General features: G+C 43.3%; 1 protein-coding gene and 1 long non-coding RNA gene across 2 annotated transcripts; one reads left to right on the top strand and one right to left on the bottom strand.

The window, feature by feature from the left end:
* Positions 1–1,180: 1,180 nt before the first annotated feature.
* Positions 1,181–1,875, top strand: LOC123492931. Its single transcript, XR_006661936.1, has 2 exons — positions 1,181–1,257; positions 1,382–1,875. It is a non-coding gene; the product is annotated as an uncharacterized LOC123492931 (long non-coding RNA).
* Positions 1,876–23,114: 21,239 nt separating this feature from the next.
* On the bottom strand, positions 23,115–52,882 carry LOC121563273 (alpha-2,8-sialyltransferase 8F-like). The gene is made up of 10 exons (XM_041875234.2): positions 52,800–52,882; positions 47,152–47,235; positions 45,817–45,903; positions 45,420–45,546; positions 44,961–45,073; positions 43,939–44,025; positions 26,226–26,343; positions 25,808–25,972; positions 24,719–24,888; positions 23,115–23,333 (listed from the first exon to the last, which is right to left on the bottom strand). Exons 1-10 carry the CDS (start codon positions 52,880–52,882, stop codon positions 23,312–23,314), a joined length of 1,056 nt encoding a protein of 351 aa, XP_041731168.1. The 3' UTR covers positions 23,115–23,311.
* Positions 52,883–72,089: the final 19,207 nt, after the last annotated feature.

Genomic DNA, 72,089 nt, shown 5'->3' with positions numbered 1-72,089 from the left:
GGCTCGCCTAGCACCGACGATCATACCACGCTCAAAGTCGCTTAGGTCACTTGTTTCGCCCATTGTAACGTTCAGTGGCACAGTAACTAAATGCCTCAATGCCTGTCTGCCTGCTTAATATAGAAAGCCACTGCCACGTGACTTACTGTCTGTAGGAGTGACCCATTTTCGTGTACCTAATAAACCGGCCAGTGAGTGTATATACCCAGTGAAGGCAAAGAACCTTGAGGGTTCTATCCTTAACCCAGAGTGTAATGTGGATTTTAGAAAACAACAGCTAAAAGCTAACCCTGTCATATCAAACTCTGAAATGACAGCTAACATTCCCTTTTAATTTGTTTCAGCTGTTTTGCATTGACATTCATATCCATATTAATGATGTTGCTGCATGATTCCGCCTGGTCAAAAAAATGGCTAGCTGACATCTGACACTGTTAGCTCTCTGTGGCAGGGGGAAGATCAAATTCATATTTTGCAATATTGTTGCTGAGGTCTGAGTGGCAAACAGCCAGGTTCATATAAACCTGTGCTGTTGCAAACTAAATGCTAGCTAGAAGCAAAAGGAAATGTGTTTATTAAAAGTATGCACTTAGATAAACCTTTTGTTAAATTCAAAATGTAATTGCCATTCTGATTGAAAAACCAACTGCCATTCCAGTATGATGATGCAAGAGGATGATGGTTGAACCAAATTGCAAGTAGCCTACCAATAAGCACATTACTTTTCAACTTATTAAGGTAAGCAAAGTTGATTATTTAATTCAAATATATGAAGCCAAAGTCATATGATAAACTACAGGCTAGATAAATAAAGTTGAAATGCTATTAGAATTTGAGCACGTTTGTAAGCTAGCTAAAAAAGCTAGGCTACTTTCATTAATCACTTTACAAGCTAGCCAACCAACTCTTTCAAATAAACATAATTTGTATTATGGGATATGTCAAATAGATCTACAGACCCAGCCTGGCATTGGCAATTAGCTAATTGTGACTTTTAATTCAGTATTTCAATGTGTAGTCAATTGAGGGAACTATGTTTCACGAAGCCATTTGAAGACTGTTGCTGACTGAGAGGAGGTATGTACATGTATAAATTATTCATAATAAATTACATATAATAAGTATTGGTGATTCAATAGCCTAGTTACTGATTACATGACTTTTAACACACTATCTCTATGTTTTGCTCAGTCTGGCAGTAACCCAGAACTATCAGAGGCAGAGGATCTCTCTTTCGGCTGCTGCTGAAAACTGCATGTAAGTTGTTCTACTACATCATAATAATTATGTCTGCATAGCATTTTGTCTTAATTTTGGCAGATTAACTCATGCTTATTTCTAAAGATTAACTAATTGCTCCTTTTTTATTATCTGGAATCAGTCAGGCAACAACCCATACTGTACTGGTGGAAGGTAGCCCAGGAGCTAAGGAGTTGGACCTGTGGCAGGAGTTGTATTTATGGCCGAAAGGTGGCCGGTTTAAATCCCAGGCCGGGTGCTGGAAAAACCGGGCGGAATTGATCTGACAAGTGGAGGGCTGCTGGGTTCACATCCTCTAAACATTCCCCTACCGTTGGGCTCTTGATCAAGTCCCTTAACCCCACAACATGCTCTCCATCCAGGGATGCTGCACTGCAACTTGAACCTGTGCTGGTCTCAACTGTATGTGTGAGGTCTGCTGTTTGGGGGGGTTGAGAACGGAGCAGAAGCCACGTTTTTGTTGTTTGCTGTAACTAATGGATGAAGTTGTATTGTAAAGATGTCAGCCAGAGTTGACGTGGGCCATTGTTCAAATAAAGAGATGCCTCCCTGGCCAACAATGCACATTTTCCAAACTGTGTTTGCATATAATGATAATAAATAAATAAAAAATGATGGTATTCTTTTGTCCATTATTGAATTGTTTATAAAATTATATTCTTAGCAAAAAATATGACCTATATAGAACTTTTACGGGTTCCATATATGAAGCAACCCTTTTTGGTTCTATAAGGAACTTTTATTTTATAAGAGTGTATGGTCATAGTCCTAAGTGGATCCCAGGGTTGATTCAGGAAGTTACTGGTTCCATGTCGTACACAGTGCTACTGGGGATGGCAGAGTTTTGCGCAGGCACATTGACCAGCTGTTAAGCAGACAGGAGAGGGACTTTCCTTAGGCAGCTACCCACCACACAGAGGAGGACAACAACACAGAGTGCAGCTCAGCAGCCAGTACTCTGCCACAGGACACAGGGACCAATCTGACACACAGACAATGCAATTCCTGTTGAGGACACCAGGAAAGAGAAGGAGACTGTAACAGACTTATCGGGGGTTCTGTCAGAATGTGACGCTCATAAATAAAAAGAAACCCACCAGATCACCTGAAGGAGTTCACCTAGTGAGGGAGATTTAGTCTCATAAGCAAGAATGAACACTACTCTGACCTTCCATAGTAAAATACAATTCAGTGGAGAAAATAACTAAACTAACTAAGAACAGCCATTATTGTTTTGTTGGCTAAAGTTTAAAGACATGTGATGTCACGAGAGGCTGTGTCCTGGAGGGACGTTACATCCCCCTGAGATGGCTGCAAACCCAGACAGCTATGGCTCCATCTGCTGGTATGGTCGGGAACTCCAACCCTCTATGGCCAATCTTCCCACGCAGCTGAAACCAATCAGGAGCTGATGAGCTGAAGGTTTGGGAAGGGAAGAGACACAGTCTCCAACCTGGGCTCTCTGGAGGACAAGAGTGCTGCACGTCCACTTCCATGAGGAATATAAGGATTTGGAGATACTTACCTTTGGGAAATACTCACCTTTGGGATATATGCACCTGTGGAAATACGTGTGGGACATTTGGAAGGACGTTTTGCTGGGTTGGCCACTAGCTGCAACGTGGAATACAGTAAGACTGGGGAAAAGTTATTTGAGCGAGGGAGAGTTATGATTTTGGAGGTGGAAGAGACATCCCTGAACTGTTAACCCTTAAGAGCCACCAGAGAACAGTATTGTGTTATACTTTCGTTAGTTTCCCAAGACCTTTAATAAAATCCTTGTTTTGGTTGAACCTGGTCTCCTTGCACTACTTGAGCAATCCCGCTGAAAGCTGTGTAGCCTCTCGTGACATCACAGATGGTGGAGAATACGGGCACGCTCAAGCGTTAATAGTGCATGTCAGAGGAGGATACCGAAGGTTTGATCACCCAGTTTTCCAAGTTGGCCGTAGGCTCCCCGCCGACTGAAATGGAGGACATATTGAAAGCCCTTGTTGCTGGCCAGCAAGCCCAGATGCAAGCAAACGTGGCTCTCTTGGAGGAGCAAAAGAAAGCCAACCTTCTGAAGGCAGAGGAATTGCAGTTGCAGAGACAGAGGGTGGTCCAAAATACCCGCCCAATAAAGGCAAGTGACTTTATATCTAAGATGGGAGCTACCGATGACATTGAGGCATACCTGCATGCATTTGAGGCCACGGCCACTAGGGAAGCCTGGCCCAAGCAACAGTGGGTTGGTCTGTTAGCCCCCTTTCTAACTGGGGAAGCGCTGAATGCTGTCCGGGACCTGGGCCCTGACCAGGTTACTGACTATGATGCCCTGAAGTCTGAGATCCTCAGCAGATATGGACTCACAAAGTTTGGTATGGCCCAGCGCTTTCACAGCTGGACCTTCCAACCAGACCAACCTCCTCGGGCGCAGATGCATGAACTTGTCCGACTCGCAAGGAAATGGCTGGATCCGCAGAGGAATACAGCAGCGGCGGTGGTGGAGGCCGTTGTGGTGGATCGTTACATACGCGCCCTGCCTTATGAGGCAAAACGGTTCATCAGCCAACAGGCCTTGACCACGGCTGATCTGACCGTGGAAGCTGTGGAAAAGTACCAGGCCACAGCGGAGATGCTGAATGCTTCCCGAAAGGACCCCAAGGTCTCGAACCCAGCCACGTCAGGACTTATCCCGGCTCCAGGGGGAGCCAGAAACCAGGCGGGGCCAAGAAGAGTACACCAGGAGGGGGAAACTCGACAGTGTTACCGGTGTGGGGAGATGGGACATATCTCCTGGCAGTGTGGGAAACCAGCCGATGAACCTATGCCCACTGCGGAGTCCTCCAGCTCAGCACCCACACACCGTGTTGCCTCGCTCTTGGGAGTCGTAGATGGCGGCCCAGATCGACCCCCCACCTGCCCGGTAACTGTGAATCACCATGATGTGGAGGCCTTACTGGATTCTGGTAGCCGGGCCACCCTGGTGCGTAAGGATTTGGTGGGCCCAACGTGTCTGACCCCGGGGAAAGTCCTCCCAGTTTCCTGTGTCCATGGGGACACCAGAGAATACCCCATTACTGAACTTACAATGACCAGCACACGGGGAACCATACACACGACGGCGGGGGTGGTTGATTCCCTCCCCGTCCCTGTCCTAATTGGACGAGACTGCCCAGCCTTTTACCCACTCTGGAGAGAGTCTCAGGAGAGGATAACCCGAGTACCTCGGAAACGGAGAGGCAAGACTCATCCTGGGAAGGCTCCGGTGCAATCCTCCGAGTTACTCACTCCCGCCCGGGCTCTGATAGGGATGGCAGGTGCCCAGACCGACACCGAGACTGGTCCGGATACGGGAGAAGAGAACGCAGCCCAGGAAAGTGCTCCGTTCTCCAGTGAAGAAGACGTCCCAGGCACCCAAGAGCTTCCCCCTCTCACAGGCCAGTATGGTACGGCTCAATTACAAGATCCTACTCTTGCAAATGCCTTAAGAAATGTGCAGGTATTAGAAGGTGTAGTGTTAGGTGATAAGACAACCCCTACTTACCCCCATTTCGCAGTAAACCGGGGTTAGTATATCAGATAGTCAAGAAAAATGAGGAAGTGCATGAACAGCTCCTCGTGCCACAGCCCTATCGGGCCACAGTACTCAACCTAGCCCACACACACCCGCTAGGGGCCCACTTGGGGGTAGAGAAGACTAAGGAAAGAATCATGCAACGTTTCTTTTGGCCAGGAGTACACAAAGAGATAGAGAACTACTGCCGTAGTTGCCCTGAGTGTCAGCAGGTGGCGCCAAAGCCCACATATAGAAACCCGCTCATTCCCTTGCCCATTATCGAAACTCCTTTTGAGAGGATTGGATTAGACATAGTCGGGCCCTTACCGAAAAGTGCCAGGGGACATCAATACATTCTGGTCATTCTGGACTATGCGTCCCGGTAACCGGAGGCCATTCCGCTGAGGAAGGCTACATCCAGACAAATCGCCAAGGAGCTGTTCCGTCTCTCAACTAGTCTGGGAATCCCAAAAGAGATATTGACGGACCAAGGGACTCCATTCATGTCCAGGGTGATGAAAGAACTCTGTGCTTTACTGAAAATCAAACAGCTGAGAACCTCGGTCTACCACCCCCAGACAGATGGCCTAGTCGAACGTTTTAACAAAACACTAAAATCCATGCTGCGGAAAGCGGTAGGGGAAGATGGGCGCAACTGGGATCAGCTGTTACCATACATATTATTTGCGGTGAGAGAGGTACCTCAGTCTTCTACTGGTTTTTCACCCTTTGAGCTCTTGCTTTCCTACAGACCCAGAGGACTGCTCGACATCGCCAAGGAGGCCTGGGAGGAGCAGCCATGCCAACAGCGGACACTGATCGACCATGTAGGGGCTATGAGGGAGAGAATGAAGGCCATCTATCCCATGATGCGGGAACACCTGGAGGCCAGTCAGCGGCAACAGCAAGCCTCCTACAACAGATCTGCTCAACCCAGGGAGTTTAAGCCGGGGGACAGAGTGCTGGTCCTGGTGCCAACCGTTGAGTGCAAATTCCTGGCAACCTGGCAAGGACCATATGAGGTCATTGAACGCATGGGAGAAGTAAACTACAAGGTGAGGCAACCAGATAAAAGGAAAACTGAGCAGATTTATCATGTTAACCTTTTAAAGAAGTGGCACGCCAGAGAGGCGCTGTTCAGCTCTCTACCCCCCACAGAGACCCAGGAACCGGCGCGAGAAGAGGTTCAGCTGGGTCCAAATCTGTCCCCACATCAACGACAGATGGTCCTGGAACTCGTGGAGCAGAACCAGGATGTCTTCTCCTCCCTTCCCGGTCACACAGAGGTGGTCCAACATGAGATCCGCACCCTGCCTGGCCGAACGGTAAACCAGCGCCCGTACCGCGTGCCAGAGGCTCGTAAAGTGGTTATACAGAAGGAGGTAAGGAAGATGCGGGAGTTGGGAGTAATCGAAGAGTCCCACAGTGCCTGGGCAAGTCCCATCGTACTAGTTCCCAAGCCAGACGGTTCAGTACGATTTTGTAATGACTATCGAAAGTTGAATGAAGTGTCTGAATTTGATGCATACCCAATGCCTCGTGTCGATGATTTAATAGACTCCTTGGGGCATGCTCGTTTCCTAACCACTCTTGATCTCACAAAAGGCTACTGGCAGGTGCCCCTTGACCCCGGCGTCTAAGGAGAAGACAGCCTTTGCCACCCCGGGAGGGGCTCTACCAGTATACCCGACTTCCGTTTGGTCTCCACGGGCACCTGCCACGTTCCAACGCCTGATGGATCGAGTCCTTGCGCCCCACAAGAGGTACGCAGCGGCTTATTTGGATGATGTTGTTATACAAAGTCAGGATTGGGCCAGCCACCTACCCCCGGGTACAAGCGGTGCTGGATTCGCTCAGGGAAGCAGGGCTCACGGCAAACCCGAAGAAGTGCAAGGTGGCCTTCAGTGAGACAAACTACCTGGGGTACACCATTGGGCGGGGGTTGGTCAAACCACAGGAAGCCAAACTGCGGGCCATACAGGACTGGCCGCAGCCCATCAACAAGAAGCAAGTAAGGTCATTTTTGGGCCTCGCTGGCTACTATAGACGCTTTATTGCAGATTTTGCTACCATAGCTGCACCGTTGACGGAGCTGACGACCAAACGCCACTCACGAATGGTGAAGTGGAACCCTGCGGCGGAGGCGGCTTTCCTCAACCTGAAGCGAGCACTCTGCTCCAGTCCGATCCTGGTGGCACCAGACTTCAAGAAGGAATTCATTGTCCAAGCGGATGCTTCGGAGGTGGGTCTGGGTGCTGTCCTCACCCAGGCACATGACGGTGAAGAACATCCCATTCTCTACCTAAGCAGAAAGTTACTTCCAAGAGAGAAGAACTATTCAACGGTGGAGAAAGAATGTCTGGCTGTAGTCTGGGCCCTGGAGTCTCTTCGGTTCTATCTCCTGGGCCGACGTTTCATGGTGGTATCTGATCACGCCCCTCTGCAGTGGATGGCCAAGAACAAGGAATCAAACAGTAGAGTAACCAGATGGTTTTTGAGCTTGCAACCGTTTAACTTTTCTGTTGTCCACAGGGCTGGCAAGCACCACGGCAATGCGGACGCCCTCTCCCGGCGTGATGCCTTCTTCGCTGCCTTTACCCCGACGAGGACGTCGGTCCCGAGGAGGGGGATGTGTGATGTCACGAGAGGCTGTGTCCTGGAGGGACGTTACATCCCCCTGAGATGGCTGCAAACCCAGACAGCTATGGCTCCATCTGCTGGTATGGTCGGGAACTCCAACCCTCTATGGCCAATCTTCCCACGCAGCTGAAACCAATCAGGAGCTGATGAGCTGAAGGTTTGGGAAGGGAAGAGACACAGTCTCCAACCTGGGCTCTCTGGAGGACAAGAGTGCTGCACGTCCACTTCCATGAGGAATATAAGGATTTGGAGATACTTACCTTTGGGAAATACTCACCTTTGGGATATATGCACCTGTGGAAATACGTGTGGGACATTTGGAAGGACGTTTTGCTGGGTTGGCCACTAGCTGCAACGTGGAATACAGTAAGACTGGGGAAAAGTTATTTGAGCGAGGGAGAGTTATGATTTTGGAGGTGGAAGAGACATCCCTGAACTGTTAACCCTTAAGAGCCACCAGAGAACAGTATTGTGTTATACTTTCGTTAGTTTCCCAAGACCTTTAATAAAATCCTTGTTTTGGTTGAACCTGGTCTCCTTGCACTACTTGAGCAATCCCGCTGAAAGCTGTGTAGCCTCTCGTGACATCACAGACAATACAAAATAAATGAAATATACAATGTTATGATGATTAAAATGGTTTGTTCAGTTGAAAAGAAGCACTTACAGTGGGGAAATTTTTTTATTTAGTCAGCCACCAATTGTGCAAGTTCTCCCACTTAAAAAGATGAGAGAGGCCTATAATTTTCATCATAGGTACACGTCAACTATGACAGACAAAATGAGAAAAACTAATCCAGAAAATCACATTGTAGGATTTTTAATGAATTTATTTGCAAATTATGGTGGAAAATAAGTATTTGGTCACCTACAAACAAGCAAGATTTCTGGCTCTCACAGACCTGTAACTTCTTCTTTAAGAGGCTCCTCTGTCCTCCACTCGTTACCTGTATTAATGGCACCTGTTTGAACTTGTTATCAGTATAAAAGACACCTGTCCACAACCTCAAACAGTCACACTCCAAACTCCACTATGGCCAAGACCAAAGAGCTGTCAAAGGACACCAGAAACAAAATTGTAGACCTGCACCAGGCTGGGAAGACTGAATGTGCAATAGGTAAGCAGCTTGGTTTGAAGAAATCAACTGTGGGAGCAATTATTAGGAAATGGAAGACATACAAGACCACTGATAATCTCCCTCGATCTGGGGCTCCACGCAAGATCTCACCCCGTGGGGTCAAAATGATCACAAGAACAGTGAGCAAAAATCCCAGAACCACACGGGGGGACCTAGTGAATGACCTGCAGAGAGCTGGGACCAAAGTAACAAAGCCTACCATCAGTAACACACTACGCCGCCAGGGACTCAAATCCTGCAGTGCCAGACGTGTCCCCATGCTTAAGCCAGTACATGTCCAGGCCCGTCTGAAGTTTGCTAGAGCGCATTTGGATGATCCAGAAGAGGATTGGGAGAATGTCATATGGTCAGATGAAACCAAAATAGAACTTTTTGGTAAAAACTCAATTCATCGTGTTTGGAGAACAAAGAATGCTGAGTTGCATCCAAAGAACACCATACCTACTGTGAAGCATGGGGGTGGAAACATCATGCTTTGGGGCTGTTTTTCTGCAAAGGGACCAGGACGACTGATCCGTGTAAAGGAAAGAATGAATGGGGCCATGTATCGTGAGATTTTGAGTGAAAACCTCCTTCCATCAGCAAGGGCATTGAAGATGAAACGTGGCTGGGTCTTTCAGCATGACAATGATCCCAAACACACCGCCCGGGCAACGAAGGAGTGGCTTCGTAAGAAGCATTTCAAGGTGCTGGAGTGGCCTAGCCAGTCTCCAGATCTCAACCCCATAGAAAATCTTTGGAGGGAGTTGAAAGTCTGTGTTGCCCAGCGACAGCCCCAAAACATCACTGCTCTAGAGGAGATCTGCATGGAGGAATGGGCCAAAATACCAGCAACAGTGTGTGAAAACCTTGTGAAGACTTATAGAAAACGTTTGACCTGTGTCATTACCAACAAAGGGTATATAACAAAGTATTGAGAAACTTTTGTTATTGACCAAATACTTAATTTCCACCATAATTTGCAAATACATTCATAAAAAATCCTACAATGTGATTTCCTGGATTTATTTTTCTCATTTTGTCTGTCATAGTTGACGTGTACCTATGATGAAAATTACAGGCCTCTCTCATCTTTTTAAGTGGGAGAACTTGCACAATTGGTGGCTGACTAAATACTTTTTTTCCCCACTGTATTTAATATTTTTGTGGTCCACTTAAAGGATTGCTGTAGATCGTGAATTATATATATATTTTTGAGTATTCTGAAAATATTTTTAGCAAAGGGGGCATTGAGTTTTCAATATTGGTCATGTATATTAGGAGATCATCCATAAATAATTTAGTTTATATTCATGTTTTCCTATCGGTCCTAGACTATGGCTACATCACCTGTTACATTTGGGTCCTGTCGAATTTTTTCTACCATCTTGAATGGCCTTTTCTATGCAACATTTTAGAAGCTTTTAACTTTCCAGCTGAAAAAATTAATGTAATCAAAAGATTGTATAAATGTCCTAAAGCAAAATTATACAAAAATAATACATTCTCTGATTAAATGGATTTAGAAAGGGTCACAAAAGAGGGATGTTCCCTCTCCCCCCTCCTGTTTGCGAGGATGCCTTCTTTCAATCCATGTCCTTCAATCAGACAATGCTGAGTAGTTGAGCACGACAAACAACTCTCACAAACAACAAGCAGTATAGGCCCCGTGTAGCTCAGTTGGTAGAGCATGGTGTTTGCAACGCCAGGGTTGTGGGTTCGATTCCCATGGGGGGCCAGTATGAAAATGTAAAAAAAAAAAAAAAGTATGCACTAACTGTAAGTTGCTCTGGATAAGAGCGTCTGCTAAATGACTCAAATGTAATTGAAGTGTCAGTACAAGCCTTTTATCTTATAAGATAAGAAGAGGATCCTCACCATTGCTTTTTTTGTATAGTTCATATTTTGTTAAGATAACATCCCTGTCCCGGTTTGGTTCCTGTGGTACATCCTGAATCCTTATTTACCTTCAAACCTGTTAAACTTGAATCAGATGACAGTCAGGGGTCAGTTCTCTGATAAAGCTGTGTGTGTGTGTGTGTGTGTGTGTGTGTGTGTGTGTGTGTGTGTGTCCGTGTGTCCTCAGATGTCCTTTACTGTTCCACTTGTCACCTGTTATACCTGCATCATCACAAGGTGCCTTCAGAAAGTATTAACACCCCTTGTCTTTTTCCACATTTTGTTGTGTTACAGCCTGAATTTAAAAATGGGATAAATTTAGATTTATTTGTCACTGGCCTACACACAATACCCCATAATGTCAAAATGGAATTATGTTTTTACGTTTTGTTTTTTGTTTTAACAACGCAGTCAAAAAGCAATTTTGAATCTATTGATCTGTTCTCTTTGGTACTTGTAGTGTTAATGATGATTTATTAATAATTGTTGTACTTTTAGTGCATTGCCTTTGTTATTCTAACTAGGCCTGCTTTATGGCTATGCTTGCTACTAAACGTATCTGTTTTTTATTGTTTGCTTGCCATACTATGCTATGTAGCCATTGATAAATTAGCCTGCGAAAGCTTCGGCCTACCATGCCGCATGCTATTGCACCTCCTTTCTGGCCATTCATTGTATAATGCTACTATGTTTGTGCATAGGTTTACCCATTTATGTTTATTGCATTAGCACATGGTCATTGATTATGGCCACTAACAGCCAAATAATTGTGTATGCTGTTATTACTATGCCATTCCTTTTATTGCCCGTTATTATTTGCACCTTTGTGTCTCCTTTTAGATAAACCATACTCCATACAAAGCCAACCAAGTCTCAATTTAAGACAAGAGTCTCATGTCAACAACTGTCAATCATTCCCTGCTATGTATCATCTCTATTACCTGAATCTCTCATTTTATGTATTTTATGCGGTGGCATGTACCGGTACCCTATAGAACGGGGTCATGGACTCTTTGTCAAAGGTAAGCTTCCATGGGGACTGGCAGGTGTTAGCAAGTAGCGACATTATGTCGCTTATTGGCTGGGCAGGGAGTAGCTAGACTGGGGAGTGTTCCTAGTACCTATAAACTCTAGATGAAAGATATTTCGTTAAGACAACAACCCTGTCCTGGTTTGGTTCCTGTGGTACATCCTGAATCCTTATTTACCATCAAACCAGTTCAAACTTGAATCAGATGACAGTCAGGGGTCAGTTCTCTAATAAAGCTGTGTGTGTGTGTGTGTGTCCCCGTGTGTCTTCAGTTGTCGTTTACTGTTCCACTTGTCACCGGTTATTCCTGCATTATCACAAGTCATTAAGTTTGTTTGTACAGCGCCTTCAGAAAGTATTAACACCCCTTGACTTTTTTCACATTTTGTTGTGTTACAGCCTGTATTTAAAATGTGTTAAATGTAGATTCCCCCCCCCCCACTGGCCTACACACAATACCCCATAATGTCAAAGTGGAATGACGTATTATTTTTAATTTTTTTGTAACAACTTAATAAATATTGAAGAGCTGAAATGTCGTGAGTCAACAACTTTGTTACAGCAAATCTAAATAAGGTCAATAATAAAATATTGCTTAACAAGTCACATAATAAGTTGCATGGACTCACTCTGTGTGCAATAATAGTATTTAACATTATTTTTGAATGACTACCTCATCTCTGTACCCCACACATACAATTATCTGTACGACCCTGCCTTACACAGGAAGCGCACAGGTCCTAATCCAGGCACTTGTCATCTCCCCGTCTGGATTACTGCAACTCGCTGTTGGCTGGGCTCCCTGCCTGTGCCATTAAACCCCTACAACTCATCCAGAATGCCGCAGCCCGTCTGGTGTTCAACCTTCCCAAGTTCTCTCACGTCACCCCGCTCCTCCGCACACTCCACTGGCTTCCAGTTGAAGCTCGCATCTGTTACAAGACCATGGTGCTTGCCTATGGAGCTGTGAGGGGAACGGCACCTCCGTACCTTCAGGCTCTGATCAGTCCCTACACCCAAACGAGGGCATTGCGTTCATCCACCTCTGGCCTGCTGGCTCCCCTTCCTCTGCTGAAGCATAGTTCCCGCTCAGCCCAGTCAAAACTGTTCGCTGCTCTGGCACCCCAATGGTGGAACAAGCTCCCTCACGACGCCAGGACAGCGGAGTCACTCATCACCTTCCGGAGACATTTGAAACCCCACCTCTTTAAGGAATACCTGGGATAGGATAAAGTAATCCTTCTACCCCCCCACCACCCCACTGGCTATAAGATGAATGCACCAATTTGTAAGTCGCTCTGGATAAGAGCGTCTGCTAAATGACGTAAATGTAAATGTAAACTGTAAGCAAACAGATTCAACCACAAAGATCAGGGCCGTTTTCCAATGCCTCTCAAAGAAGGACACATCCAGAAAAAAAAGCAGACATTGAATATCCCTTTGGGCATGGTGAAGTTATTAATTACACTTTGGATGGTGTATCAATACACCCAGTCACTACAAAGATACAGGAATCCTTCCTAACTAAGCTGCTGGAGAGGAAGGAATCTGCTCAGGGATTTCACCATGAGGCCAATGGTGACTTTAAAACAGTTACAGGGTTTAATGGCTGTCATAGGAGAAAACTGAGGATGGATCAACAGCATTGTAGTTACTCCACAATACTAACCTAATTGACAGAGTGAAAAGAAGGAAGCCTGTACAGAAAAAAATATTCCAAAACATGCATCCAGTTTGCAACAAGGCACTAAAGTAATACTGTAAAAAATGTGGCAAAACAATTAACTTTTTGTCCTGAATACAAAGTGTTATATTTTGGGCAAATCCAATCCAACACATTACTGAGTACCACTCTTCATATTTTCAAGAATTGTGGTGGCTGCATCATGTTTTGGGTATGCTTGTAATTTAAAATAAACAGTATGGAGCTAAGCACAGGAAAAATCCTAGAGGAAAACCTGGTTCAGTCTGTTTTCCAGTTTTGACTTAAATCTCCATGAAAAGATTTAGCAAGACTTGCAAATTGTTGTCTAGCAATGATCAACAACCAATTTGATAGAGCTTTAAGAATTTTGAAAAGAATAATGGGCAAATATTGTATAATCCGGGTGTGCAAAGCTCTTGGAGACTTACACAGAAAGACTCACAGCTGTAATCGGTGCCAAAGGTGATTCTAACATATATTGACTCGGGGTGCGAATACTTATGTAAATTAGATATTTCTGTATTTTATTTTCAATACATTAGCAAACATTTCTAAAAACATATTTTCAGTTTGTCATTATGGGGTATTGCAGTGCATTCGGAAAGTATTCAGTCCCCTTCCCTTTTTCCACACTTTGATTTACGTTACAGTCCTTATTCTAAAATGTATTGAAGAAATACAAATCCTCAACAATCTACACACAACAGTGCCGATTTTAGCATATAAATCTTGATGGGACAAACTCCCCCAAATTTTTGTTGATGCATGCCAGCAAAGCCACTACACAACACAACACTAAACAATACATAAATTGCACTATAACAGTGACAAATGGTGCCCACAAACTGTTAGGGCCTACATAAACATGTCCCAACAGTAGAGCGTTCTTTTCAGCACCATGGAGTGAATCCTTACCACTGCTAGACATTGCTATCAGCAGAACCTTGTCTGGCAGCGAAACAGTTCATTCAGCCTCATTTACTGCCCTTAAAAAAAACATAGCTGATATGGCTGACTTGCTTAAACAAATGAGGTTTCTACTGACAATTGAGATGTACAAACTATGGCATAAGGGGACAACGAGTGGATAAGAGGCAATCCGCAATTTCGATTAAGACATTAATGAGCGAGTGAGCTAGGACGGACGTAGTCAACATAACTATTTGTTCAGCACTTCAATGATATTCTTACTATTATAAAATCATATAATATAAAATAACGGCATTTATTTTCTGCTAAATTAACAAGTCTACAGCCTATGGCATGGTGCATAGCCAGATAACATACAGTAGGCCAACTCATATTCTGTTCTTCTGAAATACATTTTCTTCACATCATAATGTTTCTTTAGACCTGCCTAAAATAAATAATGGATTTATTGTGATGGTGTATATTCAGTTGATTTATTAGACTTTTTTAAATGTAGATGTTCCAAAGTGTGGAGCCTGGAGATCTAAATGTGTTTATGGTAATTAGCGGTCAATTACCCGTGAGACCAGAGTCTTTTGCATGACAATAAGCTGCTGACAAAATAGGGCTGACCGCCACAGCCCTATGTCCGTGCTTACAAATAACTGGGCATCTAGATAGATAAAAAGCTGTCTTTAAAAAGCATATTGATGAGTTAGTTAAGAAGCTGAGAATAAAATGGGCTTCTTCTATAGAAATAGGTCCTGCCTCTAGCTAAATAGTAGAAAGCAGATTATTCAGTCGATGTTCCTATCGGTCCTAGACTATGGTGACATCATCTGTATGAAAGTAGCTGCCCCTTCATTAAAGCCGTTAGATGCAGTTTATCATAGCGTACTGCGCTTTATTACTAGTGACAATTTTAGTACTCATCACATTCTCTACCAGAAAGTTGGTTGGCCCTCTTTGATGTCATGTAGGTTGGTACAATACTATGTTTTCATTTATAAAGCCCTTTTACAAAAAGTCCCAATGTACCTAACATCATTACTAAACTTTAGACATATGTTACCACTCCAGGTTTCAGGGATGGCTAACTCTGGAAATTCCTTTACCCGAGTTAGGTAAATCAGCTTTTAGTATTCTTGCACCTTATTTGGGGAACAATCTTCAAAATGTTCTTACATTTGATGTTCTGGTGCCTCTAGGGCAATTCAGAAAGCTGATTGAGGACCTTATTACTGATGGATGTGTTTGTTTTTTATGACCGTGTTTTTCTTTCTACTTACATTTTGTATTTATATTTTGATGTATTTTCTGTAATTTGTGTAATTCAGGGCTCATCTGTAAAAGAGACCTTGGTCTCAGTATGACTCCCAGTAAAATAAAGGTTAGAAATAAAAAAGAAATATGCAGACCTAAGCTTGTCGCCTGCCTTCCTGCCTTTGGGACAATGACTCCCATTGCTGGGCGGAGACGTGAGAAACTTCTCATTATATACTGTACATACTCTGGTTTCAGGCAGCCACTTGCAAATTGGAAAGGAAAGTTGCCGTGTACACAGTGTACTGTTCAGATGCTGGCTTCCCCTATAGTAAATTTATGTTTTGCCAAAATTATATAATTACTCCTGTCTAAGTAAAATCATTCAAAATACTTCACCAGAGACCATGACTTAGCCACAGAGTATCATTAGCTTATTTGGGTTTGTCAGTGAAAAGCATCTAAAATATGTGTGAAGATAATGTGCCTTGAGTATAATTTAAAATGTTGAGACAAGAAGAATGGTACGGTTGTGTGGCTAAGATATGGTGCATCTCTCTCCAGAATGCATGCACTCAGCTCTCCAGAATACACTCAGCTCTCTCCGACAATTCTTGCGCATTCCTTGTACTATTGTGTGAATGTTTTGCCCTGTGATTGTTCATTTTCATCAATTCCCACTACATATGTCTAAATACACTGTTAATCCCCGTCATTTGGTTACATTCATTTTTGTTAATGCAAGCAATTACAGTCATTTAACATTCTCAGAGTGAAAGGGTTTACAGACGTCACAACCAGCAACACTTGTGAGAAACAAGTTTTGGTTTATTTCATAAGCATCATATACGAATTTTGTTAATTTGTTCATTGTCTTATATATATGCCATATAGCAGACGCTTTTATCCAAAGCGACTTACAGTCATGCGTGCATACATTTTACATACGGGTGGTCCCGGGAATCAAACCCACAATCCTGTTGTTGCAAGCGCCATGTTCTACCAATTGAGCTAATTGTTTTTGAGTGCTCCATGTGAGCATGTGTCTAGTTTCTCTGTCTTGATAATGTTGATGGAGGGCGCGCCTGAGCATGCATTGAAGTACCTGGCCTGCTGCCAGTGGCGGCTGGCCGATAGAGGGGCGCTAGGCGCCGCCCCCTTAAATAAAATTATTTTAAAAAATAAAAAAATAAAAAATAATAATAATAATAATAATAAAAACATCAGTATGTCAATATTTGTGTGTTTGAAATATGGAATGCACACAGTAATATGTGTAAGATATGATAGAAAATCATATTCGCAACCTTTCCTCTGCCTGTCAAACGCCTCGTCAGCTCTGGGGCGATACAGAAAGTGCCCCGAGGAGGCGGGTCTACGTAGCAGTTAAGCCAATTGCTAATTTAAGATATGAATGTATGACATAAAATGTAGTCAATAAGCGATCTTAAATCGAATCCAAGGAGGGCGATTATTTTACCGCCCCAAGCTCGCCCCTGATAAAATAAGGACCGGGGTCCAGTGACGCCATTTTTACTAGACAACAATGGCGAACGCAAACGTTACTCCTCCAAGACCCAACCCTAACTCGGTGAAATCTCTCCTCCAAGATCCGTTTGAGAGGAGAACTTTGTCAGAGAAAGTTCGGGTGAAAGAGCTGGGCCCAGATCAACCTGACCTCTCAATCAGACAGCAGGCTAGCGAGAAAGGGAAGCAGTATATGCGCGGCTTCTCCCGTAGCTGGTACACCAGGAAGGCTTGGCTAGCTGGGTGCACTGATGCTAATGCTTTATTTTGCTTTCCGTGCTTGCTTTTAAAACGACGGGGTCAGATTCAGCATGGACAGGTACCGGAGTGAGGGATATGAAGCACCTGTCAGAGAAGGTAAAGAAACATGAGAACACCAGGGCACACATGGACAACTCTGTAAAGCTAGCTGTATTAGGAAGGGGTGAACATTGCTACGCAGCTGGATGACGGCCACAGGATTGCGGTGAGGAAACACAATGAGGAGGTGGATAAAAACAGGCACATTCTATCCAAAATTATCGATTGTGTGAAGTTCTGTGGGGCTTTTGAGTTGGCCTTGCGTGGGCACGAGGAGACTGACTCCTCAGACAACCCCGGCATTTTCCGGGGCTTAGTGGATTTTGTTGCCTCCCTCGACAGTGTGTGCTGGAGGAGCACCTGAAGACAGCTACCGTTTTTAAGGGCACGTCAAAGACGATACAGAACGAGCTGTTGGACTGTATGCTGTCAATGCTTAAGGATTACATCCTGGAGGAAGTAAAGAGTGCTGATTTTATCGCCATTCAAGCTGACGAGACGACTGACGCTTTCCACCCACTGCCAGTTGGTGCTTGTGTGAGTGATTATCATAGAGCCGTCACAATTATATTTGTTTTAGTATTTTAAAAAGGAAAGAGAAGACACAATCAGACGTTGATAATAATGCAGGAAAGTACTACACAGTTTGTAATAATTATTCAGGTGTCCACCAGGTCAATTTCTAGAAGAGGCCTAGTTGTTATTGAATATTAACTTTATTGCTAAGTGAACAGCAGAACAAAATTATGTTGCATCCCTCTCACAAATGTAATAGAAAAAGGCTTTAAAACGTAATAACATCAGTTAATTATGTACATCACAGGTTAAAAGCAGTTACTAGACATAGTTTGTGTGTATATACACACTGTCTGTCTGTCTGTCTGTCTGTCTGTCTGTCTATATATATATATATAAGTCACTGGTTGTGTGTTGAGGGGGAATTACAGTGAGTTAAGAAGTCTGATTGCAAGTTATCAAATTAAACTTTATTTTTTGGACCCAGGGCCTCAATTCCCTCTTTGTGTGGGGACAGCGCATCTGACGAGCAGCAACAGCCCATCAAGCGACGGAGGATGCTGGGACCAGGAGAACAACAGAGGTTGGCTATAGAGGTAAGTTGTGATGTAATTGTCAGTGTTTCCCACCTAGAACTTTTTTCAGGCCTGGTAGTATGTAGCCAAAACCCTGAACAATCAGCACCTTGGTAATCATATACTTGAGTTGGACATAGGCATGTGTCAGTCAGGATCACTTGCATCAAAATAGCTTAATTGCAAATTAAAGCTGATGATGTATCTTTACAGGTATGTGATACCATCCTGAGTCATGCCAAAGAGAGGTTCTCCTTCACCCAGCACCTCATCAGCGCAACACTATTGCACGGAGAGTTGTTCCCACAACACAGTGTGAAGTTCCCGATACAGCGCTTGAAACAACCGTGGAGGCGTACCCCATGTTGAACAAGGCCAAGCTCAAAACCAAACTGTCCCTCATCTATGAGAACAGTGAGTTCAAGGCTTGTAGTGGTGCAGTGCCCCTGTACCAGTTCTTCATGGAGAACAACCTTCAGAGCACTTTCACAGAGACTGCCAGCCTCCTCAAGATCCTCATCACCACACCCATGACAACTGCTGAGTCAGAAAGGTGCTTCTCTACACTGAAAAGGATCAAGACCTTCCTGAGAAACAGCATGACACAGGATCGCCTGAACGCTCTGGCCATGCTCTCCATGGAGAAGAAACTTGTCAGGGACATTCCTGACTTTAATCAAAGGGTCATTGAGAGGTTTGCCACTCAGAAGGACAGACGGGCAAAATTCCTGTACAAATAAGATGACAGACACACACACACAGAGCAGCTCTGGCCGCATGTTTCTTTGTATATAGTTGACCTTAGCATAAAAATCCAGTTATATATGGTACTCTAGAAAGTCTTAATAGTGTCTTTGCTAATATTACTGTATATATGTTGTTTTGTATCAATTAATTGTTGCAGTTCTGGAGCACATTAACAATTAGTCACATTTAGTATGATCATAAAATACTGTATGCTATTCTTCCAGTCAAAGGTTTGAGTTCATCCACTTGATATCCATTTCTATATTATACATCCTTTCATACAGTGTAAGATTTCCTATAAACTTTATAATAATTTCATGTTATTGTCCACTTTCCACTCTGTTCTGACAGCATGCCTGTTGCGTTGCCTGTTTACTACCAATGGTGAAAAGTTCACTTTAAATGCAAATGAAAGGCTTGGGTTTGTGTAATATGTTTTTGTGTAAGAATGCCTCAACTTTTTAATATTGGCATTAAATAATTACTGAATGTTTCACTGAGCACTGCTGTCCTGCAGTTTGTGTTAAAATATATCGCGATGGTTACAGGAAAAAAAAAGTATGGCACAGCCCCACCGAGAATATTTTTCACCAGCCGCCACTGCCTGCTGCATGCAAATGTAGAAAAGTACCAATTTGGAGATGCCTGAGTTCTGATTGTTTTAACTCACCAGGTCCACCACTAATAAGCTGACACAATAAGTCAACAACATCCATTGCGAATGATAATAGTTCCTCAAAGTATTTGAAAAATCTTTCCAACACTCCCAGCCTCGATAATCACCAAACCTCGGTGTGAAAGAGCAAAATATAATGATCTGATGATCCACACCCGTCGCTATGGGCGGGCCATAGGGGGCCGGGCCCGCCCCCCAAAATGCTTGTGCCCCCCCACTTGAGGGAATTTATTATTAAATATATGTACTGTAGGCTAATAACAATTGTGCCCTGCCCTCCCATGCATTTCATATGCCCCCCTTAAGACTGAGGTCTGGCGACGGGTCTGTGATGATCCCATATATCCAGTGGAACATCATAAAATACCTTAACTTTTTCCCTTCCGCAAAAACAGCTGTCTTTCCCGAGCTCACTGGCACGGAGGGCATGGCAATATTGCAAGTTCACTAGTGACAGCTTCGGTCTGGGACCCAGTTGATTGATTTGATACAATGTTGCACTTCACTAGCTATAGCTCAAGTAATGACAGATAGAAAGGGAGGCAGACAGGTGGAGTAGAATGCAATTTAAAATGATATTTTCTACTGTTTTATTTGTCGGCTTTAGACCTAGCTATGTATTTTACTTAGTTGACGATGGAAGTTATAGGCCTACTGTTGCATTGGGCTATAGACTTTCTCTGAGTTCCATGAGCTCATTTCTTTAGCCGACAATGGATCACGGTCCATCAATGTGTCCATATGGTAGAGTTTGATTAACCAGGTGACAATGATTTTGAGAAATGAAAAAACTTTATTATTGAAATGAAAATGGGCATATGAAAATCATAACTGGCACCAGATCGGTAGAAATGGTAGGATAAATTGTAAGCGTTCCCAAACTTGAAACTCATGCTGGGTTTTACTATAACACCCACTTAAAAAATGTAACATAGGAAGTCCCGTGGAAAAAATATGCTCCCATATGGAAATCAAATGCCCTTCCAACTGATTCGTTCTAGCGCAGGCCCTGGTGTGTGTGTGTGTGTCTGTGTGTTAGTCAGATGTTTTTATTCAGCCATCAAGGATCAATATAAAGATTCAGTCTAGTTTGTCCTGTTTGTCAAAACCCGATCAAAAATAACAAGATACTGCGAGATTTTGCAGACTCACGGATACAGAGCCTCAGAAATAAAAGTTCTGACCACGGATCAGGAGCCACTGCCAATATTTTATGTGATATCATGTTATCTACTGTATATTACAGTAGAGGCTGCTGTGAGGATGACTCACAATAATGGCTGGAACGGAGAGAATGGAATTGCATGAAACACATACCATTCAGCTCCAGCCATTACCACGAGCCCATCCTCCCCAATTAAGGTGCCACCAACTTCCTGTGGTATATTATAATACCATAAGCGTCTCAGCTGCGGGAGGATCTCTTCCTACAATTTTGGGCTGACTTTGATAATGAATAATGTTCTGGAGGCAGCTCTGCAGAGTGGTCACTAGCTGGCACAGCTACAAAGTTATAAAATCTTATTTAAACCTAAACCAAACCTTAATGTCTAACCCTAACCTTAAATTAAGACCAAAAAGCAACATAGCCAATTTTGACTTTGCAGCTGGTTTAAGGGGAAATTGCTCAGTTCTGCCTCCAGGACAAGACTCATGACAATAAACGCCAACCTGCTTTTGAATTACATTTTACATTTTAGTCATTTAGCAGACGCTCTTATCCAGAGCGACTTACAGTTAGTGAGTGAATACATTATTTAATTTTTTTGGAAATCGAACCCACAACCCTGGCGTTGCAAACGCCATGCTCTACCAACTGAGCTACATCCCTGCCGGCCACACGAGGTGCCACCAATGGATTCAAATGGAGTAACCTAACAATCAGCCTATTTACATGGCCCTAGTTGCATTTGCAACTAAATAACTTTTCTGTGCGACATCAATAATAGTTGCACACATTAGGATGACAGTGAGCAATTGACAGTGATCAGTGAGCAAAATAACCATAGACAGGAAGTTGACAATAGCTTATAAATAGTATAAATAAAATGTATTTATATGGTGGCAGTCCTCAAAAATGGAATCGCATCGAATGGAATTAATCAGATGCAATGATTTACCGCCGTATGGCGGGGTGCTGCAAGTTTGTGTATATTAGAACATTCATCAAATATGAACCTGAGTGGTGTGCTACGAATCTAGCTAGATGTACTCAGGCTTTTCTGAAGTTATCTAAGTTAGCTTCACATTCCAGCTCAGGCTTCATCCATGTTACGAAGTTGGATATTGATTATATACCCATCGCTTTTTTTTTTTTAGCTTGCTCGAGCCAGGCTTGTAACTGCACATTCATGTCGCATGTGGCTAGGGTTTTCAACCTAGCTTCATTTTCTTCTGAAAACCGGACGTGGGAACTCCGCTCAGGCGTTTCTCTTATGCCTGGTATGTTAGGTTAGTCGAAGGCAACCTCTTCATGTACAGTAGACAACGCTGAAACATTAATCCATAGGCGAGTCAGTGGCACATTTTCATTTTTGCCGAAATCAAAATGAAAGAAAAGTTATCTTGCAAATTCAGCAGGCTATGGTGTGAAATAGGCTATTAGAAGTGCCATCATTCTTATATTATGTATCATTAATGCTGTCTTTGGTGTGCTTTGGTGTGGTGTATCAATGCAAGAGCACCTTTTTTCTACACCTCTATAGATACTATTATTTTATTAAAGGGATACTTCGGGATTTTGGCAAAGAGCATGCTAGCATTCTAACAGATACCCATAGACTTCCATTCATTGTGCTAAAGCTTCATACTGGACACAGAGACATAAAAATGGTATCCACGAGTTCATCTGCCTCTGGGGAAGTAGATAAAGGGCCTCATTGCCAAAATCCCGAAGTATCCCTTTAACATACAAAAGTTTTACTGTGCATCAAGTTGCAAATGCATCCTGTTATTACTAAATGTGTAAAGTAATAGGCATTTTAATGTTACTATTTTTAACACAAAAAAACATGGAGGGGATGATGATGCACTCTTTGCAAGAGGGAGGGAATCTAATATGATTGTTCCTCAACTCACATCTCAAACACTTCATTCAGGATAAGTGTAGTTAGCCCTGAGATAGCCTGCCCCAGAGCGGGTTAGTTCTGAAGGATTCATTGCCATAGAAATGTACCTGGCTAAAAGGTGAGCTACTTTTGTGTCACCAGTTATCCCGAGTTGAACTCAGGGTTGACCAAAGTTACCTCACTAACTCCTCAAACCATATTCGTAGTATAGGGCTCTGTTCACCTTAATCTTCATATATGAAACATCTGATCCTGTATTACACACACACACATACACACAAACACACGCATGAAGAAATGAAGAAATAATTGGATCAATCATTTATAGAAAAATAAATTAAAACCATACAGTAAGGAAATCCAAATAGAAGTATAACATTTTAATGTTTCCAATAAAATATAAAACCACAGCATACAAATAATGTATAAATAACTTTTTAGGATGTAGGTTAGACAGAGTCCAACATGTAGCTGTATCGCCCCCTGGCTGTGGAGTTGTATTAACACGGGTTAGGGTGTAGGAGTTATGGTGAAGGGTTAGGGTGTAGGGGTTAGGGTGTACAGGCATTTTATTGGAAACATTAAAATGTTATACTTCTATTTGGATTTCTTCATGCGTGTGTTTGTGTGTATGTGTGTGTGTGTCTCTAGCATTTTGGGGGCCCTACGCAAGATTTGGTTGGGGGGCCCCCCAGTAAGTTTTCTGCAGTTCTACACATTTTGCAATGGAGCGGAGAGAACATTTTGCAATTTTATAACACATTTCATGCAATTCTACTCATTTTGCCATGGGGCAGAGATACATTATTGCCGTTTTAAAGCTAATTTCCTGCAATGCTGTGATGTCATTTACAAAATAGCCTCCAACACTCTACTCAGCAAATTGGATGTTGTCTATCACAGTGCCATCCGTTTTGTCTCCAAAGCCCCATATAATACCCACCACTGTGACCTGTACGCTCTTGTTGGCTGGTCCTCACTACATATTCGTCGCCAAACCCACTGGCTCCAGGCCATCTATAAATCACTGCTAGGCAAATCCCCGCCTTATCTTAGCTCATTGGTCACCATAGCAACACCCACCCGTAGTCTGCGCTCCAGCGGGTATATCTCACTGGTCATCCCCAAAGCCAACACCTCCTTTGGCCGCAATTCCTTCCAGTTCTCTGCTGCCAATGACTGGAACAAACTGCAAAAATCTCTGAAGCTGGAGACGCTTATCTCCCTCACTAACTTTAGGCATCAGTTGTCAGAGCACCTTACCGATCACTGCACCTGTACACAGCCCATCTGAAATTAGCCCGCCCAACTACCTCATCCCTATATTGTTATTTATTTTGCTCATCTGTACCCCAGTATCTCTATTTGCACATCATCTCTTGCACATCATTCCAGTGTTAATACTAAATTGTAATTATTTTGCACTATAGCCTATTTTATTGCCTTACCTCCATAACTTGCTAAATTTGCACACTGTATATTAATTGTATTTCTGTTGTATTTTTTTGATTTTTGTTTTGTTTTACCCCATATGTAACTCTGTGTTGTTGTTTTTATCGCACTGCTATGCTTTATCTTGGCCAGGTCGCAGTTGTAAATGAGAACTTGTTCTCAACTGGTTTACCTGGTTAAATAAAGGTGAAAAAAAATGAAAAATGCTACAGATTTTGCAATGATTTACGCCCTTAACCCTAATTGCTGATGTAAGTCGCTCTGGACAAGAGCGTCTGCTAAATGACTAAAATGTAAATGTTAATGATATCTGAGTGAGAGTGACAAACAAAGTCAATGGGGGCCCATACTGTGTCTCAGTGTAATCAAGGTATGAAATTACTGTTATTTTCAAATACAACCTCTTTTTGGGCTTAGTTGTGGTCAATTTGCAGTGTACAAATTGTTATAATTATGTTCCTGCCCCCCCGACCATCCGCTTGTTAGGGTGTACAGGGTCCAACATGTAGCTGTAGCGCCCCCTGGCTGTGGAGTTGTAGTAATAGCAGGAACTCTTTAGGCATGGTGTGCATGTGACTTGGACCAACGTTGTCATAGTAATGATGGGGCAAAGTATTTTGGGATAGATCCAGACGGAAGGGCCAGAAGCCGTACAGATGAACCTGACAGAGAGAGATAAAGACTTAGAAACATACATGCACGCGCGCACACACACACACTTAATCTCTTAAGGTAGTCGATCGCATCCAATAATGACTTCCTCTAATGCTTGTGGATTCGCTGATGACTGTATAATCCGATGCGGGATGCACACTGTCGTTGAGGCCAGTGCAGCCATGGACATATGTCTTCTTCTCTGTCACTTTGCCAGGCATCGTTCAGTACTTTTCTCCTCAGCCAACTGCACTCCTTCATGACAGAGGCCGGTCTGCAGCAACAGTTCATGGAGGCAGGGTTTATCCCACACTTCTTTAGTGAAGTCTTCAATTGGTCCTTTAGACGCTTTTTCTGACCACCTGCTGAACGACGGCCCAGTTGTAGCTGTCTGTACAGCTGCTGTGAGGGTGGCTTGTAGAGCTTCTTGGGTATGTGCCACAAGAGCACAATCATCCACGTACTGAAGCTCAAGTACTCGTTCAGATTCAAGCTTTGTGGCAGATGCTACCAGAGTCCCAGTGCGGCTTCAGAAAGAACAGAAGCACGTGGACATGATCTTCAGTGCACGCCAACTGCAGGACAAGTGCAGTGAAACAATACCTATTCATGGGCTTTGTGGACCTCTCCAAAGCCTTCAACACAGTACAACGTGAACTCCTTTGGAAGGTCCTCCTGCAGCATGGCTGCCCCGGGAAATGTGTGAACATCCTGTGTTAGTTCCATGAGGGGATGATGGCCAGGATAACAGTTGGCGGTCAGGAGTCTGAACCCTTTGGAGTAGACACTAGTGTGAGGCAAGGGTGTGTGCTTGCGCCGGTCCTATTCAATGGTTTCCTCCTTTGTGTCCCAACACTCCTGCACAAGGACATGGAAACTTCAGATTGGACGGGAACCTCTTCTGAGGCAACACACACACACACACACCTGTTCACAAATCTCCAGAGCAGTGCTGGCCAGCATCATACCAGTAGAGAGCCGTGGGCCTCGTTGCCCGCGGCGACGCCAGAACCTGTCCAGCTCAAGCAGGTAGACTGGGTGAATGAACACCACTTCCTGTTGGGAGCGGGCCTTACGGAGGGCGTGGTACACCTCGGACAGAACAAAGACTGATTAATGACATTATTACTATCTACCCTCCTCGCCCAACCGTCCTCTCCTCCCCAGGATCTAAATGTTAGTTATCAATTTTGTCGTTCTTAAAAATGCTACCGAGCCCGGCCCATGCCCTAGTTATTGATGAAAAAATAGGCCCGGCCCTTACCAGGTACATAGCAATGGGTCCTGTTGGGCCGGTGCCGGGTAGCAGGGCTCTAACTAGTCTCATCTCAAAATAGCAGCTCACCTTGAAGCAGGAGGGGGTCCTAAAGCCAAAAGAGAAGGCGTGGAGAAGCAGATGGGCGTGGCCATAGACTGACACGCGTTCCACCAGGGGTCCAGGGTTCCGCTGGAGGTCAGGGTATCTGAGGACAAGGGGAGGTGTTAGGAGACAGGTGAGAGGCAGAGTTAGGAGACAGATGGGGAGGAGTTAGGAGGCAGGTGAGAGACGGAGTTAGGAGACAGATGAAGAGGAGTTAGGAGGCAGGTGAGTGGACGAGATAGGAGAGAGATGATTATTAACGATATACAGTGCATTCGGAAAGTATTCAGACCCCTTTACGTTACAGCTTTATTATAAAATTGATTAAATCGTTTTTTTTCCCCACATCAATCTACACACAATACTCCATAACTACAAAGCAAAAACAGTTTTTTTTCAAATTTATTAAAAATTAAAAACGGAAATATCACATTTACATACAGTACCAGTCATCAGTTTGGAAACACCTACTCATTCAAGTTTTTTTTTTTTTTAACTATTTTCTACATTGTAGAATAACAGTGAAGAAATCAAAACTATGAAATAACACATATGGAATCATGTAGTAACCAAAAAAGTTTTAAACAAATCAAAATATATTTTAGATTCTTCAAAGTAGCCACCCTTTGCCTTCATGACAGCTTTGCACACTCTTGGCATTCTCTCAACCAGCTTCACCTGGAATGCTTTTCCAACAGTCTTGAAGGAGTTCCCACATATGCTTAGAACTTGTTGGCTGCTTATCCTTCACTCTGCGGTCCAACTCATCCCAAACCATCTCAATTGGGTTGAGGTCGGGTGATTGTGGAGGCCAGGTCATCTGATGCAGCACTCCATCACTCTCCTTCTTGGTCAAATAGCCCTTACACAGCCTGGAGGTGTGTTGGGTCATTGTCCTGTTGAAAAACAAATGATAGTCCCACTAAGCCCAAACCAGATGGGATGGTGTATCGCTGCAGAATGCTGTGGAAGCCAGGCTGGTTAAGTGTGCCTTGAACTCTAAATAAATCACAGACAGTGTCACCAGCAAAGCACCCCCACACTATAACACCACCTCCTCCACGCTTTACGGTGGGAAATAAACGTGGAAATCATCCGTTCACACACACCGCGTCTCACAAAGACACAGCGGTTTGAACCAAAAATCTCCAATTTGGATTCCATACCAATGGACACATTTCCACCAGTCTAATGTCCATTGCTCGTGTTTCTTGGCCCAAGCAAGTCTCTTCTTCTTATTGGTGTCCTTTAGTAGTGGTTTCTTTGCAGCAATTCGACAATGAAGGCCCGATTCACACAGTCCCCTCTGAACAGTTGATGTTGAGATGTGTCTGTTACTTGTACTCTGTGAAGCATTTATTTGGGTTGCAATTTCTGAGGCTGGTAACTCTAATGAACTCATCCTCTGCAGCAGAGTTAACTCTGGGTCTTCCATTCCTGTGGCGGTCCTCATGAGAGCCAGTTTCATCATACTGCTGGATGAAGTTTTTGAAACTTTCCGTATTGATTGACCTTCATGTCTTAAAGTAATGATGGACTGTCGTTTCTCTGTGCTTATTTGAGCTGTTCTTGCCATGATAACAGGGCTATCTTGAAATAAAACGTATTCATGCTGTTTGCCAGAACGGTAGCAATGTTAGGTACATTGTCTTGTAATAACGTTGTAGCTACTGCTAATTTCTCTGCCTGGTAAAATATTTGATCGATATCCAAGCTAGCTAACGTGGTAGCTACATTAACTATCACACTGGAAAAAAAGCAGTGTAAAACAAGTTTGGCAGTATTGAGCCCTGGGACAAGAAAAGGGTGGTGATCCCTAGGCTGTAGAGCTCAGATGTCTTCACTCCAGAAGGCAGCACAGTAAATAAACTTTCAGCACCATCAAAAGAAAGCCTATAACAACATGGTGAACTGTTCTATCATTTACAGTCCAGCAGTACTACCAGAGACATCTCCAAGTTCACAGACTGCTAAATACCTCCATCCAAAGACTCATGCACCTTACACCATACCACTGCTGCCATTTCACAACTGCACTATTCTATTTATTTATTACCAAGTATGTTTACATACTGGCTGTATTGGAGGGGGAGTGGTTTCTCCTCTCTTAGGGAATCAGCAATTAGTACCGGCAGGTGTGCTCTTCACCTCTGCTAGGCAATTAGCAATTAGTGATGGTATTTCAACCTCCCCCTGTTTTCTCAGCGGCAGTCATGTCAGCAGTGGTCTCATAGCCAAATCTAAGATCGTCGCCGAAACAAAGACGGTTCTGCTGAGTTGATCTAAGGAGTTATGCAAGAAAGGCTCCACACCACTCTCACGTTTTTTTTTGTAGGGGGTAGATCAGCTTTAATATTGCAGATAGATTGTAGCTTCCATCAATGTAATTGTCTGCATAATTTCCAATCCCCCATAAAATATTTTTGTTAATATATTTATATACACTACCGGTCAAAAGTTTTAGAACACCGACTCATTCAAGGGTTTTTCTTTATTTTTACTAACCCGTCGTCCAGGTTAGGGTAGGGTTTGGTTAGGGTAGGGTAGGGTTTGGTTAGGGTAGGGTAGAGTTTGGCCGGGGGGCTTTACTTGGCTCATCGCTCTCTAGTGACTCCTTGTAGCGGGCCGGGCGCCTGCAGGCTGACCTCGATCGTCAGGTGAATGGTGTTTCCTCCGATACATTGATGCAGCTGGCTTCCGGATTAAGCAGGCGGGTGTTAAGAAGCGCGGTTTGGCGGATCATGTTTTGGAGGACGCATGACTCGACCTTCACCTCCCGAGCCCGTTGGGGAGTTGCAGCGATGAGACAAGATCGAAATTGGGGAGAAAAAGGGGGTAAAATAATTTTTTTATATAGATATATGAGGACGAGCAATGTCGGAGACCGGAGTATAAATACACTACATGACCAAAAGTATGTGGACACCTTCTCGTCGAACATCTCATTACAAAATCATGGGCATTAATATGGAGTTGGTCCCCCCTTTGCTGCTATAACAGCCTCCACTCTTCTGGGAAGGCTTTCCACTAGATGTTGGAACATTGCTGCGGTTGACTTGCTTCCATTCAGCCACAAGAGCATTGGTGAGGTCGGGCACTGATGTTGGGCGATTAGGCCTGGCTCGAAGTCGGAGTTCCAATTCATCCCAAAGGTGTTCGATGGAGTTGAGGTCAGGGCTCTGTGTCCAGTCAAGTTCTTCCACACTGATCTCGACAAACCATTTCTGTATGGACCTCACTTTGTGCATGGAGGCATTGTCATGCTGAAACAGGAAAGGGCCTTCCCCAAACTGTTGCCACAAAGTTGGAAGCACAGAATCATCTAGAATGACATTATATGCTGTAGCGTTAAGATTTCCCTTCACTGGAACTAAGGGGCCTAGCACAAAGCATAAAAAACTGCCCCAGACCATTATTCCTCCTCCACCAAACTTTACAGTTGGCACTATGCATTGGGACAGGTAGCATTCTCCTGGCATCCGCCACACCCAGATTCGTCTGTCGTACTGCCAGATGGTGAAGCGTGTTTCATCACTCCAGAGAACACGTTTCCACTGCTCCAGAGTCCAGTGGCGGCAAGCTTTACATCACTCCAGCCGACGCTTGGCATTGCACATGGTGATCTTAGGCTTGTGTGCAGCTGCATGACGGTGCCATGTTGAAAGACACTGAGCTCTTCAGTAAGGCCATTCTACTGCCACTGTTTGTCTATGGAGATTGCATGGCGGTGTGCTCAATTTTATACACCTGTCAGCAACGGGTGTGGCTGAAATAGCAGAGTCCACTAATTTGAAGGGGTGTCCACATACTTTTGTATATATAGTGTGGTTGAGATTCTTCATTATCTTCTTAGCTTTCCTGTGACACCGGGTGCTGTAGATGTCCTGGAGGGCAGGCAGTGTGCCCCCGGTGATGCGTTGGGCAGACCTCACCACCCTCTGGAGAGCCCTACAGTTGTGGACGGTGCAGTTGCCGTACTAGGTGGTGATACAGCCTGACTGGATGCTCTCAATGGTGCATCTGTAAAAGTTTGTGAGGGTCTTAGGGGCCAAGCCGAATTTCTTCAGCCTCCTGAGGTTGAAGAGGCGCTGGTGCGCCTTCTTCACCACACTGTCTGTGTGGTGGACCATTTCAGAATGTCAGTGATGTGTACGCTGAGGAACTTAAAGCTTACTATTATTGCAAACAGGATGCATGTTTTGGAATATTTTTTAATTCTGTACAGGATTCTTTCTTTTCACTCTGTAATTTAGGTTAGTATTGTGAAGTACCTACAATGTTGTTGCTCCATCCTCACTCTTCTCCTATCACAGCCATTAAACTCTGTAACTGTTTTAAAGTCACCATTGAACTCATGAGCGGTTTCCTTCCTCTCTGGCAAGTTAGGAAGGGGGCCTCCCGAGTGGCCCATCGGCACCTAGTGTGTAGGTGCCACTACAGCCTCGGGATCGATCCCAGGTTGTGTCACAGCCGGCCGTGACCGGCGCACAATTGGCCCAGCGTTGTCCGGGTTAGGGGAGGGTTTGGCTGGGGGGATTTCCTTGTCTTATCGTGCTCTAGTAAGTCCTTGTGGTGGTACGGGCACCTGCAAGCTGACTTCGGTTGTCAGTTGGATGGTGTTTCCTCCGACACATTGGTGCGTCTCGCTTCCGTGTTAAGTGAGCAGTGTGTTTCGGAGAACGCATGACTCTCGACCTTCGCCTCTCCCGAGTCCGTTGGGGAGTTGCAGCGATGAGACAAGATTATAACTACCAATTGGGGAACAAAAGAGTTAGGAAGGACGCCTGTATCTTTGTAGTGACTGGGTATTGTGATGTCACGAGAGGCTGTGTCCTGGAGGGACGTTACATCCCCCTGAGGTGGCTGCAAACCCAGACAGCTATGGCTCCATCTGCTGGTATGGTCGGGAACTCCACCCCTCTATGGCCAATCTTCCCACGCAGCTGAAACAAATGAGGAGCTGATGAGCTGAAGGTTTGGGAAGGGAAGAGACACACTGAGGGAGTGTGTGGGGGGTGAAGAGACACAGTCTCCAAGCTGGGCTCTCTGGAGGACAAGAGTGCTGCACGTCCACTTCCATGAGGAATATAAGGATTTGGAGATACTTACCTTTGGGAAATACTCACCTTTGGATATATGCACCTGTGGAAATACGTGAGAGACATTTGGAAGGACTTTTTGCTGGGTTGGCCACTAGCTGCAACATGGACTACAGTAAGGCTGGGGAAAAGTTATCTGAGCGAGTGAGAATTATGATTTTGGATGTGGAAGAGACATCCCTGAACTGTTAACCCTTAAAGAGCCACAAGAGAACAGAATTTTGTTATATTTTCGTTAATTTCCCAAGACCGATAATAAAATCCTTGTTTTGTTTGAACCTTGTCTCCTTGCACTACTTGAGCAATCCCGCTGAAAGCTGTGTAGCCTCTCGTGACGTCACAGTATATTGATACACCATCCAAAGTGTAATTAATGACTTCACCATGCTCAAAGGGAGCAATAGGTGCCAGTCTTTGCGAGGCATTGGAAAACGTCCCTGGTCTTTGTGGTTGAATCTGTGTTTGAAATTCACTGCTCGACTGAGGGACCTTACAGATAATTTTATGTGTGGGGTTTAGAGATGAGGTTGTCATAAAAAAAATCACGTTAAACACTGTTATTGCACACAGAGTGAGTCCATGGAACTTATGTAACTTATTAAGCAAATTTTTACTCCTGAACTTATTTAGGCTTGCCATAACAAAGGGGTTGAATACTTATTGACTCAAGACATTTCAGCTTTCTTTTTTAAATTAATTTGTAAACATTTCGAAAAACATAATTCCACTTTCACATTATGAGGTATAGTGTGTAGGCCAGTGACATAAAATCTCAATTTAATCCATTTTAAATTCATGCTGTAACAACAAAATGTGGAAAAATACTCCTTTAGCTGGAAGATAGAATAATACTTGGTGCATATTTCCATGATCCACACTTCTTTGACAATATATATAATAAATTATCAACTATGCAAGCAATTCAAGACTCTATTATTATGGTGGGAGATTATAATACCGTTTTAAATAGCTCAATGGACCGTAAAGGAAATCACACTACAAACAATCACCCTCATGCTCTTAAGGAAATTGTGAATGTCATGGATACATTAGAACTAGTAGATATATGGAGGCTTAAATATCCTGATCTAGTGAGATATACATGGCGGAGACGCAATCAAGCTAGTCGTCTTGACTTCTTTCCTATGTCATTCTCGTTGGCACCAAATGTTTAAAAAGTGTTGATAGGGTACAGAATGCGGTCGGACCATCATATAATCGGCATATACATTACTCTTACTGAATATCCACGTGGGCGAGGATATTGGAAAATTAATCAAAGCCTATTGGATGATAACTTGTTTTTAACTAGGACAGAGGAATTTATAACTGATTTCTTCCGACATAACATAGGTACAGCAAATCCCCTTATTGTATGGGACACCTTTAAATGTGCCTTTAGAGGCCATGCAATTCAGTACTCATCTAGAAAACAAAAGCAATTTAGGTCAAAAGAGTCCACACTAACAAAGGAAATAGAAGGTCTAACAGAACAGATAGATAGCAATAAAAACTGTAACAGAGGCTCAGAATACATTAGAGGAAAAACTAAAAGAAATGGATAAACTTATTAAAGAACGATCAAGTGTAATATATTATAAAAAATAAAGCAAACTGGATGGAATATGGGGAAAAATGCACCAAATTATTTTTTCATCTTCAACATAGGAATGCTGCCAAAAATAATTTACTGAAACTGGTTACAAATGACGGAGTCACCCATGATTCACCAAATGATATTTTGAAGGAGGAAACAAAGTACTTTAAGCATATGTTTTCGTTTCAGTCGCCTCCATCTCCTCTAACTGAAGCAAATTGAAGAGATTATTTTTCTATTGATAATGTAAAATTAACAGCCATACAGAAAGACTCACGTGAAAGTGAAATTACAGAGAAGGAACTTCTGGATGCAATTAAAGACTTTAAGTCCGGGAAAACTCCAGGGTTGGATGGCATACCAGTCGAGGTATACCAAACCATTTTTGATATACTCAGAGGACCGTTATTAGCATGTTTTAACCACTCCTATGTAAATGGTAGATCATCAGACACTCAAGAAGAGGGTGTGATTTAATTATTACTGAAACAGGATACAAGTGAAAAATATAAAGATCCAGTCCATTAAAAAAACTGGAGGCCCCTTACACTTCAGTGTTGTAATGCAAAAATTCTAGCAAAATGTATAGCGCATAGAATTAAAAAGGTATTGTCTGACATTATTCATTCTAATCAGACAGGTTTTCTACATGGGCAATACCTTGAAGATAATATAAGGCAAGTACTGGAAACAATAGAACACTATGAAAAATCTAGGAAACCAGGCCTGCTATTCATAGCAGACTTTGAAAAGGCATTTGATAAAGTACGACTGGGGTTTATATATAAATGCCTGGAGCATTTCAATTTTGGAGAATCTCTTATGAATTGGGTTAAAATCATGTATAGTAACCCTAGGTGTAAAATAGTAAATAATGGCTATTTTCCGAAAGTTTTAAACTGTCAAGAGGAGTGAAACAAGGTTGTCCACTATCGGCATATCTATTTATTATGGCCATCGAGATGTTAGCTATTAAAATCAGATCCAACAATAATATCAAGGGATTAGAAATCCAGGGCTTAAAAACATAGGTGTCATTGTACGCTGATGGTTCATGTTTTCTTTTAAATCCACAACTTGAATCCCTCCACAACCTCATAGAGGATCTAGATACATTTTCTAACCTCTCTGGATTACAACCAAATTATGATAAATGTACTATATTACGTATTGGATCACTAAAAAATACAATTTTTACATTACCATGTAGTTTACCAATTAAATTGTCTGATGGTGATGTGGATATACTCAGAATACATATCCCAAATGAAATAAATGATCTCACTCCAATACATTTTAATAGAAAGATCTTGCTACATGTCAATTTGTGGAAAAATCACCCTGATTAACACTCTAGTATTATCCCAGTTTATCTATTTGCTTTATGGTCTTAACTACAGTTTTTTTTTTATTATATGAGAAAAAAATATTCAATTTTATTTGGAACGGCAAGCCAGACAAAATTAAACGGGCCTATTTATATAATGAATATGAATTCGGAGGACAGAAATTATTAAATATTAAAGCATTAGACCTATCACTAAAAGCTTCAGTCATACAAAAGTTATACTTAAATCCGAACTGGTTCTCTAGCAAATTAGTAAGATTGTCTCACCCAATGTTCAAGAATGGCCTTTTTCCCTTTATTCAGATTACAACCTCTCACTTTCCGTTATTTGAAAAATAAATAATCTCCCAAATATCACTATTTCTAAAACAAGCCATAGAAAGTTGGTTGCAATTTCAATTTAATTCTCCAGAAACGACAGAACAAATATTGCAACAAATTTTGTGGTTAAACTCAAATATACTAATTGATAAAAAACAATTTTTTTGGACAAAATGTTTAAAAAAGGTATAATCTTCGTAAATGATATTATCAGTAGGACTGGTGGAGTTATGTACCACATGCAGCTAACAAAAACATATGGAAATGTCTGCTCTACCCAAAATTACAACCAAATAATTGCAGCATTACCGCAAAAAATGGGAGAGGAAAGTGGAAGGGGGAAAAAGTAAGGAACTTGTCGGTTGGCCTTGCATTAAAGAACATAATTGGTTAAAGAAAATTGTGATAAAGAAAAAAGTATACCAATTTCAATTAAGGACCAAAGGCTTGACAGCCGTCCCATATAGATTGTAAAATAGTTGGGAAGAGATTTTTGACGTACCGATTCCATGGCATAGTGTTTATGAACTGATACGCAAAACGACGCCGGATTCAAAACTTAGAATTGTTCTATTTAAATTATTATATAAAATTCTTGCTACCAATAGAATGTTATTTATATGGGGGATACAATCTTCCCAGCTCTGCAGATTTTGCTGCGAAGAGACAGAATCATTAGATCATTTGTTTTGGTACTGTCCATTTGTAGCTTGTTTTTTGGACAAAGGTCCAGGAATGGCTAAAGGATTGCAATATTTACCTGGAGCTAACCCTGCAGTTAGCACTACTGGGTGATCTGAAAAGTCATAGTCAATCGATCAATAATATAATAATACTTAAGCAAAAATGTTTATTTTCAATTTACAATCTGTAGAAACAATGAGAATTGAAAGGTTCAGAACTTTTGTAAAACATCACAGTACAGTTGAAAAATATATGGCAAATAGAAATCCAATATGGATGGTGTTAAGAGATAGATGGGTGGTGTTGAATGGAGCTGAAGGATGGGACTAATAACAACAACTAATTACAGCAAGATAACTCATGTAGGGTATACTGTGTTCATAATAAGTATATAAGTTATAGGTTGAGAGCTTTTGTGAAAGAGCACAGTTAGAAAAATATGGCATATAGAAGCAAACCAGATGGACATTATGAAAATGATCGGAGGAAGTTCAGGAGTAAAAACAAACAAAATATAATTATTGTAAAATTTGACTGTGTCCATAAAATGTATATAGTATGTATAAGCTGGAAGTAGAGGCCTAAGCATGGTTGTTCACAAGTTTACTCCAATTAGGGAAGGGGTGGAGGGGTTGGAAAGTAATGAAGGGAAATATCATTTAAAAAAGGATATGTATGTGTGTATGATGTGTGTATATATATATATGTGTGTGTGTATGTACAGTTGAAGTCATACAGTTGAAGTCGGAAGTTTAAATACACCTTAGCCAAATAGATTTAAACTCAGTTTTTCACAATTCCTGACATTTAATCCTAGCAATTGCAGGCCTCCTTGCTCGCACACGCTTTTTCAGTTCTGCCTACAAAAATATTTTAAGGATTGAGGTCAGGGCTTTGTGATGGCCACTCCAATACCTTGACTTTGTTGTCCTTAAGCCATTTTGCCACAACTATGGAAGTATGCTTGGGGTCATTGTCCATTTGGAAGACCCATTTGCGACCAAGCTTTAACTTCCTGACTGATGTCTTGAGATGTTGCTTGAATATATCCACCAAATTATCCTTCCTCATGATGCCATCTATTTTGTGAAGTGCACCAGTCCCTCCTGCAGCAAAGCATCCCCACAGCATGATGCTGCCACCCCCGTGCTTCACGGTTGGGATGGTGTTCTTCGGCTTGCAAGCGACCCCCTTTTTCCTCCAAACATAACGATGGTCATTATGGCCAAACAGTTCTATTTTTGTTTCATCAGACCAGAGGACATTTCTCCAAAAAGTACGATGTGCAGTTGCAAACCGTAGTCTGGCTTTTTTATGGTGGTTTTGGAGCAGTGGCTTCTTCCTTGCTGAGCTGCCTTTCAGGTTATGTCGATATAGGACTCGTTTTACTGTGGATATAGATACTTTTGTACCTGTTTCCTCCAGCATCTTCACAAGGTCCTTTGCTGTTGTTCTGGGATTGATTTGCACTTTTCGCACAAAAGTACGTTCATCTCTAGGAGACAGAACGCGTCTCCTTACTGAGTGGTATGACGGCTGCGTGGTCCCATAGTGTTTATACTTGCATACTATTGTTTGTACAGATGAACGTGGTACCTTCAGGCGTTTGGAAATTGCTCCCACCAGACTTGTGGAGGTCTACAATTGTTTTTCTGAGGTCTTGGCTGATTTCTTTTGATTTTCCCATGATGTTAAGCAAAGAGGCACTGAGTTTGAAGGTAGGCCTTGAAATACACCCACAGGTACACCTCCAATTGACTCAAATGATGTCAATTAGCCTATCAGAAGCTTTTAAAGCCATGACATCATTTTCTGGAATTTTCCAAGCTGTTTGACTCACTGTAATTGTGCTACAGTGAATTATAAGTGAAATAATCTGTCTGTAAACAATTGTTGAAAAAATTACTTGTGTCATGAACAAAGTAGATGTCCTAACCGACTTGCCAAAACTATAGTTTGTTAACAAGAAAATTGTGGAGTGGTTGAAAAACGAGTTTTAATGACTCCAACCTAATTGTATCTAAACTTCCGACTTCAACTGTATGTATATATATATATATATATGTATGTATGTATATATATATATATATATATATATATATATATATATATATATATATATATATATATATATATATATATACTGATGTCACGAGAGGCTACACAGCTTTAGCGGGATTGCTCAAGTAGTGCAAGGAGACAAGGTTCAAACAAAACAAGGATTTTATTATAGGTCTTGGGAAATTAACGAAAATATAACAAAATTCTTGTTTTGTTTGAACCTTGTCTCCTTGCACTACTTGAGCAATCCCGCTGAAAGCTGTGTAGCCTCTCGTGACGTCACAGATGGTGGAGAATACGGGCAAGCTCAAGCGTTAATAGTGCATGTCAGAGGAGGATACCGAAGGTTTGATCACCCAGTTTTCCAAGTTGGCCGTAGGCTCCCCGCCGACGGAAATGGAGGACATATTGAAAGCCCTTGTTGCTGGCCAGCAAGCCCAGATGCAAGCAAACGTGGCTCTCTTGGAGGAGCAAAAGAAAGCCAACCTTCTGAAGGCAGAGGAATTGCAGTTGCAGAGACAGAGGGTGGTCCAAAATACCCGCCCAATAAAGGCAAGTGACTTTATATCTAAGATGGGAGCTACCGATGACATTGAGGCATACCTGCATGCATTTGAGGCCACGGCCACTAGGGAAGCCTGGCCCAAGCAACAGTGGGTTGGTCTGTTAGCCCCCTTTCTAACCGGGGAATCACTGAATGCTGTCCGGGACCTGGGCCCTGACCAGGTTACTGACTATGATGCCCTGAAGTCTGAGATCCTCAGCAGATACGGACTCACAAAGTTTGGTATGGCCCAGCGCTTTCACAGCTGGACCTTCCAACCAGACCAACCTCCTCGGGCGCAGATGCATGAACTTGTCCGAATCGCAAGGAAATGGCTGGATCCGCAGAGGAATACAGCAGCGGCGGTGGTGGAGGCCGTTGTGGTGGATCGTTACCTACGCGCCCCTGCCTTATGAGGCAAAAACGGTTCATCAGTCAACAGGCCTTGACCACGGCTGATCTGACCGTGGAAGCTGTGGAAAAGTACCAGGCCACAGCGGAGATGCTGAATGCTTCCCGAAAAGACCCCAGGAGTGCGGCCCCACCACAAATGGGAAGAACCCGTCCAAAGGACCCCAAGGTCTCGAACCCAGCCACGTCAGGACTTATCCCGGCTCCAGGGGGAGCCAGAAACCAGGCGGGTCCAAGAAGAGTACACCAGGAGGGGGAAACTCGACAGTGTTACCGGTGTGGGGGAGATGGGACATATCTCCTGGCAGTGTGGGAAACCAGCCGATGAACCTATGCCCACTGCGGAGTCCTCCAGCTCAGCACCCACACACCGCTTTTGCCTCGCTCTTGGGAGTCGTAGATGGCGGCCCAGATCGACCCCCCACCTGCCCGGTAACTGTGAATCACCATGATGTGGAGGCCTTACTGGATTCTGGTAGCCGGGCCACCCTGGTGCGTAAGGATTTGGTGGGCCCAACGTGTCTGACCCCGGGAAAGTCCTCCCAGTTTCCTGTGTCCATGGGGACACCAGAGAATACCCCATTACTGAACTTACAATGACCAGCACACGGGGAACCATACACACGACGGCGGGGGGTGGTTGATTCCCTCCCCGTCCCTGTCCTAATTGGACGAGACTGCCCAGCCTTTTACCCACTCTGGAGAGAGTCTCAGGAGAGGATAACCCGAGTACCTCGGAAACGGAGAGGCAAGACTCATGCTGGGAAGGCTCCGGTGCAATCCTCCGAATTACTCACTCCCGCCCGGGCTCTGATAGGGATGGCAGGTGCCCAGACCGACACAGAGACGGAGCTACAGAATCTGGACAAAGAACTGTCTGGTCTGAAGGGGACCGCTGAGAGGTATCGTTTGTTAAAGCAACAGTTAGACATGAAGACAGAAGAGTTAGATATCCTCCAGGCTAAACTCCAACAGAGCTCCTTCCATAAGCAACAGGAGGAGCTGGAGAGGCTGCGCAGGACCATCGAGGAGTGTGAGGAGACCCTGCGCAGTAGTAAGGAGGTCCAGAAGAAGGCAGAGGAGAAGTACAAGGTGTTGGAGAACAAGATGAAGAATGCGGAGGCAGAGAGAGAGAAGGAACTGAAAGCTGCTCAACAGAAGCTAAACTCTGCTAAAACCAAGGCTGATGCGTTCAGTAAGAAACTCAAGGAGAGACAACAGGAGGCTGAGTCCCTGGTCCTAGAGGTGGAGGAGTTGAAGAGAGAGCAGGCTGGCAAGCACCACGGCAATGCGGACGCCCTCTCCCGGCGTGATGCCTTCTTCGCTGCCTTTACCCCGACGAGGACGTCGGTCCCGAGGAGGGGGATGTGTGATGTCACGAGAGGCTGTGTCCTGGAGGGACGTTACATCCCTGAGGTGGCTGCAAACCCAGACAGCTATGGCTCCATCTGCTGGTATGGTCGGGAACTCCACCCCTCTATGGCCAATCTTCCCACGCAGCTGAAACAAATGAGGAGCTGATGAGCTGAAGGTTTGGGAAGGGAAGAGACACAGTCTCCAACCTGGGCTCTCTGGAGGACAAGAGTGCTGCACGTCCACTTCCATGAGGAATATAAGGATTTGGAGACACTTACCTTTGGGAAATACTCACCTTTGGATATATGCACCTGTGGAAATACGTGAGAGACATTTGGAAGGACTTTTTGCTGGGTTGGCCACTAGCTGCAACGTGGACTACAGTAAGGCTGGGGAAAAGTTATCTGAGCGAGTGAGAATTATGATTCTGGATGTGGAAGAGACATCCCTGAACGGTTAACCCTTAAAGAGCCACAAGAGAACAGAATTTTGTTATATTTTCGTTAATTTCCCAAGACCTATAATAAAATCCTTGTTTTGTTTGAACCTTGTCTCCTTGCACTACTTGAGCAATCCCGCTGAAAGCTGTGTAGCCTCTCGTGACGTCACAATACACAGTGGGGAGAACAAGTATTTGATACACTGCCAATTTTGCAGGTTTTCCTACTTACAAAGCATGTAGAGGTCTGTAATTTTTATCATAGATACACTTCAACTGTGAGAGACGGAATCTAAAACAAAAATCCAGAAAATCACATTGTATGATTTTTAAGTAATTAATTTGCATTTTATTGCATGACATAAGTATTTGATACATCAGAAAAGCAGAACTTAATATTTGGTACAGAAACCTTTGTTTGCAATTACAGTGATCATACGTTTCCTGTAGGTCTTGACCAGGTTTGCACACACTGCAGTAGGGATTTTGGCCCACTCCTCCATACAGACCTTCTCCAGATCCTTCAGGTTTCGGGGCTGTCGCTGGGCAATACAGACTTTCAGCTCCCTCCAAAGATGTTCTATTGGGTTCAGGTCTAGAGACTGGCTTGGCCACTCCAGGACCTTGATATGCTTCTTACGGAGCCACTCCTTAGTTGCCCTGGCTGTGTGTTTCGGGTCGTTGTCATGCTGGAAGACCCAGCCACGACCCATCTTCAATGCTCTTACTGAGGGAAGGAGGTTGTTGGCCAAGATCTCGCGATACATGGCCCCATCTATCCTCCCCTCAATACGGTGCAGTTGTCCTGTCCCCTTTGCAGAAAAGCATCCCCAAAGAATGATGTTTCCACCTCCATGCTTCACGGTTGGGATGGTGTTCTTGGGGTTGTACTCATCCTTCTTCTTCCTCCAAACACGGCGAGTGGAGTTTAGACCAAAAAGCTCTATTTTTGTCTCATCAGACCACATGACATTCTCCCATTCCTCCTCTGGATCATCCAGATGGTCATTGGCAAACTTCAGACGGGCCTGGACATGCGCTGGCTTGAGCAGGGGGACCTTGTGTGTGCTGCAGGATTTTAATCCATGACGGCGTAGTGTGTTACTAATGGTTTTCTTTGAGACTGTGGTCCCAGCTCTCTTCAGGTCATTGACCAGGTCCTGCCGTGTAGTTCTGGGCTGATCCCTCAACTTCCTCATGATCATTGATGCCCCACGAGGTGAGATCTTGCATGGAGCCCCAGACCGAGGGAGATTGACCGTCATCTTGAACTTCTACCATTTTCTAATAATTGCGCCAACAGTTGTTGCCTTCTCACCAAGCTTCTTGCCTATTGTCCTGTAGCCCATCCCAGCCTTGTGCAGGTCTACAATATTATCCTTGATGTCCTTACACAGCTCTCTGGTCTTGGCCATTGTGGAGAGGTTGGAGTCTGTTTGATTGAGTGTGTGGACAGGTGTCTTTTAAACAGGTAACGAGTTCAAACAGGTGCAGTTAATACAGGTAATGAGTGGAGAACAGGAGGGCTTCTTAAAGAAAAACTAACAGGTCTGTGAGAGCCGGAATTCTTACTGGTTGGTAGGTGATCAAATACTTATGTCATGCAATAAAATGCAAATTAATTACTTAAAAATCATACAATGTGATTTCCTGGATTTTTGTTTTAGATTCCGTGTCTCACAGTTGAAGTGTACCTATGATAAAAATTACAGACCTCTACATGCTTTGCCAAGTAGGAAAACCTGCAGAATCGGCAGTGTATCAAATACTTGTTCTCCCCACTGTATATATATATATATATATATATATATATATATATATATATATATATACAGTTGAAGTCGGAAGTTTGCATACACTTAGGTTGGAGTGGGGGAAAAAAGTATTTAGTCAGCCACCAATTGTGCAAGTTCTCCCACTTAATAAGATGAGAGAGGCCTGTAATTTTCATCATAGGTACACGTCAACTATGACAGACAAAATGAGAAAATAAAATCCAGAAAATCACATTGTAGGATTTTTAATGAATTTATTTGCAAATTATGGTGGAAAATAAGTATTTGGTCAATAATAAAAGTTTCTCAATACTTTGTTGGCAATGACACAGGTCAAACGTTTTCTGTAAGTCTTCACAAGGTTTTCACACACTGTTGCTGGTATTTTGGCCCATTCCTCCATGCAGATCTCCTCTAGAGCAGTGATGTTTTGGGGCTGTCGCTGGGCAACACGGACTTTCAACTCCCTCCAAAGATTTTCTATGGGGTTGAGATCTGGAGACTGGCTAGGCCACTCCAGGACCTTGAAATGCTTCTTACGAAGCCACTCCTTCGTTGCCCGGGCGGTGTGTTTGGGATCATTGTCATGCTGAAAGACCCAGCCACGTTTCATCTTCAATGCCCTTGCTGATGGAAGGAGGTTTTCACTCAAAATCTCACGATACATGGCCCCATTCATTCTTTCCTTTACACGGATCAGTCGTCCTGGTCCCTTTGCAGAAAAACAGCCCCAAAGCATGATGTTTCCACCCCCATACTTCACAGTAGGTATGGTGTTCTTTGGATGCTACGAGTTGAGTTTTTACCAAAAAGTTCTATTTTGGTTTCATCTGACCATATGACATTCTCCCAATCCTCTTCTGGATCATCCAAATGCATTCTAGCAAACTTCAGACGGGCCTGGACATGTACTGGCTTAAACAGGGGGACACGTCTTGCACTGCAGGATTTGAGTCCCTGGCGGCGTAGTGTGTTACTGATGGTAGGCTTTGTTACTTTGGTCCCAGCTCTCTGCAGCTCATTCACTAGGTCCCCCCGTGTGGTTCTGGGATTTTTGCTCACCGTTCTTGTGATCATTTTGACCCCACGGGGTGAGATCTTGCGTGGAGCCCCAGATCGAGGGAGATTATCAGTGGTCTTGTATGTCTTCCATTTCCTAATAATTGCTCCCACAGTTGATTTCTTCAAACCAAGCTGCTTACCTATTGCAGATTCAGTCTTCCCAGCCTGGTGCAGGTCTACACTTTTGTTTCTGGTGTCCTTTGACAGCTCTTTGGTCTTGGCCATAGTGGAGTTTGGAGTGTGACTGTTTGAGGTTGTGGACAGGTGTCTTTTATACTGATAACAAGTTCAAACAGGTGCGATTAATACAGGTAACGAGTGGAGGACTGAGGAGCCTCTTAAAGAAGAAGTTACAGGTCTGTGAGAGCCAGAAATCTTGCTTGTTTGTAGGTGACCAAATACTTATTTTCCACCATAATTTGCAAATAAATTCATAAAAAATCCTACAATGTGATTTTCTGGATTTTTCTTTCTCAATTTGTCTGTCATAGTTGACGTGTACCTATGATGAAAATTACAGGCCTCTCATCTTTTTTAAGTGGGAGAACTTGCACAATTGGTGGCTGACTAAATACTTTTTTCCTCCACTGTATATATATATATATATATATATATATATATATATATATATATATTTGCGAGAAAAAAAAACATATGGGGGATTGGAAGTGATGCAGACAATTACATTGATGGAAGTTACAATCTATCTGCAATATTAAAGCTGATCTATACCCTGGCATCAGGACCAGTGGAAGCAAAATAGCCCCATAACATCAAAGATCCACCATCATATTTTACTGTAGGTATGAACTACTTTTCTGCATATGCTTCTATTTTTCAACACCAAGCTCTATTTTTATGTCATCTGACCATAGCACCGCCTGGAGTTTGATAAACGGCATTGGCTCTAGGATTGGAACAGGTGCTTCGGTCAGATGACATGAAAAATAGAGCTCTTTAACTGTATCTGATCATGTGTATTGATAGAGTATATACTGTACCCTTTAATGATCTGGGAAGGGTTGGCTGTTATGAGGTCTGTCTTCACTCCCACGTCACGACTCTTGTTGATAGGAGCCAGGTTAAACCTAACAACAACAACAACAATAACAATCACACAACATTACAAACAACTAAGATCACACAACATTCACACAAGATTAGAAACAACAATCTAGACAACAACATTCACAGAATATTAAATCGACATTCACACAACATTACATCAACATTCACACAACTTTACATCAATATTCACGCAACATTCACATGACAACTGAATACCCCTACCTACATGTACATATTCCCTCAACTAACCTGTACCCTCGCACATTGACTCGGTACCGGTACCCCCTGTATATAGCCTCATTATTGTTATTTTACTGTGTTACTTTTTTTTTCATTTTTTATTATATATTTTTAGCAAATATGTTGTTACTTACTTAAATAAAATAAAACTCTGCATTGTTGGTTAAGGGCTTGTAAGTAAGCATTTCACGGTAAGGTCCTACACCTGTTGTATTCGGCGCATGTGACAAATTACATTTGATTTGATTTTATTTGAATAAGAGCGCCATATACAAACTAGTGATGGACTCAGAAAGAGGTGCCGGTTTCGATAGGATAAAACAACATTCTAACAACATATTTTGTACCTTTATTTAACTAGGCAAGTCAGTTAAGAACAAATTCTTATTTTCAATGACGGCCTACACCGGCCAAACCCGGACGAAGCTGGGCCAATTGTGCGCCGCCCTATGGAACTCCCAATCACGGGCGGTTGTGATACAGCCTGGAATCTAACCAGGGGGTCTGTAGTGACGCCTCAAGCACTGAGATGCGCCACTCGGGAGCACATACACAGAATGTCTACACAATGTTCAAACAACATTATAAACAACAACATTCATACATCACGTCAACGTTAAACACTACACAACAGCACTACATTGCTATAGATTACTACCTATAACAAATTGATTGACTGATTGCATGCTTGATTGATAGATGTTGTTGCTGATACCTGATGACATAATCAGCATTGTCAATTTCCGCTCCACAGCTGCTGTTCTGCAGGATTCCTCCACTTCCCACCACGGCACAACGACTCAATGAACCTTTACTCCAGGGCACGGTCTACAGACACACACACACGTTTTGTTCTTCTATCCTCATGGGGACATAACATTGATTTCTGTTAAAAATCCTATTTTCCCTGACCACTAACCCTAACCCTTACTATAACCATAACCCTATTCTTAACCCCTAACCCAAACCCTAAACCTAACTCATAACCACCAACCCCTTACCCTAACCCTAAGTCTAACCCTAAACCTAACCCCTAAGCTTAAAATAGCCTTTGTCCTGATGGGGACGTGGGAAATGTCCCCACGGGCGACAATTTTCCTGGTTTGACTATCCTTGTAGGGACTTTTGGAGATTTTAGCTCCCCACAAGGATAGAAGAACTAACGCACACAAACCTGAGGCAGCATCTCCAATAGTGCTTGGTCCAGCTTTCCATCATAAGCCAGAATCTGGTTCAGATTGGTGTTCTGTCTGGTCATGATCAGCCTGTCAGAAGCATTACAGCATGACCACAACTCTGTCCTGGGGGGGAAGGACAGGAAGTTTGTTGGAGACGATCGCAAGACTGAGCAAGGTGTGTGTGTGTGTGTGTGTGTGTGTATATCAGTGGAGGCTGGTGGGAGGAGATATAGGAGGACGGGCTCATTGTAATGGCTGGAATGGAATCTTTGGAATGGGTTCAAATGTGGTTTCCATGTATTTGATACAGTTCCATTCATTCCACTACAGCCATTACAATGAGCCCGTCCTCCTATAGCTCCTCCCACCAGCCTCCACTGCTGTGTATCTCACCTGTGTAGTTCTCTGTGTGTGAGGTTGAGTCTCCAAGGACAGTCCATCAGCTCTCTCACCTCCTGAGAGAACAGGGCAATGTCTACTCTGACACACACATACAGACACACACACACACACACCAGCCAGGTCACTCCAGATCCAATGCAATATTCAATGTTCGTCCAGGTCCCCACGACGTCGGGAGATGCCTTCAATACTGGCCACTAGGGGCAACGGTGAGCATTATTACTATCAAGTAGTCTTGCGTCGTTGGCTCCAAGAATCGTGGGTTCATTCCCAGTGCTAGGCATTCGTTTGTATTTCATTTGTTATTTTTTTTACCCTATCCCAAACCTTAACCCTTACCTTAACTATTCAGAATTAATACCTAAACATAACCTTCGAGTTGTTTCTGTTTGAACCCTCTCCCAAACCTTAACCCTTACCTTAACTATTCGGAATTAATACCTAAACATAACCTTCGAATTGTTTCTGTTTTAACCCTCTCCCAAACCTTAACCCTTACCTTAAGTATTTGGAATTAATACCTAAACATAACCTTCGAGTTGTTTCTGTTTTAACCCTCTCCCAAACCTTAACCCTTACCTTAACTATTTGGAATTAATACCTAAACATAACCTTCGAGTTGTTTCTGTTTTAACCCTCTCCCAAACCTTAACCCTTAAAACCCTTTCCTGCAGTTAAATAACCAAATCGCCCTCTACTGGCCTCATCGGTGAAATGTTATTAATATTTTTCATAATTTCATAATGAATCAACATTATTTATTTTAAACAGCCGAAAATCCGGTGCTTCTATGTGAAATGGTTTTGTTATATTTCAGTCTTCTGTGATGTATATAAAGTGTAATATTGGGATGTAAACTCAAAATTGAATACATTTCAACTCTATATCTGGGCCCATACCATGTGTGTGAGGTGTATACTTTTGTTTCAAAGTAGATTTGTTTAAGACTACCAAGAAACACTCTGTGACCCTGATTTAGCCCACCCTAGTAAAAGGTTACTTAACCAATCGGAATTAATTCCTAAACTTAACCGTCAAATTATGACGTTTAGACAAATGTGGACAAACGTAGAATACTGAATTCAGACCATGTCAAACCGTGAAATCTTGTTGCACACACACACTCATAATGTAAATAAACATATAGATGGAGAACTTGTTGGATCAGGATGGATTGTCTGGTTGATCTGATCAAACTTTCAGACTTTCCAGTAAAGAATATCTTACATAGAATCTTTCTCTCTCGGACCCCAGGAAGATTAGCTTGCATCATGGTGTCAGCTAATGGGGATCCCAAAAAAAAATCTAATTCAAAACTCCACCTACTTTTTCATAGTAGTCATGGTCACCAGTTTCTCTCGCAGTCTCCTGCACTGCAACATCTTCTGGACAGAGTCCAGGAACCCATCTCTGCAACACACAAACACACGCATGCACACAAAAACACACACATTTATCATTTAGCCTAATCAGAGAAGTGACCTATCATAGAAAGGCTTTATGACTAGATAAGGTTGTAAACTAGTCTATAAGGTTTAGTATGAAAAGACAATTATGCAGTACTCGGAAATCCGGCTCCGGTTAGAGATTGAGGTGGACAAGACTCCAATGAACATTCAACCATTTATTTTAACTGCAAAAACCAGAACAGCACAGATGGCAAAACACAGATGAGAACATAGAATGTATGGTTATGTTTTTTCATCAAGAACACATACTGGAAGAGTCCTCTGACGGTGGCCAAACCAAATAATGGTAGACAGCCCTCAGCCCTAAGCCCTCAGCCTTTGAATTACGTTTTACATCATCACATCCGAGTGTACCTTAAATGTCCCTTGCCCAAGAGAGGGAGAGTGATGATCAGAGAGGCAACATCCTTGGTGGAAATCTTGAAGTTGAGCTTAAAAACAACCAACCTAAAGCTATTAATGTACCTAGAAAGCTAACATAGCTAGCTAGCACTCCTGTCAGGTAGTTAGCTACCCATAGCTGGCAAGCTAGTTTTATAGTTTGGTCATTTATTCCAATACATTTCAGAATTCCCAAAAATATGTTTATGAAGCTAGCTAGCTCCTCACTACAAGACTAAGCCAATTTGCCAACGCTAAAATCAATGTCATCTACAGTAGCAGTCAAATGTTCGGACACACCTACTCATGCAAGGGTTTTTCTTTATTTTGAAAATGTTTTACATTGTAGAATGATAGTGAAGACATCAAAACTATGAAATAACACATATGGAACCATGTAGTAGCCCAAAAAGTGTTAAACAAATCAAAATATATATTATATTTGAGATTCTTCAAATAGCCACTGTTTGCCTAGATGACAGCTTTGCACACACTTGGCATTCTCTCAACCAGCTTCACCTGGAATGCTTTTCCAACAGTCTTGAAGGAGTTCCCACATATGCTGAGCACTTGTTGGCTGCATTTCCTTCACTCTGCCGTCAGACTCATCCCAAACCATCTCAATTGGGTTGAGGTCAGGGGATTGTGGAGGCCAGGTCATCTGATGCAGCACTCCATCACTCTCCTTCTTGGTAAAATAGCCCTTACACAGCCTGGAGATGTGTTGGGTCATTGTCCTGTTGAAAAACAAATGATTGTCCCACTAAGCCCAAACCAGATGGGATGGTGTATCGCTGCAGAATGCTGTGGTAGCCATGCTGGTTAAGTGTGCCTTGAATTCTAAATAAATCACAGACAGTGTCACCAGCAAAGCACCCCCACACCATAACACATCCTCCTCCATGCTTTACAGTGGGAACTACACATGCGAAGATCATCCGTTCACCCACACCGCGTCTCACAAACACACTGCGGTTTGAACCAAAAATCTATAATTTGGACAAATTTCCACCGGTCTAATGTCCATTGCTCGTGTTTCTTGGCCCAAGCAGGTCTCTTCTTATTATTGGTGTCCTTTAGTAGTGGTTTCTTTGCAGCAATTCGACCATGAAGGCCTGATTGTTGAGATGTGTCTGTGACTTGAACTCTATGAAGCATTTATTTGAGATGTAATTTCTGAGGCTGGTAACTCTAATGAACTTATCCTCTGCAGCAGAGGTAACTCTGGGTCTTCCATTCCTGTGGCGGTCCTCATGAGAGCCAGTTTCATCATAGCGCTTGATGTTTTTCAAAGTTCTTTACATTTTCCGTATTGACTGACCTTCATGTCTTAAAGTAATGTGTCACGATTCTCTAAAGCAGAACCCAGAAGCAGACCAGGACAAGGTGAGTAGAACGAAGGTGAGTATTTATTTACAGATTCAAATGTGGAAGCAGAATAATCCAGGAGACGGAGCGGGCAGCGGAGGTGAGTTGGTGAGAGTGAATAGGCAGATCCGATGATGTCACAGAAGCCACCGACGACCAGGCAGGGGTAGGGTGAATGTTCCGGGAGAATGATGTTCATGGCTAACGATGGAATGGATGTCAGGTCAAAGCTTATGAAGTGGAGAGGTGATGATCAGGACCAGGTGTGCAGATAGCTGATGAGATGCAGGTGCGGGTAATAGAGAGATCCACCGCCTAGCTTCGTCGCCTGGCAACCAGACAGGGTGTGTTCAGGAACCTCAGGAAACAGACTTCAGAACAGAAAACAGGCAACACAGGCAGAAACAGGCTCAGGAAGCGGGATTCATGACATAATGATGGACTGTCGTTTCTCTTTGCTTATTTGAGCTGTTCTTGCCATAATATGGACTTCGTCTTTTACCAAATAGGGTAATATATGTGAAGAATCTCACATATAAAAATGTACTTTGATTTGTTTAACACTTTTTTGGTTACTACAATGTAGAAAATAGTAAAAATAAAGAAAAACCCTTGAATGAGTAGGTTTGTCCAAACTTTTGACTGGTACTGTAATTCAAGGATTATGTTTAAAATGTCCATTAAAGTGTGGTTAATCTGTGTACATTTTACAGTTATTAAATGGACCTTCCTGGGGTGTTGAAATGAACGCCCAGGTCTTCTGGGTCTGCTTTATCAGGGATTGAACAGATGACGCTAAAGAGGAAATTGCAATGAACTTGTAAATACATAATCATTATAGTCATTAGTATCATGGGACCTGAACTGGACATCCACATCCATTAACAGTAAAGGACAGAAGGATACACTAGAACCTTCTTGTGGATTTGGTAGGACAAAAACACCATGGCGAGCTCATCATGCTTGTGACATTATGCTAGCTAGCTATCCCCAGTTACAGTGCCTTCAGGAAGTATTCAGACCCTTTGATGCACATATTGTTAGGTTACAGCCTTATTCTAAAATGTATTAAATTGTTATTCTGTCTCTCACTGTTCAAATAAACCTACCATTAAAATTATAGACTGATCATTTCTTTGTAAGTGGGCAAACGTACAAAATCAGCAGGGGATCAAATACTTTTTTCCCTCACTGTAGACAGGTGTGTGCCTTTCCAAATCATGTCCAATCAATTGAATTGACCATATGTGGACTCCAATCAAGTTGTAGAAACATCTCAAGGATGATCAATGGAAACAGGATGCACCTGAGCTCAATTTCGAGTCTCATCGCAAAGGGTCTGAATACTTATGTAAATAAGGTATTTCTGTTTTTAGTTTTTAATAAATGTGCAAAAATGTTTAAAAACCTGTTTTCGCTTTGTCATTATGGGGTATAGGGTTAGGGTTAGGGTTAGTGTAGATAGTGTAGATTGCTGAGGAAATTGTTTTATTTAATCCATTTTAGAATAAGGCTGTAACGTAACAAAATGTGGAAAAAGTGAAGGGGTCTGAATACTTTCCGAAGGCACTGTAGATCATTTGTGTTCACTTGTCGCATCTGTGCTTGGTTGCGTTTTCCCTGTGTTTGTGTCACCGATGCACTTGGGACCTGGCTGCGCGCTGCTCATTCTAAAAATATAACTTTTGGTAGGCTAATCAAAACAGTGGCATCATGTGCAGCAGTTGTGGTCATGTCTAGCAATGTACAGGTCCTTGTATGAACAGCAACCATTCACAACATGGGCAACAGACTCCATTACTTTTGACTAATGTAAAATACAAAATGTGTCATTGTTTGCAGGGTACCACACACACACACAGAAATTGTTTGACAAACCAACTTCCCCTACTGGAATAAATAAAGTACAAACACACACACACAGAGTAATATGAATTTCCAGGTGAACATAAAGCCCACTGGGCAAAAACTGGTTGAATCAACGTTGTTTCTACGTCATTTCAACAATAATGCAATGTGATGACATTTAATCAATGTGGGAAACAGATTAGCAAAAAGTCATCAACATCAGGGAATGTCCTTTTTTTTTTTTTCACATTGAATTCACATTAATTGACAACTCATCCAAATTTAAATCAAAACTAGATGTTGAACTGACGTCTCTGCCCAGTGGAAGGAGAGCAGTCATTGGTAAATCTATCTGGTTTATTGCAAGTTGAAACAGGGAGCCACCACCAGCACAGAAGCAGAAATAAAATGTAACTGGCCTCTTGGAGACAGGCCCTTCATATCCTAATTAGACAGCACCAGCCCGGTAGGCTTGTGTGAAAGCCAAATAAAAAGATAGTGACTTTGTCAGCTGCTACAGAATCACACAGTGTTCACAGAATGTTATCGATACAATTTAACAGTGAATAATAATTGTGTCCTCGGTCCTTTTACCTCCAATCTGGCGTCAAGCATTATCAACAGATATGAGAATAATCCATAACATTCAGCTTCAAGTCTAGTGACCATGAACCCGCACCTTGAGTGTCACAAACAGAACACTGGAAATTATGTGTATTACAGAAACTCCAAATATGCTAAACATTGTGTTGATCACTTTAAACTACACTGAACAAAAATATAAACGCAACATGTAAAGTTTTGGTCCCATGTTTCATGAGCTGAAATAAAAGATCCCAGAAATTTTCCATACGCACAAATAATTTATTTCTCTCCAATTTTGTGCACAAATGTTTACATTCCTGTTAGTGAGCATTTCTCCTTTGCCAAGATAATCCATCCACCTGACAGGTGTGGCATATCAAGAAGCTGATTAAACAGCATGATCATTACACAGGTGCACAGGACAATAAAAGGCCACTCTAAAATGTGCAGTTTTATCACACAACACAATGCCATGGATGTGAAGTTTTGAGGGAACATGCAATTGGCATGCTGACTGCAGGAATGTCCACCAGAGCTGTTGCCAGATAATTGAATGTTAATTTCTCTACCATAGAATTTGGCAATACGTCCAACCCGCTTCACAACCCCGCAAACCACGTGTATGGCGTTGTGAGGGCGAGCGGTTTGCTGATGTCAACGTTGTGAACAGAGTGCACCATGGTGGCGGTGGGGTTATGGTATAGGCAGGTTTAAGCTACAGACAACGAACACAATTACATTTTATCGATGGCAATTTGAATGCACAGAGATACCTTGATGAGATCCTGAAGCCCATTGTCGTGCCACTCATCCGCCGCCATCACCTCATGTTTCAGCATGATAAGGTATGGCCCCATGTCGCAAGGATTTGTACACAATTCCTGGACGCTGAAAATGTCCCAGTTCTTCCGTGGCCTGCATACTCACCAGACATATCACCCATTGAGCATGTTTGTAGAGGAGTGGGACAACCTTCCACAGGCCACAATCAACAGCCTGATCAACTCTTTTCAAAGGAGATGTGTTGCGCTGCATGAGGCAAATGGTGGTCTCACCAGATACTGACTGGCTTTCTGATCCAAGCCTCTACCTTTTTTGGGGGTCTGTGAACAACAGATGCATATCTGTTTTCCCAGTCATGTGAAATCCATAGATTAGGGCCTAATGAATTTGTTTCAATTGACTGATTTCCTTATATGAACTGTAACTCAGTAAAATCTTTGAAATTGTTGCATGTTGTGCTTTTATTTATGTTCAGTATAAATCACTCTTACATTTCCTCATTACACACACACGCACACATACACAGCATTACAAACGTACCTTTGGTGTTGGTAGTAGTCTATGAGTGTAATAGACAGGAGAGTTCCGGAGCAGAGGAGAATTAATAGAATCAGGTAACGCATTGTTAGAACAGGTCACAGACTGAATGACAGAATGACAACTACACTCTCCATCAGGAAGGAATAGTGGGAGGGAGAAGCAGCCTGGTCTCATAGACTATACGTAACATAGTAGACGTAATTCCGTGACACTTAAATTACTATAATATGTTACGTTTGGTATGGTTCCATAAGACAGAAGCTTACTTAAGTCAAATACGAAAGTAGGGTGGTTGGTCAGGCTGGATGGGTTGGCATATAACGTGAACCTGACTTCAGGTTGGGAGGAGAGGAGGAGTCGGAGGGGAGGGGGGGAGAGGTGTGTGTGTGTATAGAGTACCACAGTATGAGTCATAATACCCATAAAACCTTGTGGTCAAACAGGGAAAAATGATTCCAATCATTTTTCCACCATTCATTTTTCCTATAGGGGATTTTAGAAACACAAAAAATAAGGGCTGTGTTTTGTGTAGGCTTACCCTGGCATGACGTTGTGATAACTGTATAAATCTCTCTAGGACAAGGTGTCTTTTATCAACATATTCACCTGTATTTACCCCCCCCCAAAATGAAATGCTAATAAGCTGCTAATGTGGCTATCATAAAGAACTACAAATGCCATGATGATCTGGACGTGACTGCCAAGTTAAGGCAAAGGTAAGAATCTCTGGATTAACTATCTAATGTTAGCTAAATGTAGTAATGAATGAATTATCAAAATGTCTTTAACCCCCTAGAGTAATTTAATGCACCGGTGCGTCAATCTAAGTAGCGTAATAAAAAAGATCCCCATCAAAATCCGTCAGTTTAACATAGAGATATCTGTTTTTTTTTGCATTGGATGCGTCTCAATCCACTGCATCCACCGATGTCGCACTTCCACATTTGCAGTGAAAGGTGACAGAGATATAGCAGTGTTTGTCAAACCATGAGACATCCCGAAAATCAGTCTTTTCACGAAAACATCTGTAGTGTCCGAAGCGTCTTTGACCCCAACAAGTGTCAGGGTACTCGTCTGAAGTTGGTACCGTCCAATGTGCCAACTTCCGTTTGTAGCGTCCAAACTGTTTGGGCAAAGGTTGAATGGCAGGAACCCGGTTACCGAGATTTACCGGGATTTATCGGCCAAAAGTATGTGGGCACCTGTTCCTCGAACATCTCATTACAAAATCATGGGCATTAATATGGAGTTGGTCTCCCCTTTGCTGCTATAACAGCCTCCACTCTTCTGAGAAGGCTTTCCACTAGATGTTGGAACATTGCTGCGGGGACTTGCTTCCATTCAGCCTCAAGAGCATTAGTGAGGTCAGGCACTGATGTTGGCCAATTAGGCCTGGCTCGCAGTCTGTGTTCCAATTCATCCTAAAGGTGTTCGATAGGGTTGAGGTCAGGGCTCTGTGCAGGCCAGTCAAGTTCTTCCACACCGATCTCAACAAACAATTTCTGTATGGACCATCACTTTGTGCACGGGGGCATTGTCATGCTGAAACAGGAATGGGCCTTCCTCAAACTGTTGCTACAAAGTTGGAAGTACAGAATCATCTATAATGTCATTGTATGCTGTAGAGTTAAGATTTCCCTTCACTGGAACTAACCATGAAAAACAGCCCCAGACCCAGTGGTGGAAAAAGTACTCAATTGTCATACTTGAGTAAAAGTAAAGATACCTTAATTGAAAATGACTCAAGTAAAAGTGAAAGTCACCCAGTAAAATACTACTTGAGTAAAAGTCTAAAAGTATTTGGTTTTAAATATACTTAAGTATCAAAAGTAAATGGAACTGCTAAAATATACTTAAGTATCAAAAGTAAAAGTATAAACCATTTAAAATTCCATATATTAAGCAAACCAGCCGGACCAATTTTTTTATTTTTTTATTGACGGTTAGCCAGGGGCACACTCAAACACTCAGACATAATTTACAAACAAAGCATTTGTGTTTAGTGAGTCCGCCAGATCAGAGGCAGTAGGGATGACCAGGGATGTCCTCTTGATAAGTGTGTGAATTGGACCATTTTCCTGTCAAAATGTAACGAGTACTTTTCGGTGTCAGGGAAAATGCATGGAGTAAAAAGTACATTAGTACTTTAAAGTATTTTTACTTTAGTACTTTACACCACTGCCCAGACCATTATTCCTCCTCCACTAAACTATACAGTTGGCACTGGGCATTCGGGCAAGTAGCATTCTCCTTGCATCCGCCAAACCCAGATTCGTCCGTCGGACCGCCAGATGGTGAAGCGTGATTTACCACTCCAAAGAACGCGTTTCCACTGAGTTCAATGACGGCGAGCTTTACACCACTCCAGCCGACGCTTGGAATTGCGCATGGTGATCTTAGGCTTGTGTGCGGCTGCTCGGCCATGGAAACCCATTTCATGAAGCTCCCGATGAACAGTTCTTGTACTGACGTCGCTTCCAGAGGCAGTTTGGAACTCGGTAGTGAGTGTTGCAACCGAGGACAGGTGATTTTTACACGCTACGCGCTTCAGCACTCGCCGATCCCATTCTTTGAGCTTGTGTGGCCTACCACTTTTCGGCTGAGCCGTTGTTGCTCCTAGATGTTTCCACTACACAATAACAGCACATGGCTGGTGTGCTCGATTTTATACACCTGTCAAATCAAATCAAATACATTTGTATTTGTCCCATGCACCGAATATCAATCAATCAATCAATTTTATTTTATATAGCCCTTCGTACATCAGCTAATATCTCGAAGTGCTGTACAGAAACCCAGCCTAAAACCCCAAACAGCTAGTAATGCAGGTGTAGAAGCACGGTGGCTAGGAAAAACTCCCTAGAAAGGCCAAAACCTAGGAAGAAACCTAGAGAGGAACCAGGCTATGAGGGGTGGCCAGTCCTCTTCTGGCTGTGCCGGGTGGAGGTTATAACAGAACACAACAGGTGTAGTAGACCTTACCGTGAAATGCTTACTTACAAGCCCTTAATCAACAATGAAATAGAGTTAAGAAAATATTTACGAAATAAACTAAAGTAAAAAAAAAAAAGTAACACAATAAGATTACATAACAATAACGAGGCTATATACAGGGGGTACCGCGTCAATGTGCAGGAGTACAGGTTAGTCGAGGTAGTAAAAACAAAGGGGGGTCAATGTAAATAGTCCGGGTGGCCATTTGATTAATTGTTCAGCAGTCTTATAGCTTGGGAGTACAAGCTGTTAAGGAACCTTTTGGACCTAGACTATGCACTCCTGTAACGCTTGCCATGCGGTAGCAGAGAGAACAGTCTATGACTTGGGTAACTGGAGTCTTTGACAGTTTTTTGGGCCTTTCTCTGACACCGCCTAGTATATAGGTCCTGGATGACAGGAAGCTTGGTCCCAGTGACGTATTGGGCCTTATGCACTACCCTCTGTAGCGCCTTACGGTCGGATACCGAGCAGTAGCCATACCAGGCAGTGATACAACCGGTCAGGATGCTCTTGATGGTGCAGCTGTATAACCTTTTGAGGATCTGGGGACCCATGCCAAATCTTTTCAGTCTCCTGAGGGGAAAAAGGTGGTGTTGTGCCCTCTTCACGACTGTCTTGGTATGTTTGGACCATGATAGTTTGTTGGTGATGTGGACACCAAGGAACTTGAAACTCTCGACACGCTCCACTACAGCCCCATCGATGTTAATGGGGGCCTGTTCGGCCCACCTTTTTCTGTAGTCCACAATCATCTCCTTTCTCTTGCTCACATTGAGGGAGAGGTTGTTATCCTAGCACCACACGGCCAGGTCTCTGACCTCCTCCCTATAGGCTCATCGTGGTCGGTGATCAGGCCTACCACTGTTGTGTCGCCAGCAAACTTAATGATGGTGTTGGAGTCGTGCTTGGCCACGCAGGCCTCCCAGGAGGGGACTAAGCATGCACCCCTGAGGGGCCCTGGTGTTGAGGATCAGCGTGGCAGATGTGTTGTTGCCTACCCTTACCACCTTGGGGAGGCCCGCCAGTTGCAGAGGGAGGTGTTCAGTCCCAGGGTCCTTAGCTTATTGGGGGCAATATGGTGTTGAACACTGAGCTGTAGTCAATGAACAGCATTCTCACATAGGTGTTCCTTTTGTCCAGGTGGGAAAGGGCAGTGTGTAGTGCGATTGAGATTGTGTCATCTGTGGATTTGTTGGGGCGGTATGCGAATTGGAGTGGATATAGGGTTTCCGGGATGATGGTGTTGATGTGAGCCATGATAACAGGTTAGGACTGCTAGAACCTTGAAGTTGGGGCTTAACTGGAACAACAGTGATTTATGTTGAAAAATACAGAATAAAAGTCTACTCATACAGTGCCCTCAGGAAGTATTCACACCCCTTGACTCAGTCGAGCAGTGAATTTCAAACACAGATTCAACCATAAAGACCACAGATGTTTTCCAATGCGTCGCAAAGAAAGGCACCTATTGGTAGATGGGTAAAACAAACAAAAAGCACACATTAAATAACCCTTTGAGCATGGTGAAGTCCTTAATTACACTTTGGATGGTGTATCAATACATCCAGTCACTACAAAGATACAGGCGCCCTTCCTAACTCAGTTGCCGGAGAGGAAGGAAACCGCTCAGGGATTTCACCATGAGGCCAATGGTGACTTTAAAACAGTTAGAGTGTTTAATTGCTGTGATAGGAGAAAACTGAGGATGGATCAACAACATTGTAGTTACTCCACAACACTAACCTAAATGACAGAGTGAAAAGAATGAAGCCTGTACAAAATAAAACATATTCCAAAACATGTATCCTGTTTTGCAATAAGGCACTAAAGTAAAACAGCAACAAAAACATTTGGCAAAGAAATTAACTTTATGTCCTGAATACAAAGTGTTATGTTTGGGGCAAATCCAACACAACACATCACTGAGTACCAGTCTTCATATTTTCAAGCATGGTGGTGGCTGCATCATGTTATGGGTATGCTTGTCATCTGAAAGGACTAGGGAGTTTTTTTGGATAAAAAAAAAAGAAAAGCGCTAAGCACAGGAAAAATCCTAGAGAAAAACTGGGTTCAGCCTGCTTTCCAACAGACACTGGGAGACAAATTCACCTTTCAGCAGGACAATAACCTAAAACACAAGGCCAAATATACACAGGAGTTGCTTACCAAGACGACATCTAATAAACAACATCTGCTAAATGATGTAAATGTAAATGTAATTGAATGTTCCTGTGTGGACTAGTTAGAGTTTTGACTTAAATGGCTTTAAAATCTATGGCAAGTCTTGAAAATGGCTGTCTAGCAATGATCAAGAAACAACTTGACAGAGCTTGAAGAATTTTGAAAATAATAATGTGCAAATATTGTACAGTCCAGGTGTGCAATGCTCTTAGAGACTAACCCAGAAAGACTCACTGCTGTAATTGCTGCCAAAGGTGATTCTAACATGTATTGACTCATGGGTGAAATACTTATGTAAATTAGATATTTCTGTATTTCATTTTCAATAAATTAGCAAAAATGTCTAACAACATGTTTTCACTTTGTCATTATGGGGTATTGTTTGTAGATTGCTGAGAGAGAAAACATATATTTAATCCAATTTGAATTCAGGCTGTAACACAACAAAATGTGGAATACAGTGAGGGAAAAAAGTATTTGATCCCCTGCTGATTTTGTACGTTTGCCCACTGACAAAGAAATGATCAGTCTATAATTTTAATGGTAGGTTTATTTAATGGTAGGTTTATATTCAGTGAGAGACAGAATAACAAAACAAAAATCCAGAAAAACGCATGTCAAAAATGTTATAAATTGATTTGCATTTTAATGAGGGAAATAAGTATTTGACCCCCTCTCAATCAGAATGATTTCTGGCTCCCACGTGTCTTTTATACAGGTAACGAGCTGAGATTAGGAGCACACTCTTAAAGGGAGTGCTCCTAATTCCAGCTTGTTACCTGTATAAAAGACACCTGTCCACAGAAGCGATCAATCAATCAATCAGATTCCAAACTCTCCACCATGGCCAAGACCAAAGAGCTCTCCAAGGATGTCAGGGACAAGATTGTAGACCTACACAAGGCTGGAATGGGCTACAAGACCATCGCCAAGCAGCTTGGTGAGAAGGTGACAACATTTGGTGTGATTATTCGCAAATGGAAGAAACACAAAAGAACTGTCAATCTCCCTCGGCCTGGGGCTCCATGCAAGATCTCACCTCGTGGAGTTGCAATGATCATGAGAACGGTGAGTAATCAGCCCAGAACTACACGGGAGGATCTTGTCAATGATCTCCAGGCAGCTGGGACCATAGTCACCAAGAAAACAATTGGTATCACACTACGCCATGAAGGACTGAAATCCTGCAGCGCCCGCAAGGTCCCCCTGCTCAAGAAAGCACATATACAGGCCCGTCTGAAGTTTGCCAATGAACATCTGACTGATTCAGAGGAGAACTGGGTGAAAGTGTTGTGGTCAGATGAGACCAAAATTGAGCTCTTTGGCATCAACTCAACTCGCCGTGTTTGGAGGAGGAGGAATGCTGCCTATGACCTCAAGAACACCATCCCCACCGTCAAACATGGAGGTGGAAACATTATGCTTTGGGGGTGTTTTTCTGCAAAGGGGACAGGACAACTTCACTGCATCAAAGGAACGATGGACGGGGCCATGTACCGTCAAATCTTGGGTGAGAACCTCCTTCCCTCAGCCAGGGCATTGAAAATGGGTCGTGGATGGGTATTCCAGCATGACAATGACCCAAAACACACGGCCAAGGCAACAAAGGAGTGGCTCAATAAGAAGCACATTAAGGTCCTGGAGTGGCCTAGCCAGTCTCCAGACCTTAATCCCATAGAAAATCTGTGGAGGGAGCTGAAGGTTCGAGTTGCCAAACGTCAGCCTCAACACCTTAATGACTTGGAGAAGATCTGCAAAGAGGAGTGGAACAAAATCCCTCCTGAGATGTGTGCAAACCAGGTGGCCAACTACAAGAAACGTCTGACCTCTGTGATTGCCAGCAAGGGTTTTGCCACCAAGTACTAAGTCATGTTTTGCAGAGGGGTCAAATACTTATATGTTTTTCTGGATTATTTTGTTGTTATTCTGTCTCTCACTGTTCAAATAAACCTACCATTAAAATTATAGACTGATCATGTCTTTGTCAGTGGACAAACGTACAAAATCAGCAGGGGATCAAACACTTTTTTCCCTCACTGTATGTCAAGGGGTATGAATAATTTCTGAAGGTACTGTACACTATAGAATATATAGTATGTACTATGAAATGTGCTATGTCAATAATATGAGTTATTTATAAGTAAATAAAGTAAGCAGTAATAAAACATTGAAGAAAATTATAGCAGCAGTGACGGTAGTGTGTGTGTTGTGTGTAGTCAGTGCAAATAGTCTCTTATGGTGCAGTTGAACAGCAGGTTGTGCAGGTGGACAGCTAACGTCGGCTTTTCAACAGTTGGCCTGGAGTTAGAAGCTGTCTCGGAAACTGTTGGTCCAGGACCGTATGCTCCGGTACCGGAAGCGGAGAGAACATGCCTTGGCTGGGGTGGCTGAAGTCCTTGGTGATCTTCCAGGCCTTCCTCAGACACCGCCTGGTGTAGATGTCCTGTAGGGCTGGGAGCTGGCCCCCAGTGATGGACTGTGTACAGTTGGGGAAAAAGTATTTGATCCCCTGCTGATTTTGTACATTTGCCCACTGACAAAGACATGATCAGTCTATAATTTTAATGGTAGGTTTATTTGAACAGTGAGAGACAGAATAACAACAAAAAAATCAAGAAAAACTCTGGTCAAAAATGTTATAAATTGATTTGCATTTTAATGAGGGAAATAAGTATTTGACCCCTCTGCAAAACATGACTTAGTACTTGGAGGCAAAACCCTTGTTGGCAATCACAGAGGTCAGACGTTTCTTGTAGTTGGCCACCAGGTTTGCACACATCTCAGGAGGGATTTTGTCCCACTCCTTTTTGCACTCACTAACTGTAAGTCGCTCTGGATGAGCGTCTGCTAAATGACAAAAATGTAAAATGTAAATGTAAATCTTTCTGATTGAGAGGGGGTCAAATACTTATCTCCCTCATTAAAATGCAAATCAATTCATAAAATTTTTGACATGCGTTTTTCTGGATTTATTTGTTGTTATTCTGTCTCTCACTGTTCAAATAAACCTACCATTAAAATTTTAGACTGATAATTTCTTTGTCAGTGGGCAAACATACAAAATCAGCAGGGGATCAAATACTTTTTTCCCGCACTGTATTCTTCACCACCCTCTGTAGAACCTTGCGGTCGAGGTTGTTGCACCTGCCATACCAACTTTTTGAAGATGGGGTCCATGTCTGCTGTGAAAATAATAGCAAAAGATTGTAATTATGAATATAAGATGTCAAATTGAATCACAGTGAGCATATTGGATGTAGATGTAATATTAAATTAATAGTAGCAAACACCAGCAAACCCTTCCTCAAAGTCCTCCACTGGCCTCCCTGAGTCTCTAGAGCAGATTTGAGTGCCTCGTAACATTCTGACGATTTTTATTGGTCGATATCTTGGCACTAAACATGGCTGCCATTGAGAAATGTGAAGTTGGATATGGAGGGGGAGAAAAGGGAGACGAAGGAGGAACACAGGTGTACAAGGAGACCCGGGATGTTTCTCAATATGCATACTACCGTGCTCCACACTCTCATGCTCCATTTGCATTCTCAGACGACGTTCTCTTGAGTACGTTCTTGTGAGGACGAGAGTGCGTAAAACATTACATTTCAGAAGCACTCCTACTCCCCCTACTGTATTACCTCACGCTTCACCTCCCCTTAAGTGATAATGCCAGAGAAGTCGGTGTTTGGAGGATGTATTGGCACGGGTGTTGTTAAGCCCGGGGGCGGCAGGTAGCTTAATGGTTAAGAGCATTGTGCCAGTAACCGAAAGGTCGCTGGTTCTAATCCCCGATCCGACTAGGTGAGAAATCTGTCAATGTGCCCTTGAGCAAGGCACTTAACCCTAATTGCTCCTGTAAGTCACTCTGGATAAGAGTGTCTGCTAAATGACAACAACAAAAAAGTTGAGGGCCGCCAAACCGTGCCAATATATCCTTCAAACACCGGCTTCGAGGGCTTTATCACTTTTATATAACGGGTTACCAACATATTCAAAAAATGATTATTAACGTTATTTTAATGAATTTATTCATACTATTTCATCCTTCCACAAGATATAGTCCCGACACAATTCTAGGGTTGCTACCCAAGCCGGCTGGTTTTTCGTTCTATCGGTTCGGTTGCCAGAGATGCGACCCAGTCGTTCGTTCTAAATGTTCCATACTGGCTGGCAATGTTCTTATCCCTTGCTAGCCAACTACGGCTAACTTACAGTCATGGCAAACAGTGCAGCCAGAATAACAATAGTAGCTGCATTTGTTTAAGCTGTTTTCTAGTGACATTTATTTGGACACATCCATAACAATGAGCTAATGAGTTGCGATATCGCCTGGCATAGAAAATGTGCTCTCGTCAGGAGCAAGCCAACAACACAGTTAACACAATCACTTCAAACTGATTCATGATTTCGACTGGCTGAGAAACGCTGCCTGCCTGTCTGTCTCGTCCCGCTGCCTGCCTGTCTGACTCATTACAATGGGACAGCAGGAGATCGAATTTGATTATTGAAACAATGTTGCAAATGTCGGAGAGACTGACAGCAAGGTTTATAAAAATCTCAGCTGTTAAAAAACAAAATGTTAGTCTAAAAGAAATGTGAGATAATGTCTAAAGTTTATAAATTGCCTGGCTGGTCTGATGAGACAGTGGATTGCACAGTCAGCATAACAGAGTAAATAGGCATTTTAACATCATAGATTTAGCAGGCTGGAATGCGGTTTTAACCAATCAGCATTCAGGATTAGACACACCTGTTGTATAAATTCACTGAACCTTCTTCCAGCCAGGACAATGGCAACAATAGACGAAACAAGATATACACAAAGCAAACATTTTACTTCATAATTATCAGCTAGATATGTGAATCGTAATAATCTAGCTAGCCAGCTAGTTAAACAGGCAAAAATGACCTAAAACTAATGTTCTGCAATGTAGATGTAAAAGATGTTGTGGCTAGCTAGCTAGCCAGTTAGCCCTATTGACCTATGGACTTACCCATTCACTGAACCATCTTCCAGCCAGGACAATGGCAATAGAGACAAAAATATATATACACAAAGCAACCGTTTTACTTCATAACTATCAGCTGATAGCTATATGTGAATCGTAATAATGTAGCTAACTAAATAGTTTAACAGGCAAAATTACCTAAAACAAATAGTATGCAAGATAGATGTAAATTCTTTGTGGATAGCTAGCTAACAATTATTGGTTAGATAACAGTAGTAGCTAGCCAGTTAGCCCTATTGACTTATTATGGGCTTGCAAACTATGGTACGTATGCAGGTATACCAAAATTAATACAGCATGTATTTATTAACGTATCAAGATAAAATATTGTAGTCAAGCAACATATGAGATGTTTAAACATCCCAGATGTTTAGTTCATTTCATTCCGATCTCCTTTGCATTTTTGTAGCCTTTTTCTGTAGCCTGTCAACTATGTGTCAGTCTATCCCTGTTCTCTCCTCTCTGCACAGGCCATACAAACGCTTCACACCACGTGGCTGTTGCCACTCTAATCTGGTGGTCCCTGCGCGCACGACCCACGTGGAGTTCCAGGTCTCTGGCAGCCTCTGTAACTGCCGTTCTGTGGCCAACAAGGCAGAGTTCATCTCAGCCTATGCTACCCTCCAGTCCCTCGACTTCTTGGCGCTGACGGAAACATGGATTACCACAGAAAACACTGCTACTCCTACTGCTCTTTCCTCGTCTAACCATGTGTTCTCGCATACCCCGAGAGCATCTGGTCAGCGTGGCGGTGGCACAGGAATCCTCATCTCTCCCAAGTGGACATTCTCTCTTTTCCCCCTGACCCATCTGTCTATCTCCTCATTTGAATTCCATGCTGTCACAGTCACTAGTCCATTCAAGCTTAACATCCTTGTCATTTATCGCCCTCCAGGTTCCCTTGGAGAGTTCATCAATGAGCTTGACGCCTTGATAAGTTCCTTTCCTGAGGATGGCTCACCCCTCACAGTTCTGGGTGACTTTAACCTCCCTACGTCTGCCTTTGACTCATTTCTCTCTGCCTCCTTCTTTCCACTCCTTTCCTCTTTTGACCTCACCCTCTCACCATCCCCCCCTACTCACAAGGCAGGCAATACGCTTGACCTCCTCCCGGCTGGCTCGGTCCTCCCCTCCTGCTCCGTGGCTTGACGACTCATTGAGAGCTCACAGAACAGGGCTCTGGGCAGCCGAGCGGAAATAGAGGAAAACTAGACTCCCTGCGGACCTGTCATCTTTTCACTCCCTCCTCTCTACATTCTCTTCCTCTGTTTCCGCTGCTAAAGCCACTTTCTACCACTCTAAATAACCCTAGGAAGCTCTTTGCCACCTTCTCCTCCCTGCTGAATCCTCCTCCTCCCCCCCTCCCTCTCTGTGGATGACTTCGTCAACCATTTTGAAAAGAAGGTTGACGACATCCGATCCTCATTTATTAAGTCAAATGACACCGCTGGTCCTGCTCACACTGCCCTACCCTATGCTTTGACTTCTTTCTCCCCTCTCTCTCCAGATGAAATCTTGCGACTTGTGACGGCAGGCCGCCCAACAACCTGCCCGCTTGACCCTATTCCCTCCTCTCTTCTCCAGACCATTTCCGGAGACCTTCTCCCTTACCTCACCTCGCTCATCAACTCGTCCTTGACCGCTGGCCATGTCCCTTCCGTCTTCAAGAGAGCGAGAGTTGCACCCCTCCTCAAAAAACCTACACTCGATCCCTCCAATGTCAACAACTACAGACCAGTATCCCTTCTTTATTTTCTCTCCAAAACTCTTGAGCGTGCTGTCTCTAGCCAACTCTACTGCTATCTCTCTCAGAATGACCTTCTTGATCCAAACCAGTCAGGTTTCAAGACTGGTCATTCAACTGAGACTGCTCTTCTCTGTGTCACGGAGGCTCTCCGCACTGCTAAAGCTAACTCGCTCTCCTCTGCTCTTATCCATCTAGACCAGGGGTGTCAAACATACGGCCCGCGGGCCGAATCAGGCCCGCAAACGGGTTTAATCCGGCCCGCGAGATGATTTTGAAAAGAAAGAAAAAAAAAGATTTTTTTTTTTGGGGTAAAGTATAAAAATGCGCTGCAGTCTGTGTTTACTCACAGCCGAGACATCAGTGACGCTGCAGTGAAAGCTAGCTACCTCCTTGCTAATGAAATCGCAGTGGCTTCAAAAGCATTTAGTGAGGGTGAATTTGTAAAAACATGCATGATGAAGGCAGCGGAGATTGTGTGCCCTGAAAAGCGGCAGGCTTTTGCAAATATCAGCCTGACAAGAAACACAGTTGCAGACAGGATTTCCGATCTTTCAGTGGATTTGGACAGCCAGTTGAAGCAAAAAGTAAAGTCATTTATTGCGTTTTCGGTTGCAATTGATGAAAGCACGGACATTACAGATGTTGCACAACTGGCCATTTTCATCCGCGGAGTTGATGACACATTGACCGTCACCGAGGAGTTCGTGGAGTTGGTGCCGATGACAGATACAACGACAGCAGCTGATATTTTTACCGCACTCGTCGGCGCGCTGGACAGGGTCGGAGTGGACTGGTCCCGTGCTGTCAGCCTGGCTACAGATGGTGCGCCCTCAATGATCGGGAAAAAAGCAGGCGTTGTGACAAAGTTCAGAGAGAAAGTGCAATCTGCAAATGGAGGACGTGATTTTTTGACTTTTCACTGTATTTTGCACCAGGAGGCTTTGTGTTGCAAGTCATTAAAGATGGATAACGTCATGAAGGTGGTCATCCAAACTGTTAATTTCATCCGATCCAGAAGCCTGAATCACTGTCAGTTTGACAGCCTTCTCAGAGAAAAAGACCACATCTATGGCCTGCCATACCACACTGAAGTAAGATGGTTAAGCCGAGGTGCTGTGCTGAGGCGTTTCTTTGATTTACAAGAAGAAATTGAACAGTTCATGGAAGAAAAGGGCAAACCAGTGTTAGAATTTCATTCCGCAGAATGGATGCAGGACCTTGCATTTATGGTGGATGTTACAGAGCACCTGAATAACTTGAACAAACAGCTGCAAGGGCGCAACAAAGTTGTCACGCAGTATTATGACAGCATACGTTCTTTCAAGTTGAAGCTGTCATTGTGAGAGACGCAACTTGCCGGTGGTGATGCAGCTCACTTCCCCTGTCTGAAAAATGTGTGCGCGACCCAACATGTGGCAGACATGAAGCGGTTCAAAGATAAAATAACGGGACTGTTACGGGAGTTTGACCAACGCTTTCAGATTTATGTTGATGTTTTTATGCTGATGTGCTATTGTTTTTAATTGATTTTATTTGTATATTTAACCTATTCTTGACTCTGTGGTTCTTGCACTTGTTTGGGGAACAGGATTTCATTATTTTTATCTACATTTCTGCCTGAGAAATGACACCCTGATATAGTTCTGTGATCTGTGATATACTTCTGTGAATCACTGAGGCATTGTGTGTTTGTGTGTTCTTTGTCCTCAGAACTTTCAAATAACTTGAGGTGTTTTATGATTAATAGTGATGTTGTGCTTTTGGACACTGTCCTCAGGCTCCAGCTTTATGTTTATATGTTTTTATGTTGATGTGCTATTGTTTTTAATTTATTTTATTTTATTTGTATATTTAACCTATTCTTGACTCTGTGGTTCTTGCACTTGTTTGGGGAACAGGATTTCATTATTTTTATCTACATTTCTGCCTGAGAAATGACACCCTGATATAGTTCTGTGATCTGTGAAACAGTTCTGTTAATCACTGAGGCATTGTGTGTTTGTGTGTTCTTTTTCTATAGAATTTTCAAATAAACTTGACGTGTTTTATGATTAATAGTGATGTTGTGCTTGTACTATTTTGGACACACTGTCCTCAGGCTCCAGCTTTATGTTGTATGTTGATCGTATTAAAACAAAGAAAACAATCTGAAGTTGTTGTTTTTAAGTTATATATACCATGATTTTTCCGGTCCGGCCCACTTGGGAATAGATTTTCCTCCATGTGGCCCCTGAGCTAAAATGAGTTTGACACCCCTGTTCTAGACCTATCCGCTGCCTTTGATACTGTGAACCATCAGATCCTCCTCTCCACCCTCTCCGAGTTGGGCATCTCCGGCGCTGCTCACTCTTGGATTGCGTCCTACCTGACAGGTCGCTCCTACCAGGTGGCGTGGCGAGAATCTGTCTCCACACCACGTGCTCTCACCACTGGTGTCCCCCAGGGCTCAGTTCTAGGCCCTCTCCTATTCTCTCTATACACCAAGTCACTTGGCTCTGTCATATCCTCACATGGTCTCTCCTATCATTGCTACGCAGACGACACACAATTAATTTTCTCCTTTCCCCCTTCTGATAACCAATCAATTTCAATCAATCAATCCATTTTATTTTATATAGCCCTTCTTACATCAGCTAATATCTCGAAGTGCTGTACAGAAACCCAGCCTAAAACCCCAAACAGCTAATAATGCAGGTGTAGAAGCACGGTGGCTAGGAAAAACTCCCTAGAAAGGCAAAACCTAGGAAGAAACCTAGAGAGGAACCAGGCTATGAGGGGTGGCCAGTCCTCTTCTGGCTGTGCCGGGTGGAGATTATAACAGAACCATGCCAAGATGTTCAAAAATGTTCATAAGTGACAAGCATGGTCAAATAATAATCAGGAATAAATCTCAGTTGGCTTTTCATAGCCGATCATTAGAGTTTAAAACAGCAGGTCTGGGACAGGTAGGGGTTCCATAACCGCAGGCAGAACAGTTTAAACTGGAATAGCAGCAAGGCCAGGCGGACTGGGGACAGCAAGGAGTCACCACGGCCGGTAGTCCCGACGTATGGTCCTAGGGCTCAGGTCTCTCAGTTGGCTTTTCATAGCCGATCATTTAGAGTTGAAAACAGCAGGTCTGGGACAGGTAGGGGTTTCGTAGCCGCAGGCAGAACAGTTGAAACTGGAATAGCAGCAAGGCCAGGCGGACTGGGGACAGCAAGGTGTCATCATGCCCGGTAGTCCTGACGTATGGTCCTAGGGCTCAGGTTCTCAGAGAGAAAGAGAGAACGAGAGAATTAGAGAGAGCATACTTAAATTCACACAGGACACTGGATAAGACAGGAGAAGTACTCCAGGTATAACCAACTAACCCCAGCCCCCCGACACATAAACTACTGCAGCATAAATACTGGAGGCTGAGACAGGAGCGGTCCGGAGACACTGTGGCCCCATCCGAAGAAACCCCCGGACAGGGCCAAACAGGAAGGATATAACCCCACCCACTCCGCCAAAGCACAGCCCCCGCACCACTAGAGGGATATCCCCAACCACCAACTTACAATCCTGAGACAAGGCCGAGTATAGCCCACAGAGGTCTCCACCACAGCACAAACCAAGGGGGGCGCCAACCCAGACAGGAAGATCACGTCAGTAACTCAACCCACTCAAGTGACGCACCCCTCCCAGGGACGGCATGAAAGAGCACCAGCAAGCCAGTGACTCAGCCCCTGCAACAGGGTTAGAGGCAGAGAACCCCAGTGGAGAGGGGAACCGGCCCGGCAGAGACAGCAAGGGCTGTTCGTTGCTCCAGCCTTTCCGTTCACCTTCACACTCCTGGGCCAGACTACACTCAATCATATGACCTACTGAAGAGATAAGTCTTCAGTAAAGACTTAAAGGTTGAGACCGAGTCTGCGTCTCTCACATGGGTAGGCAGACTGTTCCATAAAAATGGAGATCTATAGGAGAAAGCCCTGCCTCCCGCTGTTTGCTTAGAAATTCTAGGGACAATTAGGAGGCCTGCGTCTTGTGACCGTAGCGTACGTATTGGTATGTACGGCAGGACCAACTCGGAAAGATAGGTAGGAGCAAGCCCATGTAACGCTTTATAGGTTAACAGTAAAACCTTGAAATCAGCCCTTGCCTTAACAGGAAGCCAGTGTAGGGAAGCTAGCACTGGAGTAATATGATCAAATTTCTTGGTTCTAGTCAGGATTCTAGCAGCCGTATTTAGCACTAACTGAAGTTTATTTAGTGCTTTATCCGGGTAGCCGGAAAATAGAGCATTGCAGTAGTCTAATCTAGAAGTAACAAATGCATGGATTAATTTTTCTGCATCATTTTTGGACAGAAAATTTCTGATTTTTGCAATGTTACGTAGATGGAAAAAAGCTGTCCTTGAAACAGTCTTGATATGTTCGTCAAAAGAGAGATCAGGGTCAAGAGTAACGCCTAGGTCCTTCACAGTTTTATTTGAGACGACTTTACAACCATCAAGATGAATTGTCAGATTTAACAGAAGATCTCTTTGTTTCCTGGGACCTAGAACAAGCATCTCTGTTTTGTCCGAGTTTAAAAGTAAAAAGTTTTCAGCCATCCACTTCCTTATGTCTGAAACACAGGCTTCTAGCGAAGGCAATTTTGGGGCTTCACCATGCTTCATTGAAATGTACAGCTGTGTGTCATCCGCATAGCAGTGAAAGTTAACATTATGTTTTCGAATAAAATATATAGTGAAAACAATAGTGGTCCTAAAACGGAACCTTGAGGAACACCGAAATGTACAGTTGATTTGTCGGAGGACAGACCATTCACAGAGACAAACTGATATCTTTCCGACAGGTAGGATCTAAACCAGGCCAGAACTTGTCCGTGTAGACCAATTTGGGTTTCCAGTCTCTCCAAAAGAATGTGGTGATCGATGGTGTCAAAGGCAGCACTAAGGTCTAGTAGCACGAGGACAGATGCAGAGCCTCGGTCTGACGCCATTAAAAGGTCATTTACCACCTTCACAAGTGCAGTCTCAGTGCTATGATGGGGTCTAAAACCAGACTGAAGCATTTCGTATACATTGTTTGTCTTCAGAAAGGCAGTGAGTTGCTGCGCAACAGCTTTTTCTAAAATTTTTGAGAGGAATGGAAGATTCGATATAGGCCGATAGTTTTTTATATTTTCCGGGTCAAGGTTTGGCTTTTTCAAGAGAGGCTTTATCACTGCCACTTTTAGTGAGTTTGGTACACATCCGGTGGATAGAGAGCTGTTTATTATGTTCAACATAGGAGGGCCAAGCACAGGAAGCAGCTCCTTCAGCAGTTTAGTAGGAATAGGATCCAGTATGCAGCTTGAAGGTTTAGAGGCCATGATTATTTTCATCATTGTGTCAAGAGATATAGTACTAAAACACTTAAGTGTCTCTCCCGATCCCAGGCCCTCGCAGAGTCAGGCAGATCCAGGACAGCTAAGCCCTGGAGGAATACGCAGATTCAAAGAGGAGTCCGTAATTTGCTTTCTAATGGTCATGATCTTTTCCTCAAAGAAGTTCATGAATTTATCACTGCTGAAGTGAAAACCATCCTCTCTTGGGGAATGCTGCTTTTTAGTTAGCTTTGCAACAGTATCAAAAAGAAATTTTGGATTGTTCTTATTTTCCTCGATTAATTTGGAAAAGTAGGATGATCGAGCAGCAGTGAGGGCTCTTCGGTACTGCACGGTACTGTCTTTCCAAGCTAGTCGGAAGACTTCCAGTTTGGTGTGGCGCCATTTCCGTTCCAATTTCCTGGAAGCTTGCTTCAAAGCTCGGGTATTTTCTGTATACCAGGGAGCTAGTTTCTTATGACAAATGTTTTTCGTTTTTAGGGGTGCAACTGCATCTAGGGTATTGCGCAAGGTTAAATTGAGTTCCTCAGTTAAGTGGTTAACTGATAACCAGGTGGCGAATCGCATCTCTGCATGTCTGGCAGACATATCAGTGTGGATGTCGGATCACCACCTCAAGCTGAACCTCGGCAAGACGGAGCTGCTCTTCCTCCTGGGGAAGGACTGCCCGCTCCATGATCTCGCCATCACGGTTGACAACTCCATTGTGTCCTCCTCCCAGAGTGCAAAGAACCTTGGCGTGACCCTGGACAACACCCTGTCGTTCTCCGCTAACATCAAAGCAGTGACCCGATCCTGCAGGTTCATGCTCTACAACATTTGCAGAGTACGACCCTACCTTACACAGAAAGCGGCACAGGTCCTAATCCAGGCACTGGATTACTGCAACTTCGCTGTTGGCTGGGCTCCCTGCCTGTGCCATTAAACCCCTACAACTTATCCAGAACGCCGCAGCCCGTCTGGTGTTCGACCTTCCCAAGTTCTCTCATGTCACCCCACTCCTCCGCACACTCCACTGGCTTCCAGTTGAGGCTCGCATCTACTACAAGACCATGGTGCTTGCCTACGGAGCTGTGAGGGGAACGGCACCTCCTTACTTTCAGGCTATGATCAGACCCTACACCCAAACGAGGGCACTACGTTCATCCACCTCTGGCCTGCTAGCCCCCCTACCTCTACGGAAGCACAGTTCCCGCTCAGCCCAGTCAAAGCTGTAAGTTGCTCTGGATAAGAGCGTCTGCTAAATGATGTAAATGTAAAAATGTAAATGTGAATAGGCAACATTTCATTCTGAAGTCTGAGGGTATTTTCTCTCGCTTCAGCTCAAATAATGGCCGCCATTGAGTTCAATCAATTTTGCATCGTTTTTTACATGGTTGCGTCATATTTCTTTGCATACTTTCCATTGAAGCTTGCATCGATACATGCTTCTAAATATGTACAAATGGAGTACGCATTCGAGAAGTGTCCTCCTTGCTCCGTTTGGCATACTTTGATTTGGACTCCAACTCCGACCCTCCCGTGCTCCAATTTGCATGCTCGGAGCATGGTAGTATGCATTTTGAGAAACACCCCCGGTGTGCAGGTTCTCTTCAATGTGAACAACAGCAACAACAATGAGGAAGAGTATGAACATGCACATACATACACATACACACACACACACACACACACACACAAGCAAGTCGTAACAACTAAAAGCACAAGTCTTTGTACATAACTTCCCTCCTTTGTGTGTGTGTGTCTGTATGCACCAATGGTGTGCACTCATGTCTGTGCTCATGAATGCAGTATGTATGGGTTATGAATGGGTTATGTTAGGTTCAGAACAAATATTAATAACTGCAATGGTGACTAGAAAAAGCTCAAGCCAAGTTTATTCATCCCATTGGGTCATACAGCTGCAAAGACAAGGTATGATTACACAAGCACATATATTTTTAACCTCCTACTAGGCGAGGTCAACTCCTTACACATCTAGACAGCCAATACATCTCT

Source organism: Coregonus clupeaformis, chromosome 17 (assembly GCF_020615455.1).
Source record: "Coregonus clupeaformis isolate EN_2021a chromosome 17, ASM2061545v1, whole genome shotgun sequence".
NCBI lineage: Eukaryota > Metazoa > Chordata > Actinopteri > Salmoniformes > Salmonidae > Coregonus > Coregonus clupeaformis.
Note: the sequence above shows the minus strand (reverse complement) of the source record. Positions and strands in the feature narration are given on the sequence as shown.

Excerpts from the sequence above, each read along its gene's own strand:
- LOC121563273 (XM_041875234.2), bottom strand. The coding sequence starts at position 52,882 with ATGCGTTACCTGATTCTATTAATTCTCCTCTGCTCCGGAACTCTCCTG. Across the intron at positions 45,547-45,816 it reads ACACACAGAGAACTACACAG|GACAGAGTTGTGGTCATGCT; the intron begins GTGAGATACACA and ends CTTCCCCCCCAG. Across the intron at positions 25,973-26,225 it reads GGACCCCCTCCTGCTTCAAG|GTGTACCACGCCCTCCGTAA; the intron begins GTGAGCTGCTAT and ends GTTCTGTCCGAG.